At 41.5% G+C, this 72,089-nt stretch overlaps 1 long non-coding RNA gene across 1 annotated transcript; it reads left to right on the top strand.

Moving 5' to 3' along the window:
- The first annotated feature begins 23,561 nt into the window (after positions 1-23,561).
- On the top strand, positions 23,562-52,572 carry LOC108348793 (uncharacterized). Its single transcript, XR_015643132.1, has 3 exons — positions 23,562-23,702; positions 40,410-40,487; positions 51,673-52,572. It is a non-coding gene; the product is annotated as an uncharacterized LOC108348793 (long non-coding RNA).
- Positions 52,573-72,089: the final 19,517 nt, after the last annotated feature.

Raw genomic sequence — 72,089 nt, 5'->3', positions numbered from 1 at the left:
AGTTAGACATGCTAATAAATCAGGGCAAAAAAAATAACACTTTCTCATGAGAACTTTTTCCCTAATAATCTTTTAACTCATTCCCTAATGATCAATCACTCTTTATGAGATCCTAAGTAGTTGTCATGGTGATAGAAACAATGCTCTGTGATTAACACACCCCACAGATGGCAAGAACAGTTGAGAAGGGAGTTCTGGAATAGTAGTTGTGTATGTTTGCCTTGATGGTCTTTGGTTGTCTTTGTCAGTGACTGTAACCCTGGGGAAGTGTCTCTCCTTGTGCCTCATCCCTACTCTTAGTGTGCCAGCAGTTCAAATGGATCCGGACCCAAGACCCTACTCCATCAGTAATAGCCACAATGCTGAGTTCTCCTCAGTTGCAGGTGACAGGGCCCCAACGTAGCTTAAAGAAAATGGGGCTGTTCTTTTGTTTATGTGACTAGTAAGTAAAAAGACTGGGCTTTAAGATTTTTTCTAGAATGTTAATTTCCACTTAATTATAGAGTTGGTAGCCTTACATTAGCCTTCTGGTTTTGCTATCTTCCATCCTATCTAAGAGATTCTGTGGGGTCTGATTTGATTACTGCCATTAAATAGATATATAGCTGCATTTGAGGACATGAAAACCCATATGCTAGACGGAAGTGCCCACATTACTGCAGTTTATAAACAAAAATCAGATTATTATGGAGGAGGTATGACTATGGGAATAAGATTTTTTTTTCAAAATTGGCAATGGTCTGGTTTAAAGGATCAACAGAATACAACTTACACACACCAATATCCCGTATATAAAAGTTTGAAGTCTAACCAAAATTACTTGAGTAACAACATGTTACCATATATAGAAAATTCAACCCTGTGACCTTGGAAAAGCCTAATTAAAAACAGGGGTGCACCAAAATATTGTATGAAGTTAACCCCGGGCTGTGTGTATTTGGATATATAGAAGATAAGTGAATTTCATGACACGGGTTCCACCCTCAAGCTGTCTTCCTTGGGTGCATACAAGGATTCTGAAATCTCAGCCAGGGAGAAGGCCTAGAGTGTTCCACATGCAAAAACAAGGAGCCAAGTTCAAGTCCCCAGAGCCCACTTAAAAGAACTGGATATGGTAGCTGAGGTCTAGAATCCTAGTACCCTTACGCCAGGATGGATGATGGAGTCTATGTAAATGTTACCTACACAGTAATAAAGAACAGAAGGAGAGACACTATCTTGAACAGAGTTGAAGGTGAGAACAGAGGGCGTGAAGCTGCCCTCTGACCTCCATAGACAAGCATGAAACAAGCATGCCCACACTCGTACACATGAGTGCATGCACACTCACATGCACATGCACTGCACACTTACCGCATGTGTCACACCTGTCACGTACATGTACATGCACACATTTCAACAATTAAAAAGATTGAAACCTAAAGCCTTGAATCGGGTCTTGTTTACCCGGTCTTGTTATTTTTCCTTGCTTCTCCACTCTTGATCAAAATTCATAGAAAAGCATTTTACTCGAAAGCATATAAAGGGGACAGTAAAACTCAACGGGATGGCAATTTACTAGGACAGTACAGGCTGATGAAGAGCTCCTGAAATCCTACATTTGCTTCTGAGGTTGGACCAGTTTGTATTAAAGCCATTTAGTGGATGAGGATCTGGCTAGGCCTGATAGACTGTGGGTCAGGGTTGCTACCTCCCCAGGGCTCTTCACTGGGTGGGTTGTGATGATAACACCCGCTCTGAGTGCAGGAGATTTTCATTTGATGAGTGGTCTGAACATCTACTTAGTGGTTATAAAATATCTACTGCTGAAAGCCACAGAGCATTGATAAACCGGTCCTGGACAGCTGAGTTATTGCGATCTACTTAACATGAGGAGAACAAATTATGAGTCAAATGTTTCTGTTTAATAACCTCACTGAGGGCAGAGAGCCGCTCCAGGCTGGCGTTAACCCTGCGTTCACTGAGTCTGGCCACAATCCCAGAAAGGTAATGCGGGTGCTCGAGCAGTTCAGGGGGATTTTCCATTAGGACTGAGGTACACAGAGAGGAAAATTTAAAAGGCCCATCTGGTAAAGGAAATAAACAATTTGTAAAACTGCAGTAACGGTCCTGGATACACTACCTGGATTCCCTCTGTGACTTACGTTTCACTTTTTTTTTTTACATTACACATGTTTAAGCTTATTAAATCTTGTCTTCGGCATAATACTGCATTCTTTTATGGCACTAGGGGAAAGGAAGGACTGTTTGTCTGTTCTCCATTAGTCGTTTGAACCTAGGTCAATCCTCTCAGCCCAAGGACTATAAATACTTTTGTTGAAAACTGACTCCTTTCCCTACTTCCAAGGATCATGCTTTTCTTTAACATGTGCAAAAGGGGTTGGCTTCATCTTCTCATGGGAAACACATTAGCAGTATGTTTCCTGGGCATACTATTGAAAAAAAAGAAAGAAAGAAATGAGTCTAAGATGTCTAAGATGGTGTTTGTGTCTTAATCTGCTCCTCTACATGGTTTGGGGCGTATGTATGTAGAGCATGTTTGAGAGAGAGTCAGATGATTTCTACTAGGTAATGAAAGCACAGTGCTTGTGTTTCTCATGAGCTGGAAATTGCACTTAGTAGGGACTAGGAAGGGCAGCTGGAGGTGAGCTCTAGCTTCGTTGGGATGCTATGTTTTTGTGTTACATTCCCCTTTCACTCTCCAGAGCCCTACTGAATCCTATCCTTCACCCACAATGAGGACCCACACATCCACAAGCATTTGCTGTCCACCTATTTTGATGCCTTTACTCCCATAGAACAGTTTTCGTTCTTTATCTGAACCCAGTACAGGTATGGCTACTAGAAACGTCCCTGCAAAATCAACTCTGCAGACACAGAACTGGAAAACAAAAGTATATAAAAAACTTGTTTTTAAAAACAGATCTGAATGAAGGCCACACAGTAATTCTTTTCTTTCTTCTTCTTCTTCTTCTTCTTCTTCTTCTTTTTTTTCCTATTGGCATGCTCCCAATAGCGTCAAATTGGTTTTCCCGAGCCAAAAATTTCCTTAAGCGAAAAGAACTGTGTTAGGAAGGCTTTTAAAACCTCTTCACCTTAAAGTGCAAACCTCAGAATGGGGCCCTAGAAAGCAAAGTCTAGTTTTGGCATGCCACTTAAACCGTGATTAGTGGAGAGCACCAGCACGCTAGAAATAACTGTATTTGCAAGCCTCCTGTTCTGCAGCTCTTGACTGCCAGCCAAGCCCCAGATCAATCCCAGAGAATGAAAACTAAGATAATGAGAAAATGGGCTCTTTGTGCCAAGACTCAGGAAAGCGGCTCATTCTCCACATGCTGCCTCTGGATCCCAAGAAACCGAGCAGAGGCTCTGGCCTGCTGGTCCACCATCCTAGCCAGAATCTCCCAGGTTCCTTGGGTCTCAGTGTCCTTAGCAGGAAACTAGGGGTCGAACAGTAGTGGGCATTTTTACTTTTTTTATATGGGGCACTCTCAAGCAATTAGGCTGCTTGCGGGCAGAGGGGGGAAGTGGGGGAACTGGGGAATCCGGAGGGGGCGGGGAGAACGCAGTGGCAGGGTGGGGGCTGGGGGAGGCAAGGTTGGTAGCCTCAGATATCAAGCTCAACTCCTGCTTTGAGTTAGCATGAAGCAGATTTGATTCTTGTCTTTTTCTTGAAGTAAGGCTTTGTGCCTGACTTGACAAGCTGTTGTAAAAATACTTAGAAAGATCTCCTGCCCCCCCACAGCTGAGTCGGCTTGGGTCTGTTTCTGAGCCGAAAGGGGAATGGACATGTTCCCTGTCTTTTCCCCCTTTATAGCCGGCTAGCATTTACTTACTGGAGCTATTCGTTATGAAGAATCAGCCATAAATCAGTACTCATTTTCCATTTTCTTCTTATTGATAGAATTGCTGGAGGAAAACAGCTTGTCTTGCAAGCTCCTGGAGCCCTGCAGGACTGAGAACCTCATACAATAAAAGTTGTTTTGACAGAACACTGACCAAACATGACAATGGACAGAAGAGGAAGGCAGAGGGAGGGAGAGAGGGGTGTACACGCTTGTCTGTTTTTGAACCGAGGCTCCCTCTCTTTTTTTCTTTGTTAAATTACTTTTTCATATGAAGGACACAAAGGGAACGGCCCCTACTGGCAGCCAGAAGGCAGAAAACAAACCCTTTGAAATTCCTAATTTGTTTATAGATGGTCCTCCAGGAGCCGGCTGGAAAATAATTTTGTCTGCCAGAGACAGCGAACAGCTACCCGAGGGTGTTGTGGGGGAAAAATGACTCTCCAGTTTGGGTCCTTGAATGTCTTATTGTTCAGCACTCAGCAGTTCTTCTGAAATTACTCATCTGACAGTGAAGAAAAAAATGAAAAGAAAAATCTCTCTGGCCTGAGTTTCTGGGGAGGGTACTCTTAAAAAAAAAACAAAAAAAATTTTTTTTGATTTGGCTTTAAACTGTTCCACAATCAGTTTAGCCTCACACAGAGGGTTGCACCTCTTCTCTCCTAATCTGTCTTTTTTCTTTCTTTCTCTGATGTGTTGTGCATTGTGGATGTTTCCAGAGTGGTCCCCTCACAGGGGTCAGCTGGGGGAGGCGAGCTTTTGTCATCTCTTTGAGATGTGCTAAGAGAAGGAAGGGCTTCTTTGTGGCTGAGATCTCCATCTATTAGAGACCTTAGCCAAAGAGTTCAGAATGCAGGGAGGCGTAGGCTGAGAAAGGTCATCGGGGCAACGCTGTCCTCTTAATGCTCAGGGCTCCTGTCTCCACTGGAGCAGGTCTCTGCAAGCCTGACCCCAGGCTTGGCCCTTGAATTGTTTTCTCAAACTTACAGTGATGTGAAAATGGTCTGGCAAGTGATAGAACTGGACTGCAAGGAATACATGGAAACTTAGGTGGCCAATTAAAGGTGACCATCTTATCGAGCCCCTTTATTGTATAGAGCGGGGAGCTGAGCCCCATGGCACAGTGAAGGAGGCATATGGTCAAGTCTGTCCTGGAAGTCCACAGCTGACAATAATTTGACCCCCTATCTTTGTAGCCTTGAAGGCAGATTGTTTGTGTACCACACCAACTTTACCTGGGTCTCTTTCAACACAGAAGCTGACTCTTCCTCATAGGCCCAGGCAAAGACTTCCTCATCTCTTTTTGAGCTGAGAAGAGTCACCCAAGCGTTGTATCCCACCACCTGCCAGTCCAATTCTTGAGCCAGTGGTGACAACTGTCAGACAGACAAACATCTGAGAAGATGTAGCTGTCTCTCTATCCGCTCTATGGTAAGGAACATCTACTGGGCTCCATCTTGCTACCTGACCATCCTCAACTTTGCTACAGTGTAGTTCCCAGTTGTCTCTCTCCACCCCTTCCAGACTCCTGTTCTCCCTTGACTTTGGCCCCACCACTTTCTGGTTAACTTTTGATAGAAGAGTTCACATTCTATACTCTAGAGACAATAGAAGGTATCAGCCAAGTTCATCTTCAAAGGTCTCTTTACACTCACTAGTTCCACCTCAACCTTCCTACACTCATTTAAATCTCTGTGGAATGCCAACTGCTTCTCCTAAATAGATGTCCTCTCACTGCTCTCCCAAACCTACCTCCTGCTCCCACCTCCCTTGGTTCATGTTACCTCTCTCCACAAATGGCATCCCTGCAAGCTAGAATCCCAAGGTTCCACCTTAACTCCTCTCACTCACTGATGTCCCATTGTCTCTGGGTATGAGTCCCCAACCGCCACCTCACCTTGCAACCCTAAGCATCTTTTAAAACTAAGTAATGTCCTGTCACACCTTTATCTAAGTCATAGCTCTTGAGTGCCTGGATTATCCTACAGGCTGAGAAATCCTCTCTTGAACTCTTGCTAGTATGGGCTCCCAGTCCATTTTCCACACCTCAGCCATAAGAATCTTTTTAAAATAGAAATGTGTACAAGCCACTGTTTTGTTATAAACCCCTCAAAGGCTTTTCATTGTCCAAACAAGGTAAGGTTTTGGACTCCTTTCCTAGGCCACATGATCTGGCCTCTCCTTCTCCATTCTGTTTCACCTTGCATGTTTTTCTGACTGGTACACTTCATTCTCACTAAAGCTAATTTCCACTAATGTCACACCCATTTTTCTGTAGCCGATTAAGGCTGTCCTTTGCTAAATGCTGACACTGGCTAAGATGCTTGTAGCCCTTTGTGTCCCCACACGTTTCTCTTCCTTCACTCTTTCCCTCACTCTCTTTTTAAGTCATAGTTTGAGCCTATGAAAGTTCCATAGGTTTATAGAGGCTATGCCAATCATATCCATCCACTACTACCTCCGTCCAACTGCTGGCTGGCCAGCGAGCCTCAGGGATCTGCACATCCGTGCCTCACCTATGTTAGGAATACACATACACACACCACCGTGGCCAGCTTTAAATGAAAGCTCTAGAGTGTAAAATCACCTAAAGGAGCCAAAATAAAGAGTGGGAGCAAATGACTTTCTATCTGCACAGAGTTAATGAGCACAAGTATAAGAGGCCTAGGGCTGAAAGGCAAAGCTCAATATTTGTGTAAAAGATGGCATGGCGGCCATTAATAAGACTAATAGTGCATCATTAATGGGATCAAAGATAGTGAAGCATCAGAGAGGCCAAAATGGCTGTTCTGTTAGTTTACTTACATCTGTCTGACTTCTGTGAAATTCCACTTAGACGTATTCACCCTTTAAATCTCACAGTAGGTCAGGGTTATGCTTCTATTGCTTTAGGGGCTCTGTCATATGTCATAAGCTTCTCAGACCCTACAAAATTTCTGGATTTAGTATTTATATCAAAACAAACTAGATATTATTCTCACTTCACACTGATAAAGGCCATATGTACTTCAGTCGGGATTATGTTCCAATGACTAGATAAAGAGACTCCTTGGAAGCTGATAGACCAGCTAGCCTAAGGTCGACAGAAGAAAACAAAAACAAACAAACAAGCAAACAACAATAAAAGAGATATCATGATCTCAAACAAGGCAGAAGGCCGGGACAATAGCACCTGAAATTGTTCTCTGACAACAACACACATGCTATGGTACACACACACACACACACACACACACACACACACACACACACGTCACAGAGCATTCTCAGAGCATGTAATACCATCCATCTGAGACTTCAGGCACAGTTCTCAAAGTGTTGGGTAGCCAGAGAATGATCTAAAATCACTGAAAATTGGAGAAATAGCATTGTTCAGAAAGGACCTTCAAAGTCTTATAAATAATGCAGAAATTTTGTCTAGAAATGGCCTCGGCTGTCCCAAATGAGTGCAGAGTCAGTGGAAGATGGAGGGCTAATAACCTTCACTGAAACATCACACAGGTGTCTGAAGGAAGCCAAACAACAGGTCTAAGAGCAAGGGACCAGATGACTCAGTTAACAGCATGCTGTGAAGTTCCACAGAACCTTTAATAAGCATACAGCCGGGATTCCATTGGGTTGCTTATAACCCTGAGCCTAGGTCAGTCACGGGTCAGGTAAAGCCCATGGTTGCAATCCTGGCTTAAGGGAAAGTCTTAGTACAAGTTCAATTAATCTACAGGGAGGGAGAGAGTAAGGGAAGGGAGGAGCATGTGCACACTGGTAATGAGCGTATGAGAAGAGTTAGGTGGCTCACATGGTGGGCATGGGTGACTAGTGCAAGCATACTACTTAGGCTATGAACCCATTCCATACTCTTCCAGAGAGCATGCTGGGAGCTGTGAGAAAGCAGAAAGCTCCTCATTTGTGCCTGCTTTATGTGCTACTCTCATCTGAATCTGCATATGTAGAATATATAAATTTTTATTATATTATATATAAAATATATGCCTTTATGTGTACAATAAATATATTTGCATTATAAACAATATATAAAAATATAAAAAAATGTAGTATAAAATCAACCTTCACTTGACTTTGTATTGGCTGCACATCTGAGCTGGGCCACATTCCTTAGGCACTACTGGAGCCTTTCTTTTTTTTTTTTTTTTTTTGGTTCTTTTTTTCGGAGCTGGGGACTGAACCCAGGGCCTTGCGCTTCCTAGGTAAGCGCTCTACCACTGAGCTAAATCCCCAGCCCCCTTAAATTCATATCTTTTTTTTTTTTGGTTCTTTTTTTTTCCGGAGCTGGGGACCGAACCCAGGGCCTTGCGCTTCCTAGGCAAGCGCTCTACCACTGAGCTAAATCCCCAACCATACTGGAGCCTTTCTTAAACATTAGAAATTCCAACCTGGGCAGGAGAGATGGCTCAGATGCTATGGGAGCTTGCGGCCAGGCCTGAAGACCTGATCTCACTCCTGGGAACTGACATGATAGAAGGAAGGGACCAGCTCTCACGAGTTGTCCTCTGACCTCCACATGCATGTCATGTCATGTGCCAATGCCCCTACTCTCCACATAAGTAAATATCAATTTATACAAAAGAACAAAAAAAATCCAAGCCTCATCTGGCTATAGCCTTCTGTGACTACTTGCAGGTAAAGATTCAGATCTGTGATCCGCATTTGATACCGGCTGCTTTGAGGATCGAGTAATCGTGCTGTCTAACATCTGCAGTGTTTAAGATGGCGTCTGAAAACACAGCGCTCAGTGAGTAAAAATAAATTAGTCACTGACTGTTTCAGCATCAAATATCATAGAACCTCCAGGGGGAAGGCAGTAGATTGAATGAGAGGGCTTTGGATGGTTCCTCAGTGGCCTGGCAGGCCACTTTCACAAGCTTTGGTTTCCTTATCTATGACAATCACATTAACTCCTCAGGCCCCCAACCCAGGAAAATGAGGGGAATGCACACAAGAGGCATGAGGTACGTGTTCATCATGCGCTGCCTCAGAGGAAAAAAACAAAAGAAAACAAAACCCTCTTTTACCAGTACTAATATTACATTATTAGAGAAGCAACTGTGAGACGATGGCATCAACTATATGGAACAATTTATGTGCATTTATGTGTGTATATCATACATTGGCCAATAGACCCACAGAGATATTATATAATGGTGAATACGTATGCACATAGAGGTCTACACACACATATAAATGACTTCTATTAAGGATCTGTGAGTTCCTACTAAGGAACTATGGGTTCCCTTGTGCTTTCCTACAAGATGTGGAAAATCAGCCTCCCAGTATTCAGAGTATGATCTCATTTGAAATGGAGTTAGTTTTGGACGGAGTCAGGTGAGGTCATGATGGAGATGGGGTGGTTCCTAATCCAGGATATTTTGTTCTTAGGGGGTGGTTCCCACAGCCATAGATTCAGAGAGCACGTGTGGAGATGGAGGAAAGGATTAAGGTCACAACCTCTGTAAGAGGAGGGATGCTGCGAGCTGTGAGTTATAGGCAGAGCAAGAGAGAACAGAACATTTTTCTCATGCAAACATGGAAGGAACCAATGTCACTGACACCTGGATTCTAGCTGCCAACGATGTTATCCTCACAAAGCTGACTTAGGTTCTAGGAGATGGGTTGAAGGCCAAGATGACATATTGGGGGTTTTCAGAAATAATCCAATACTGAGACTTTCTTGTACATTATTATTACATAATTAAAAACATTTTATTCCACTTAATCACCCCAAAAATCATACATTAATTTTTGAAATTTAGTTTTATTTATTATTATTATTATTAATTATTATTATTGTGTCTGTGGATGTGTGTGGGTGCATCTGCCTCAGTGCTTGAACAGAGGACACCTCTGTGAAATTGATTCTCTCACACAATCGATCAGTGCTTTGATATTGTTAACAGCAGGGGCCAGGGATCAAACTCAGATTGTCAGACCTGCACTGTTGGGTAATGAGTGCCCTTACCAGCTTTGCCAAATCGCCGGCCTTGCCAGATAAGATTATTATTTATAGTTTACACTTTAGAAAGTTGAACCACAAAGGGATTGTCAAGTAACAAGCTTCAAGTTGTAGCGTTCATGGTCAATGAAAGGGGCTTCCAGGCTGGGCGTCTGACTTCACAAGCTCTGCTCTACCCCAGGAGTGCCTGAACCCTGGAGCTCAGGACCAATATCTGTGAATCAATCCAGTATCAAAACATGGCAGTGGATTAAACCGCAGTCTTTGAACTCAAGTAAAACAGCAATTGTGAAATGTTGATGTAAAACAAATGGCCCAATTCATGTGTATTTGTGCGTTATGACATACATTAGTCAGTCGACTCTCGCAGCTATTGCCTAATGATGAGTAGGTATGCACGTGGATGCACGTACTAATATATATATATATATAATAATTAACAGTTCTTGATTTACACAGTTGACAAATAGGTGCTCAGAGTAGTGAGCCACTCTAATTGTTTGAAATTAGCATATGGTCATACAAATACTCAAGACTGTAAAAGTGGTGAAAATCCTCGGGTCACTGACCTCCCAGCCAGATAGTGAGAGCCGAAAGCATCACCCATCTGTGGCTCACAGCCCCTGGTTCTGTCACAAAAGTATAGAGGAATTAAAAACGTGAAGTACCATTTGAAGGCATTTTATGTGTCCTGGAAAACCTTCAAAAGGAAGTGAAGAGCTGCAGACAGTTAAATATACTTCTATATATAAACCCTTGATGATGAGTTCATAAAAATCATAAGACCAAAAAGTGGAAACTAAAGGCAATGAGCTGGGAACTTAGGCGGCTTGAGTATTTCCTTTCTTTCTCTCTTCCTTCCTTCCTTCCTTCCTTTCTTTCTTTCTTTCTTTCTTTCTTCCTTTCTTCCTTCCTTCCTTCCTTTCTCTCTTTCTTTAAATTTATATCTTCTTGGTATTTTGCTTTCTCTATCTCTCTGTCTCTCCGTCTCTGTCTCTCTATCTCTCTTTTTCCCCCTTCTCTTCTTCCCTCCCTCCTTTTCTCTCCCTACCCCCACCACGTCCCCAGTTATTTGTTCTATTCTCTGTGACCTTTTCCCTTTGGAGAGAAAACAGTCTTTCCTTGGTATAGAAGGGTCACCTTTTACATGCGGTCACATGGCTGACTCCTGGACTTCTGGTATTGATATAAGGTTCTGCTGTCACTGATTTCTCAGATGTCAAGGTGTTGTATTACGTGTCATTTCCTGAATGTCATCAGGAAGTGTGAGGAAATGGATTGTCACCAAGGCATACCATACAAAGAGGCGCCTGAAAGTCTCACTTCCCCATGAGTCTCACTCCCCCAGGAGGGTTTGACTGTACCTATGACCGATGACCGATGACCCTCTAGACCTCTCAGATTTGCAATGAGGAAGAGTCAATTTGGATTGGAATTGCTCCACCCAACTAGTGAGTATAAAGGACAATCACCACAGGCCATGAGGATCATACACCTCACGCAGGGAAGGTTGTGTCAATAGATAGGACACAGTCACCTAGGAGGCTCATGTGTCACCGGCTGGTGGCCCTGAGGACAGATGACTGAATGAGGAGAAAGATAACTTCTTCAGTGGGTTAGAGGTTAGCTGAAGGGGGTTGATCCTAGTTGGAAGAAGTAAGTTCCTGAAGGCAGATTTGGAAGGGTGTGTCACCTCCATGGCCTTTTTCCTTTTGCCTTTGTTTCTTGGCTGCTGTGAGTTAAACAGCCTGCTTCCATCCAAACCAGGCACTAGCACCCATCTGACTACAGATCAATAAGAACGTGTGCATCTAAACCAGTCTCCTACCCTTACATTGCTTATTGGGGATATTTGATCACACTGACAAAAGTCACCATTTAACACAGAAGGGATCACTTACCCTGAGTGAACTGATCTTAGAAACTCCTCCTGCAAGTTCAGCTTGGAGAAGAAATTGAGAAAGGGAAGGTACAAGTTGTAAAAAGACACTCTTTCTGGAGTATCTAGAAGGATAAAGCTGCGTCTGAGTTGGTAAAATTATACGGCGTACTTAACTGAATGCACACATTTAATCTCAGTACTTGGGAGGCAGAGGCAGACAAAGCTCTGTGAGTCTGAGGCCAGCTTGGTCTACCGAATGAGCTCCGTGACTGCCAGAGCTACATAGAAAAACCCTGTCTCAAAAAAATCAAGAAGAAGCAGGAGGAGGAAGAGTGGAAGAGGAAAAGGAAGAGGGCTAAGGGGAAGAGGAGGAAGATGAAGCAAAGAAGAAAGAAAGGAGAGAAAAAGAAAGGCAGACATAATTTAAGTTTCTACTTTTGCCTGCATGCATTTAAGAGGATAAAATCTGTTACTGCCAAACACACTCAGTGTTTTATTTAAGCCTGGGTTTGTTCATAGAAGTACACAGTTCACTTCTATACAGCTGAGATTAACTAGAGGAAACCCATCCCTCCAGTGTAATAGAGTATTACTGCTCTCCACTCATTATGGATAATTCTAAGCTATTATCAACCTATGAGAGCCTGAAGTATCTGTGTTCCTCACAGCCCCCTCATGTTCACCATAGCTATCTCAGAAGCTCCCACTTCCTCTGGGTGTTCTATCTTCCAACAGATAAAGCACATCCTCTTCCTCCATAGTCTGCTTAAATGTGTACAGGAGTTCATGAACATGGGTCGTACTCTCTCTCCTCAGGACTCCTGGGTTGATTAAAATGAATGGCTAAAAATATAAATAAATAAATAAATAAATAAATAAATAAATAAATAGGCTGATAAGACAGCACAGTTGATAAAGGCATTTGCTACCAATCCTGAGGACCTGAGTTCAATCCTTTCTACCCACATGGTAGGAGAGAATAGATGTCCACAGATTGTCCTTTGATCTCTACATGCACACTGTGGCAGGTGTGTGATCCGTATGATCATACACAAACACACACATACACACATTCTCTCTCTCTCCCTCCCCCCTCTCAAATAAATAAATAAATAATATTAAAAAGAAAATCAGGAATAAATAAATAAATAAATAATATTAAAACGAAAATCAGGAATACTGCCTAATCATCATTTTTTCCACGGGAATAAGTTGTTTTCAGGTCACCTATTTTTATCTGCAAATTTTTACAAGAACATCTTCCTTGCATAATTAGAGAGTACTATGCCCTTTGAAGAGTCAGATGGGAGCTCTAAAATGTATCTTAAATTCTTGTGAGCAGCAAATTCTTCTCTGCCTACTCCTCAAGTGAAAGTCATTCACGCATGAATATTTTCCCAATATGGCTTCTTTGGTTCTGGGCTGAAGCACTTTCGGGACCCAGCATTCTTTTCTGAATTGCTTCTGGTGATTGCCTTGGTTAGACTCTGACTGCTGCCTTTAGGATCTTTCCTTTTGAGATAGAGAAAGCAGAGTGTATCTGTTCTTTAGTTCTTAGAGCTAAAACAAAAGCCTACTTCTATTGTCTCCCACAAGGAGGTGTTCCCTACCCTGGAGAATTTGCAAAGTTCCTTTCCTCTGTGGAACCATTGATGTCACCTGTACACAGTGTACGAAATTATAGATTTTGTAGTGTCTCTGCCTTTGGTTTCTCTTGACAGTGCATTATAAATCACTAGCTTTCAAAAAGACTTCAAGTGTGGAGGTCAAAAGAACCGTGTCTTACAACAGAAAACGCATCTAACAAGAAGCAACTGACTCCCCATTTGTCAACCAGAGAACAACACTTGTGATAAATCAAAATAATTATGTAATTAATTTTTTCTTCTAATATTAAAACCAATGATCTGTTTTAGTCATGGAATTTCATCCCATCTGGAATAGTCAATGGTATTTATTGGATAATACCTATACTAATTTTATCTGCATAACTGTATGAAGTGGGAGAGAATATTATATTCATTCTACCAGTGGCATAAACAGAGGTTAAATCCATTCATTCTCCAAGTTCTTAAAGTACGTGAAAAGTTAGGTTTTGAACCTGGTCAGACTGACCTCAATGTAGACACTGTAAACATTGTCAACTATAAACCTGCAAACTGCTTCTCAGAAGCTTTGGGACAGGTCTTGGACATTGCAGGAGACTTTCCAAGTTTAGATGCTCTCTGGCCATCTCTGCTTGTCATTGATTTCCAATGTGCCACCTCAAGCTTTGTGAAACTTTTCAATTGGATTGCTTTAGTTTGCTTTCTATTCCCCTGATAAAGGCCTCGACTAAAAGCATTTTGAAAAGAAAGGGATTTATTTGACTTATACATATTGATCACACAGTTCATCAAGAAGGGATGCCAAGGCAGGAACTCGAGTAGGGCGGGAATCTGAAGACAGGAGCTGAAGCAGAGATCACAGAGAAATGATGCTTTCTGACTTGCTCCTTGTGGCTTCCTCAACCTGCTTTCTTATAACATCTAGGACCAACCTCCAAAGACTAAAGCCATACACGTGACCTCAACCCTCTTTCAACCATCAAACCAAGAAAATATCTCACATGCAGGCTCACAGGACAGTCTGATGGAGACTGAGTTTCCTTCCCAGATGACTACAAATTTGATACAAAAAAAATATTTGTATCAAGTTGACAAAAACAAACCTGCACCAGTTGACTTGAAATTAAAGTCTACATACTTCAGAGAAATTCAAACACCAGTATTCTTTAAGCAAGCACAATTTTAGAATTTTGTTTTTAACCCACAAAATAAAATTAGTTTTGATTCAAATGTCAACTCTTTCTGAACAGATTGTGGATAGCCTCTTCTGCACACTTATCCATCCTCCCTCTTACTTATAAGAAGAGGCAGAACCAACCACAAGAAACCCACCATGTCCAAATACAACAAGCTCTCCTCTAGCAAGATGTTGAGTTAAAAAGATTTGACAGTGCTTCAAAAGATATTCACTCTTCAAAACTGTGTTTTCCAGCATTTTTAAATAAGAGAAGTAGTATGTTACCAATGGAAAAAAAGAACATATTAATCATATTTCATTTCTGTTTTAATTCTAATTATTAAAGCTCAAAGAAAAGGTTAATTCAGCCATGAGTTTAAGATGAGAAAGGGGCAAGAAGATGAATACATGTTTATGGCCTTCCAGTTGGGTTTAATGACTGATCCTCAGGAACAGCGGTCCTTATAGTTCCTAATGCCTCAACCCTTTAACACAGCTCTTCATGTTGTGGTGATCCCAACCATAAAATTATTTCACTGCTACTTCATAACTGTAATTTTACTACTGTTATGAATCATAATGTAACTGTCTGATATTCAAGGTATCTGATATGCGACCCTAGGGAAAGTATTGTTTGGGAACCATTCCAGGCTGGAGAGATGGCTCAGTGGTTAAGAGCACTGACTGCTCTTCCAGAGGTCCTGAGTTCAATTCCCAGCAACCACATGGTGGCTCACAACCATCTGTAACTGGATCTGATGCCCTCTTCTGGTGTGTCTGAAGACAGCTACAGTGTACTCATATAAATATAATAAATCTTTTTTAAAAAGAGAGAGAACCTTTCCATTAGGAAAAAAAAACATACAATTGGGGAAAGAAAACAGTAGAGGAAAACTGGATTTGAGGTAAGGAACAGGCAAGCACAGTTACTATGATGCTTAAGTTCATGTTTTAACTTGCCTGGGCTATGGGATGCCCAGGTGTTTCAGAATGAGTCTGAGACGGTGTTTCTGGAAAAGGTTAACACGTGATCGTCAGAATAAAATCAGCATACCCTCTCAATTTGGAGAGCTTTACCTACTTGGATATGGATCCAAACAGAGCTCAAAGGTGGATGAAGGAGTGCTTGAGCTAAAACCTTGCTCTTCTGCCCTATTGATGCTCTTGGTTCTTGCAATGTGTAGCATTGGCTTTCCTTGCTCTCCAATGTGTAGATAGATGGTGGATGACAGGACTGCTTACCCTTCACAATAAAATAAGCAAATACTTTAAAATAAATTTCATCATGTACATGGGTAATTACATACATATCTTGCCGGTTCTCTCTCTCTCTCTCTCTCTCTCTCTCTCTCTCTCTCTCCTAGAGAACACAGACAGTCCATCATATGACACCCAAAGAGAAATCATACAAAATGTGACAAGAACTTCAAAACAAAGTCAACGTTCACCTTTCTAACATCAGTCTAGAAATCTGACTGAATCGATGAAAGAAAGGACACGATGAATGGACCCAGAGCTTTGTCTGATTTTATCACCTTTAGCTGATCAAAGAAGTAAGACCTTTAGGTCTGAGGATTGAATTCTGTGAGTTAAATACTGAAAGTATGTCTCTAGTTTCTTAGAGCTGCATGTGTCTAAAAATATATAAAGTGAAACAAATGCAGATATGTGTAGATCTACGTGCATATATGTAATTTCAGAAATATCTTTACTGTTTGTGTGTGAGTATGGGCGTGAGAGTACAATTGCCTTCAGAAACGAGTAACAGACATTGGGTTCCTGAGAGCTGGTGTTACAGACAATTATGAGCTGCCCAGTATGGAGGTTGGGAACATAACTCAGGTCCTTTGCAAGAGCAGCATATGTGCTTAACCACTGAGACAACTTTTCAGCCCGTTAAAAATAATTTCTCACCTGCTCTTTGGTTTCCCTATATGAACATGTTCCTGCCCTCTCCAACACATATGTGCTATGGAGTCAAAGAAAAACATAGGCAAAGATTTACTAGCAATTTCTACAAAATACAAGAATAATTGAGACTTTGAATTCAGGCCGGGGAGGGGGGGAGGGGTGTCTGTAAACATAGCCATGTGTGTCTAATAGTGGAGACAGTAGATGTAAATTAAATTGAAAAAATGTCAATGAGAAATCCAATGCTTTAGAAGTTATGTGGTGTCAACAAGAATGTAGCTTTTAAAACATTCTTGCTGCCTGGCTGCACCACAACGGCAAGTCACTTTAGAGTCACTGGGGCAAATCACATCATGTCATTATGTCATGGATCATAATGGAGCGCAGGGGCTGAACGAGGCACAGCGCTCAGGGCTAATCTCCACACCAGACTGCAGGCTTGAGAAGGTTTCTGATGGGGAGAAAGGAGAAGAGATTGAAAAGCCGCGCTTAATGATTAGAGTAAAATGAACCCCATAGGTAAAATTATTTCAATAGCGACCTGCCTCATAGCCAAAGTTTTGGTGATTAATAAAATGAATAGAGCAGGTCAGAAATTCGCAGAAACCCACTGCAGACCACTAAGTAGACGGGTCAATCTGTGCACAGCACTGCTGTCTGCAGTTAGCTGCTGGGCCAGGCGTGCAATGGAGGGGGGCGGGGGGCATGGTGTGGGGGTTATTGCAAAGGAAATTGTTGTTTTTCACCTCATAAAACAAGAAAAATATGTTCTTCGTTTTCTACTCTGTTTTTAAATTTAGGAAGTACCTCAGAGGGCCTGCTTCCTATTTAATACTCATAAAAGAGTGGGGTTTTTTGGTTTGGTTTGGTTTCTTTTTTGTTTGTTTGTTTGCAAGGAAGGATAAATAAGGGTGTGTAAGTCCATATTACCCACACCCCCCAAGTTAGCTGATTGCCATAAACATTCAGCTTAAGGGATGGTTCTATTTTTAATATAAAACCAATTCACCCCTGTTGTAGAAAATTTGAAACATATAAAAAAAAAAAACCATATGGAGGCAAAGAAATGACCATATGGCTACTTTCAGTAGCTATTGTTCGCATTGTGTATATTTTCCTGCCACTGTTTTATATAAAAGTGTAATGTACAAACACTGCCTCATTAGGACTTATTTATCTTACTGTCGTGTGTGCTTTATCATTAAAATTAAACATAATCACTTCAATGACGTCATTCTTTGTCACCACACTCCCCAACCACATGCACGGAATATAACACAGACTGTCCCTCACAAGAACATAGTGCAGAGAACCTAACACACAGACTGTCACTCACAAGAACATAATACATGATGTCATTGGAGAGACATTCACTCTCCTCCCTTTCTTGCTTAGCGAGCTCTGTGATGGAATCAGAATCATGGTTCATATTTCTGAGGCTCTCTCAATGGTTTATAATAAAAATTGCTTCTTAATAAAACTTGCTCTTTGAACATTTCATACCTATACATGTTGCATATTGACTCCTCTCGTCCCCCCTCGTTCCTGCTAATGTCTACTCTTCTCTTCCCAACAAATCTTTCTCTTGTTCATATCTCTCCATTTTGTTTTGTGACCTACAGAGTTTAGCCAGGGCCATCTGTATAGGAATTTAATTTGCTTTAAAGAAAAATAAGCAGAAAGAGCTTTTCTCTTGGCATCTACAATATTCTCATGGGTGGAAAAACTCTTGACCCTATTAGTGTAACCGAATGCCTCACCAGTGAATGCATCAGATTACAAATACAGACATCCACGGAAAATATTCCTGCTAACTTCATACACCACCCACCCAAGTGAGGCCAGAGATCACTGGAGGTCTTAGGGAAATTTCATCCATACTGGGGTCAAAAGGCTTTTGCTTTAGGCATTAAGATCATCTTTAAGGCTGAGTAACTGACTCCATAGATACCCTCAAAAGCTAGATGAATGTTACCTTGGAAAGCTCGAAAGATTTCTGTCACTTGATTTCAACTGAGATATGTGATGTTATCATGCTGACCCATCCCCCCCCCACTCAGATCAGAAACCATGATAGACTTTGCATTTGATTTGCCATGGCAGCTGAATCAACTGTGCCCATTTCTGAGTCTGCACGACTGTCACTTTCGCCACTGAATAAGATAGGACCTGCATTTGCCAAGTCCCTTGCTGACAGATGGGAAAGAACCACCACCATATCCAATATGTAATCTTGAGTCTGTCTCTGATCAGAAGGGAAAAATGATCGTATCCTTGTGGCCAGGAATGGAAAGGGCCATGAGGATTATCTGGGAATGATGGGTGTGGGAGGGAACAAAGGAAAGGAATGTGTGGGGAGGCTGAGCGTCTACCTATAGCTGCATGTGGTTAACTCTGATCAGAAGGTCCCAAAAGGCACATCTTATAAAAAGCTCTGTGCACTCTAGTACTTTTTAACTTTGCAAAATTGCAAGAGCCTTAATGCCCCTTGATAAACAAGCTTTCCAAAGATATGCCAAACAGTGGGTCAGGGAGAAGCTAATACACTGTCGGTGAGGGAATTAACTTGATCAGGGCGTAAATATTTTAAGATGTAAATATGCACAGGTAAGCACTGTACTTATTTCCATCTCTAAGTTTAGAACTGAAAATAGAGTTGTTGGTTTTTACGAACTGTATTGACTGTGTGGAGATAATGATTGGAGTTGGATCAATAAGACTATAGTATCCTGTAATAATGAAATGCTCATATCCATTATTTTACTTGCAAATACACACACACACACACACACATGCACACACACACACTTACACACACTCATACACACACACATACACATGCACACACACACACTTACACACACTCATACACACACATACATACACATATACACACATACATACACATACATACACACACATACACAAACATACACACACATACACACACATACACACATATACACACATACACACACATATACATACATACACACACATACACACACATATGCACATACACACACATACACACATACATACATACACATATACATACACATACACATGCATATGCACATATACACACACCACATACACACATACACACATACACACACATACACACACATTCACACACAAACACACATATGCACATACATACACATACACATGCATATGCACATATACACACACCACATACACACATACACACACATTCACACACATACACACACATAACATACACACATACACACACCACATACACACACATACACACACCACATACACACATACACACACCACATACACACACATACACACACCACATACACACATAACATACACACATACACACACATACACACCACAGAGAGAGATAGAGAGAGAGAGAGAGAGAGAGACAGAGACAGAGACAGAGACACAGAGAGAGAGAGACACAGAGAGAAACAGAAAGACAGAGAGAGGCAGAGAAACAGAGAGAGCTGCCAGACAGGTAAGCATGGTGTTCATATACTACAAAAGGAAAGGCAAGACTCTGATACAATTCAGAGCTAGTTTTTCACAGCCAGTAAAAAAAGGGACTCATGGTTTTTCATTTTGCAAAATTTTGTCGCACTCATAGGCAAAACTTTAAATGTAACCCTAGGAATTTCATTTGGAAGTGTCTTGAAAGGTCCAGAAAGGACAAAGCTTCCCTGATCAGAGATTAACATGCTGAGAGTAATAGAGAGTAACAGAAAGACCATAGCATTCAGCTATAGATACTTCAAATTAATTACTAATTAATTTATGAGAATTGACGATGTCTGCAGAATAAAGAATTCTAAGGTGGTTACAAGAAAAGTCTTGTGATTTGTTGTTGCTGTTCTTTTTGATTACTATCTTTTTCACTGTTACAGCATTCATTCCCCGTTAGTGTGCTTTTAGATAAGTACAAAGTCAGTGAAGATGTCACCTAATGTCACAGCTTCAAGTTGGGGCAGAAACAAAATAGACTAGTACCATTCATTGTGTGTGTCATTGTCTTTATGACTTGCCTTCTCATATCTTTGAGGTACTCAATATTGATCCCAGGAATCATGCATTATGTGCAAGCTTCATTTGTTCTGGACCTTTCTGGAAACTTCCATTGACCTGCAAGCCAACCCTATGATGCTATGTATAATTTGCTTGATTCTGCTTCTCCTCCTCCTCCTCCTCCTCCCCCTCCTCCTCCTCCTCCTCCTCCTCCTCTCCCTTCTTCTTCTTTTCTCCTTCTCTATCCCTGTCTCTGTCTTCATCTCCTCCTTCCCTCTCTTCCTCCTCCTCCTTCATCTTTTTGATTTGTTGATTTGATTTGAGACTAGATCTCATGATATATTTCTGACCGCTCTGGCCTTGAACTCTCAATCTTCACACCTCAGCCTTCTCTGAGTGCTAGAATTATAGACACGTGCTACAGCACCCACTCCAGTGATAATCTTTTCAAATGATCTTTCTGTATCAATGAGTGTGACTTGGAATGTATATATTGTGATGCATATATACTAACACATATATGTGAAATATTTATGCCCTGTAGCAAAATATTTTCATAGTCAGTCAGAGCTTTGAAGTGCTGGGCTAAAGTGATCTCATAAAACATTTTTCACGTCTCTATAACATTTCACTGTGTGCATTGAATTAGCATTTGCACATGAACCAAAATAAATTATGGATAATTTTCTGAAGCCTTTTCTCTGTTTTCAAGCCAAAACCTAGATGGGCTTGAGGATCATAGATAGCATACTTAGATTTGAGGGTCACACACAGTTCCTCTGAGTATGTGTTTCCTATGCAAAGGTCCTCTTGCACTATCCAAAATCCACTTTGCTATCCCATGTCACAAGAGGTCTCAGGAATTATCGTCATATTTTACTAGTCATTCTCTTGCATCATAAGAGCAAGGGCTGTCAAATATCTCCTGGTTCACAGTAGAGCCCACACTTTATCCCTGGCCTGAAGGCATCAAGAAATCAATAGCAGACAAGGGGGAGGCTCCCAGGAGATGATGCAGACACTGTGTCCCAGGGCTCCTGGGGAGGTGAATCCCTCCTCCCTGCTGACTTGCTATAGAAGTCTAGTTTTTCAATGACCACAGCAGCAGAAATAATGTGAATGGCAGACAAGAGAAGCATTGTGCTCAAGGCAAAACATAAAATCCATCTGCCTTTTTTCTGGCTGGGAACTTCCAGGTTACTTAGCTGAGTATAAAATCCCTTTATATATTTTACATGAAGAAAGGCAGAGCACTTTACTGTCTGGGCTGAGGCACAGGGATTTCTGTGCAGGAAGTGTTTTAAAAGGATGATGGGTGCACAGAACTATCTTTGGGAATAAAATGACCACAAAAAGGAAAGGAAGCAGGCAGCAAAAGGCCCTCTGATTTGTACCAATAAAATATAAACACATGTGATATCCTTATGAACAGCATCATGCTGGATTTGCAGAGTGTGACTTTCCAAAATTTAAAATGCAATAATCCAGAGAGAAAGCTGTTCCTCTTGCAACCAAACCCCAGGAGTCTATTTGTGTATGTCAGGGTCAAAAGCAAATAGATATAAACAGAACTACTTGCTCTCATCACATTCTTGAAATGAAACTAATTTCCTTTTTATATATTAACAAAAACTGCCCTGCCTGTGTACCACCTGCATTAGCCCAATAATTTATAATTAGAACTCAACAGCATGCATTGATTTCCAATTGATGGATATCAGCTTTACCCTAATAGACCGACAGACCTTCAGAAATCTATCCAGGGAGACCTTTAGAGTACATGACATGAGTTAAACATATTTTATTTAATACCAGAAGAAATTTGCATTTCATCTCTAAGGCTTTGGCGAAGCTGCTCTCAATGATTTAGCTTAGCTTTTACATTTCGGAGTCATTTCATTTCCATTTGGGCACACTCCTGTGTAATTCTCAGCCTTTGTTCCACCAAATATAGACTCCTGACATTCAGCATGTGGAATAACATGTCAAAAAATATGGGATGCTTAAATCCATGGTTTGTGGATTTAGTAAAGATGGGAAATAAAGCCTTTGATGCGTGTAAAAAAAATCACAGGAAAATGTAAGAGAAACCTAATTGTAAAATGTAAATGAGGCCTAATTGTTTACCATGCTCTCGTAACTGGAACCCTGCTGGCTAATATGCCATAGGATCCCTCAGGACCAGGATGCCACATTCTGAAAAGTCAGGGGAGGCTAAGCTCCCATGCAGGCCATCCCTGTTTATGAGCAGATGGGTGGAGTGTTCCTTTCAAAAGCAGGAGGGGCTAGTATATGTGGTTGGCAGCACGCTAAGTGTGCCAACTCTGAAGACGGCAGGTATATGGACAGGAAGCAAAGAGTCGGTGTCTTGAAGAGGATCACTGAGCAGAGGTGTGTAGGCTCAGGCATGTTCATGCACTTTCTAATCTAAGAATAAAATACAGCAGAGAAGTCTCCTCATTAGGAACACATACATAATTTGTCCACTTATCATAACTTCCATTTAGGTTCATGTAGAAGAACCAAGGAGCATTCAAATATTTTCTACCAGCTTGCTTGCGCTCTCTCTCTCTCTCTCTCTCTCTCTCTCTCTCTCTCTCTCTCTCTCTCTCTCCCTTCCTTCATTCTTCCTTCCTTCCTTCCTTTCTTCCTCCCTTCCTTTTTCTCATCGTGCTTTTTTAAGGAAGACAGTCACTGACATGGGTTTTGCATAAAGTGGAGACTCTTGGGCATTTCCATGTGGATTTTGTTTATTTTGTTCCTGCAGGGGGGGAAATAATAGGATCCTATTAGCAGGTTCATTTGTATAATAATCATTCATTAAAATAGAATCCATGGCAATGAAATACTGTACTTGAATTCCAGCACAAAGCCTTTAAAAAGCTCAAATGTCAAAACAATAAAACTAATTAAGGCAACAAAATAGCTTTTTCCAGCTTAATGACAAGCTGGTCCAAAAACACACTCCAATGATTTTTTCTTTCCTCTGGAGACGCTTTAAGGAAAGCAGGATAGAATTTTACACCCTCATTACCCATTCCAGCATCATCTAGGAACCTAGCCCAACCGAACTGCCTGGCACACGGGTCACATGTCGACTTTGGCTGGCTGCCTCTCTCCCTGGTTCCCTCCTCTCCTGTCTTCCACTAACAAGAGTGCCCTGTGCCCTGGGGAATGAGAGCAAACCAAGGCAACTGTGGATGCTGAAATCAGAAGAGCTGATGGATTAGAGGGACAGACATCACAAACATCTGAGTTTAGTCAGGGGAAGTGGCTGAGAAGATCATAAAAGGTATGCAGGACTCCTATGCTGCATTTCCTCCAGAGGCTATGTTCAAAGTTCAAATCCTCTGCAGGGTCCTTGGTTGTAAAGGATCCAGCTCAGGACCATGGACTATTCCCAGCTTTCATCTTGAGTTTCTAACATGGGTCAGTTTCTTAGGGTGTTTGTTTGTTTATTTTAAGGATTTTAGTATTCCTGAGAATCCTTAGGACCATTTTTGATAGGATGACCTGTAACATCAGACTGTCTTCTTGTCTATCTCCTCAAGACTGCATTCTGGTACAGGCGAGCAACTCTAATGTGAAAACTCAAACTCTGAAATGTTCTAAGACCTAAGGCTGATGCCTTGGTAAAAAGTTGCAGACACATTTCCTGTGATGGGTCAGGGACAAGATGCATCTGAGCTCAAACCGTACGGTGGCCTCAGTCTGTGTGTATCAAGGCTCTCTAGAACATAAGTAGATTTTGTATTTAGACTTGGCTTCCTTCCCTGAATATGTCTTATTGTGCATGTGAAAATATTCCAAAATCGAAAAAAAATTTAAAACAACAAAGCACTTCTGAACCTAAAATTTTCAGGAAAAAAAAGGATACTCAATCTGTAATGTATTTTGTTATTTTTTTTTATTTTTATGAAATTAAAATATAGGACTGGAGAGATGGCTCAGTTGGTAAGAGTTCTGACCAGTCTCAGCCATGGGTTGTTTTGTTTTTGTTTTGTTTTGTTTTTGTTTTTGTTTTTTTACCTAAAATAAATCCTGCTATGCCTATTGTCAAAGTAGGTATCTCATTTCTCCTTAACACATGCTTTTATTGACCTAACTTCCTATTATCCGAAAGATTGCCTCGGTCTGTGTATATGAAGACACGAACGAGTATTCTCTTCTTTTTATTTTCCCCTTCATACTTTTATTTATGTCAGTGTTGATTTATAGATTCTTAGTACTTAAATGGTGCTACTATTTAAGGAGTTATAATCCATAGAGTTACAATATTGGGTTACCACAGCCCAGTGAGATATAATCCATTCTTACTATTTATTCTGAGGCCCATGTATCCAAACATGTCAACATTTAAAAGACTTAGCATCATCTGTGGATTTTGATTCCATCGGGTTCATGAGTCAATGGGCTATTAGGAGGTGATGCAACATCACGGGACCCAGTTAAGAGAACAGATCCTTTAAAGAGTGCCCATTAAGGGCTGTGTCTTGTTCCTACCCTCTTCTCTTCTCTGCTCCCTGCCTGGCATGAGATGAACAGAATCATCTCATATGTGCTCTGGCCACCAAAATGTTGTCATACCACAGGCCCAAACCAATGGAGCCAAATGATAATGAATGGAACCCAGAGCCAAAACTAGTCTTTCCCTATTTACGGTGATCTTCCCAGGTACTTTTGTCACATTGATGGGCAGATGACTAGCAGGTCACCTGTATAACTCAAGGAGGGTATCAATTTTTCAAAGCCTTACCTACTCCTCCACTGGTTGCCAGGAAGTAGACAAGTTAACTACCGGAATCAACTCAAGAGACTTTTGACCCTGGAGATATAGCGCCAGAGGTATCAACACGCGAATCAGTCCCCTGACCAGTACTTACAGTGCTTAGTTCTCCCCAATCTCACTTTCCCCAGTCTACCCTCTGGAGGCCAAGTTTGTTTTTTCTTTTGTTTCGCTTCTTTCTTATAGATCTAGTATTCTTTTATTAAGATACAAGACCGACCTAGAACCACCAGATTGCTCCCATGTGGAAGTGGGGAAAGCAGGATCCTTTTAGCAGGTTCCAATGTATGATAATCATTCACTGAAAGAGACTCTTTCAAGCTTACCTCATTGGCTTTTGGTGAATTCTCATTGGTCTTGAGCATTTTCCTGCTCTCTAATGTTACAAAAGATTCCAGGATCTTCTGGTGCCATTGTCCTTATTTTAAAGGACTCTGGAACATCTAGGGAGGTATTTGGAAGCCAGGGTTTGGGTTTCTGGAGTATCAGTGTTCTCCCAACCTCTCAGTGGGAAGAGTTAAGAGATGTATGCAAATATTACACACACACACACACACACACACACACACACACACACGCATACACACACACGTGCACACCTACTTGTTGTGGTAAATATTATTAGGGGTTTCTACCCCACTTTTGATCATTTAGTTCCCAAATGAAAGACACGAAACCTTTATATTTACAATAAACCTTAACAGCACTGAAGCAGGGCAGACACCAACCCTCCATGCTATTTCGTCTACTTCCCTGTCAGTAACCAGACATAGAGCTTGTCAGGTTCTGCTTGATTGGCTCCTATTCCAATTGGCTGGCCCTCATGATCATGCTCTTGTGATCCACCTACCCCATGGAACCATCCTCTCTCCTCTCCTCTCTTCTCAAGTCTTTCCTCATGATCTCTGCCTCTGACCCTAAGCCCCACCTACCCACAAAGCCACACCTACCCCCCTTCAGCCCAACTCCAAACTGTTGGCATCTTTATCCAACCAATAGTTTTATTTTTGTTTTTGCCTTTTCTAATTTGTGCCAATTGTGTGTTTTCCATATCGGCCTCTCCTCTCCTCTTAGTACCCCTCACACAGAGTCCTCCATCCCCATCTCCTGTGAGAATGGGGAGCTCCCCTCTGGGTATCACCCTTCCCCATGAAGGCACATTAGGTCACTGCAGGGCTAGGCACATCCTCTCCCACAAGGCATCCCAGTAAGGAGAATGAGAACCACAGGCAGGCAGGCAAGAGGTTTAATGACAGCCCCCACTCCAGTGTTGGAGGACCAACAAGAAGAACAAGCTGCACATCTGCTATACTTGTGCATGGGATCTAAGTCCAGCCCACGCATGCTCTTTGGTCAGCCAATGGTTTTAAATTAAGGAGTAAGGTTACATAGCATCATTTGGTGTATGTGAAGATCTTCATCCCTGGGGACAACCAGACCATGCGGGCCAGTATTTAGCATTACAGTACATAGCAACAGACCAAACACCAACAGCTACAACTGTATTGATTTTATACCATATGGGAAAAAAAACCTTTTTCTCCTTTGTCTATCTTAATTTCTCTGATCATAGTTCCATATATTCCTTAACAAAGATAGATTAACAAGAGAAATATACATTAAAATCTATAAGGACATGCATCCTATCCAATCATATTCCCCAAGCTCTCCTCTGACATTGTGCTGGGGTCCAAGCCTTCATCATTCAAAGACATTGCATATCCAAAGCAGAAGAGCTAAAAAACACATTTTCCTGGTGTATTTGTTTTGTATCAACTGCCTTCAGCTTAAAATATGTCTTAAGCAAAATTGGCATATTTTGAGATAGAACAGATTCCAATGCTTTGCAATGTGTGTGTGTCTGTGTCTATGTATGTATGTATGTATGTATATATATATATGTGTATGTGTGTATGTGTGTGTGTGCATGCACTTGCACACGTCTGTGTGCATTGCGATATATGTATATATTATATATGTAAATATGTATGTGTGCATATGTGTATATGATGTTTATGTATAGGTACGTGTGTATGTAATGACATTATATATATATATGTATGCATTAAATTTAAATCAATGCTTCCAATTTCAAGACAACACTACAGCATCATTCTAGCCTTAGTCTTTCACCAATTACTGTATTTCTTCCATTTTCTTTTTCTTTTTTTTCCTTTTTTTTTTGTTCAGTGCTAGGATTGTGCCCAAGACCTTATATTTCCACACATGCCAGGAAAGCACTTTAGCACTGAGCTACACCTCAGTATAACTTCCGTGTGTTTATTCTGTTGATCTGATAGTCTATGGTGCTATTCCCAGCACACCCCACCAGCTGATACAAGCATACTCCAAGCTATGCACATGTTCAGGTTTAATGCCTTATTGATGAAGGAAGAATACAAGGAGCAAAGAAAGGGGTAGGGGAAGAAATACTTCTAAGAAGTGAATATGTAGGCATCTGCATTTGAAATATGATGTATATGATATATGATATGTATGTATATACCTGTACTTTCACTTATGAATAGAGTGGATTTGGATTTGATAGCTGCTGCTCTGGTGTTTATGCAAGACCAGGGTTGGTTTATGGGACAGTCACTTGATAACTCTCCCCATGTATTTCATAATAGGTAGCAAATGCTTTCTGAGGCACCTCTGATTTTTCTTTTCATGTTATACTCTGTAATATCAATTACATTTATAAGGCATAAAATGACTAATCTTGTTTTCCTAATATTACTCATGAACTCAGTCCTTAAAGTTAAAATAAAATCTATTATTATTATTATCATTATTATTATTATTATTATCATTATTATTATTATTATTGTGAAATCCTCATGAGCCAGCAGTTCATAATGTCAGGAGTGAAGGGGATGTCACTGATCAAACAAACAAAATGTTTTTAGGGATGAAGGGGATCCCACTTATGGAGATAAGCTGTGCCCTGAATTTAGTCAGTCAGTCTTGGTAGGGAAGTAAGTTTACCCACTGAGCTATCCTGCCAGCCCTCTTCATTTGTATTTGCAATTCTGATCCCCTCTTCTGCTATTGTAATGTGTATGTTGGTGCTTTCCTATTATAAGTAGTCCCCTTCTTTCCTTATACTCAGCCCAAAGAGAAGCAGAGATACTTAAAAACATAAATTTAATGAACATTTTCTACTAATATGGAAAGATCTGCCTCATTTTACCACTCAAAGGTTGGCACTGGATTGAACAGAGAGCATGGATGGACACAAATGAATGGGTTGAGAAGAAATGGAATGAGACACGGACAAGACAGCAGGAGAGCTAGAAAGACAGAAGGAGCCTCTTCTATTGCCTTAAACTACTGTCTTTGTACAAAATATGCTTAGAAGTAGCAAAGTCCTCAAAACGATTGACCGTGTAGGAGAAAGGAAGTGCTTGTCTGACCCAGAGGGGAGCAGGAGGCATCATCCGACAATTCAGGAGCTCAACAAAGTTCATAACGATAGGGAAGGACAAATCTCCCCATTTTCAGAGGCACTGTGACAATCGTAATGTCCTGAACTTGGGCCAGGGCTGGGGGATAGGGGGCTCTGCTTTAGAGAGAAAGGCATCTGGACAAAGTGAGCTTTGTAAATATGCTTCCTCTAAGACTTCCAACCGAGGTGGAAATAGTCACTGGTGTTAGTTACCCAAGCAGATACTAGAGCTAGGGAGATTGTTTTTTCCTGCTGTATTTACTGTTAAAACCACAGTGCTGTGTTTGGGACCCAGAGTTAGAGGTCAGCATAACAATTTAATGAATGGAAGTGTCCAAGTTTGACTTCCGCTCTCCAAAGGGACAGGCAGATAATGTAGAGTGGTTACACGAGAAAGAAGTCTGGGAGTCAAAGCACCATCTTATACCCCATAAACATGTGTATTTATTATCTGTCAGTTACAAGGAAAAATTGAAATAAAAAGAAAGCTGTGCCTTGTTGCAAATTGGACACTTAAAGATTAATGCGTTTCGAACCAACATGCTGTGTTAGCCAGAGAAAACAGAGAAAAGCAATTTGCTGTAAACTTGCCTGTTTGTAATTTCGGTACCTACTCCCTGTAGTACTTTCTTAATTTTCTTGAGCTTAGCTTTTAGCACAACTGAGTCCCTTTGAGTACTCTTATTTCTCAATGCTATGAGGATTTCCAGTCATTGCTTCGATCATAAAGCCCAGCATTTCAAAGCTGGATGAGGTCTTAAGGGTGACAGGTGCAATTTCATTTTTTGTATCCTTAGGAAGCTCTCATCCTGAGAGGTAAAGTGAGAGGTGAGCCCGGGGAAAGAGACATCTTTGTGGGACCAGGGGACTGAAGTCTCGGTTTTCCATCACTGCTCCAGTGTCTCACTGACTATGCAGTTTGTGGAGAAAGCTTTAGTGCATTAATTCTCTAAATGATCGTTGCTTAACTGGAACCATGCCTGCTTTTATTTTAATTGAGATTTTATTTTCGCTTGCCTGGAGCAAGGCGAGCATTATGGTATTTTAAACGAGAAGCAAGGAATTACCTGCACTTCAAATATTAGCAGTTACATTCTGCCGAGGACGCACGCAGACTCTCTATTAGAAACATGTCGCAGGTAAACCAGAAACATTTCATGCTAATTGTTATAAGCGTGTTATCCATCAAAATGTAAATTTCCCAAAGTGGGCTTTATGTGGATCATAATTTCCTTTATTACCAAATGGCCTTGGAAACTCTGACTGGCTCCTTGTCCTTATGTAAAACCTCCATTTCCTGTGGTGCCTCCAATTTATTTTTTTCACAGCTTCAACAGCTTTTCACACTGTGATTTTCTATATCTGTTGCAAGTGTTCAACAATTTGCAGGGGGAAAATTTTCGTCCATGGCTTTCTGCTTTTAGCTTTTCATGTATAAAGATTAAAGAATGAATGGGCAATCAGGAGATATATAGAAAACATCTCTCGCTAGAATGAAATGGCCGGTTCAACTTCTGAAACCCAGGTGGAATTTATAATGCCTACCTACAGCACTTCCTCCCTTTTGTATCGCACCTTCTGATAAATAGGTTCCCAGAAGAGACAATTTGCGAAGCCAGAAAATACTTTAGTTTGCTTTATGGCATGACATAGCATGGTCCAGCCCTTGCAGGTGGGAGAGACACGGGAAGCAGAGAGGCAGAAGGGGACATAGGGATGATACCAACTGACAAATCAAAAGAAACGTTATGCTGCCTAATGCAAGCCTTAAAGGCTAATGTTCTTTTGAAAAACAGCATGGAATTGGAGATTACATCTAGAATATTGATTATCAACTGTTACTATCTAAGATCCAAGAGTATAGTAATGCAGTCAAGGCCACCGCAGTGCATCAATTAGACTCTCTCTCTCTCTCTCTCTCTCTCTCTCTCTCTCTCTCTCACACACACACACACACACACACACACACACACACACACAAGAGACCAACAGAGATACATTTCTACGGTGCAGCATTTGTTAAAATATCTTTCTTTGAGGTCAGCTATATAAGAGCCGCAGGGAGGAGGGGAAAGGGAAGGTGGGCTCCCTCTCTGATTTATCAGCGTGGGATTATGAGTGCTTCTCAGGCTGTAGAGGCATCACTTATCCCACATCTCAAAATCTAATCCTGAGGCTCTTTGGGCAATAGAACCAGAAACGTAGGAATATAAAAACTTTTTTGTTTATGTCCTTACCTTGTCTCTGTTTTGATGGGTAGGGGTGGCTGATGAAAATATATGAACCACTTCAGGAGAGCCTACCCAGCTCCTCTGGCCAAGAATTCATAGTTAAAGACATGTTTATCAGCATGCTCTCTCTCTCTCTCTCTCTCTCTCTCTCTCTCTCTCTCTCTCTCTCTCTCTCTCTGTCCGTGTGTCTTCTGTGTATAAACATTCATGGAGGTATGTATAGTGGGAAAGAATGAAGCATGAGTGCTAACTTTGTACATTCCCCAATTCATACATGGACGCTCTCATACTGAATATTTTAGAACATGGCTATGCTGGAATCAGCCTCTAGAGGTGTGTTTCAAAGTGATGCCATGTAAATGGGCCATAAATCAGTGAGGTGTGTTCTTGTAAGAAGAGATTAGGACAGAAACACAGAAGAAAGAGCATGTGAATGCAGAAAGGGGAAGAGTATGGTCATTGCAAGCCAAAGATAGAGATCTCCTCAGAAAGACCTAGCTGACATCTGGATCTGAGCCTTGCAACTCTTGAAACCACAAGAGAATAAGGCCCTGTTGTCCAAGTGTCCCATGTGCCATCTTCTGTCATGGCAGTTCTGGAAACTGAACTCAAGGGGTTTCAACAACAAATATCCTAGTTTACATACGTATTTGGGGTTGGGGGAAAGTTCAGTCAATGAAGTGTATGTCATGCAATCATGAGGACCTGAGTTTGGTCCCCACAGCCTACTATTTTAAAAAAAGCCAGACACCCTTCCTTTTGGTTATTCTCCAGAATTTGATGGCAGGACCCTATGGCTGAAGGCACCATATACTTAAATTCCAAGGCAAAGAGAAATCAAGCTGTTACCAACCTGGAAGCTCCATCTGTATCAAATAGCTCTTGTAGTGTTGGAAGATGCTGTGTGCACTCTTGAGAGAGAGAAACATGATAAATTACCCAGTTGTGAGCACTATGACCCAATAACCACTGGCCCAACAAGATCTGCTCGCTTGTACAATACTGGCACCAACATCATGGAAATAACTAAATATTTCCTGATTAGATTAAAAAACCCACTCCTTGAGATGGAACTCACTCCTGGTACTGTTAACAGGGGGCAAAATACCAACAAAACAAAATAAAAACAAACAACAAAAACATGGTGGGCTAGATTATGGGCTTTAACAGAAAACCTAATACTGCCACTCATCAAAATGGGCATAGCAATAAACTATTCCTTAAGTTCTTCTCTCTATACTCAGCCCTGAACAGAGAGGCTTCTTTTTACAGTATACAATTAATGCAGAGACCCAGAGCTGATCAATATTCAGTGAATAAGAGACTGTGACTACTCAGTTCTAAATGGGACAACTGTGTCACACCCTCTGTCCACAAGGCTCAATAAGGAGCCACAGATAGAGGACCCCTTAACTTACACAGTATGTGCTGGAGATGACAGCATATTTACATTTGTGAACCAACGCTGCTTGACTGTTTATGCTCCCATTTGGGGAGGACTATGCCATTTTAATATGAGTCTCTTAGGTGTGCATTGGTTTATCTGTATGACTTCTCATTATTACAACAATCCCATAAAAGCTGTGAACTTCTCCCGGGACCTGACATACACAGAGAAATGAAAGGGAAAACACTATTGTTAGAATTGAGGTTCTGCTACAGGGCAGAGCCCACAGCCAGATCTGTGTCCTAAACCAGGTTTCTGTTCATACAATAGTTCCTCTCCCTTCTTTTATAATGTTGTTATAGTTTGAATGTCCCAACCCTACCCTCCAGGCTCAGGCATTACGAGTTTAATTTAGCAGCTAATAGGCTTAAAGAAGGAAGGATGACCTAATCAGAGACTTAATTTACTGACAGGCTCATAGTTGGTTGCATTGTTGGGAGGTGATGTGAAACAGGAGGCTGAGTCTAGCCATAAGAAGTAAGCCACTGGGGACTTGTTGATTGATGGTGGCTAAATCTTGCCACCATCCGAATCCTTCTCAGGTTCACATTTCTCTTCATTTCCTTTCTGTTATTAGGGGAATAGCTCCCTTGGATTCTTGCTCTTCTGCCTATTTGATATCCAGTTTTGTCATAGACCCCAAACCATATTGCCAAGGACAAGGGACTAAAAACTCTCAAACCATGAGTCAAAACTGAGCAGTTCCTCCTTTTAGTTGCCCTTTTTAGACGTGTTTGGTCACAGACCAAACACATAACCCCCTTCCCCAATAGCATGCATAAGAAGGCTTCTTCTTCTGGAACTTCCATTTTCTCATCTGCAGACTCGACATGTTGGGGTGGATCCTCTTGGAGCTAGCAACCAGGTCCGTGTTTCCAGAATCTACTAAGAAGAAACACCCAAGGGCAGATTCCCGCCCTGTATCTCCTAACTGTGCCTAGATGATTGTTCTACATAAGGAACAAGCATAGCAGTGTGACTCCTGTTCTTGGATCCCCATCTATCTGGATGTGCTTTATCTCTGCTTGGTGCATTAAGACTAAAAGGACCAACTAGGAAGAACAGGCTTAAGAGGCAAGTTGGCAGGAAGTATAAGGATATTTGGAGAGGAAGGTGTACACAGGAAAAATGGAGGAGATAACATATACTAAGTTGGACATTACCTTGTTTTTCTAATGATTTAAAAGACAATGAAAGTAAGGGGTTGGGGTGTGCTTGGGATGGTTCAAGAGATAAAGTTCTTGCTTTGTAAGCATTGAACATCTGAGTTCAGTTTTTAGGACACAAAACTTGGCAGAGTGGCATGCACTTGTAATCTCAGTTGGTGGACGTATGGATTACTATAGAGCCCCTGCCCCCCCAAAAATTATAAAAAACCCAAGGTGGACTCTAATTGAGTAGAGATTACAGAAGTTGTCTTCTCGCCTCCATAATTTTAAGCATCGTACACACACACACACACACACACACACACACACACACACTGACAATACAAGCTTATTAAAATGACATTTTCTGAAACTAAAAATGAGTGGTAAGAGCCAGGTATGAGGGGCAGAGATGTAGCCCAAAGAGGGCATCTCCATCCAGTGTCACCATTTTATTTCTCAGTGAGACAAAAAACAATCTGACATCATCGTCGTCAACGTCATCATCCCTTCTAGCACCAAGTGAAGATGAACTTTTCTTCTTTGAGACAGGGTTTCTCTGTATAGACTTTCACTGAACTTGCTCCGTAGACCAGGCTGGCCTAAAACACATGGCATGTACAACCACCACCTAGCAATATCTATGTATAATATATTAATATATCTATATATCTATCTATATATATTCATTCCTCAATACAATCAAATCAAAGACTGTAAACTGTGGTGCCAATAGAGGAATATTAAACACATACACATATTTCAAGATACCAGTTTCCTATATTCTAAAGTATTAAGGACTGAGAAAGTTAACACCATGTCCTTAACATTTAAACAAGACAGAACTGAGAGATTTGCAAGACGTATATACCAGTGTGTATCAATGTCTTCTAATAATATATTGACTTGCAGGGCATTTGATTCTCCAAGTGAAGCAGCGAGCCTTTTGGAAGTGCAATATATCATGTAAGCAGCAATGCAAATAGAGCCTATACTGAATCAGATAAGAGACGCTGTCTCTCTTTCTAATGAGAAGCCAGAGTACAATTAATGAAAGCTATGTAAATGTGCTTCAGGCTGTTAAGATTACAGAGAGTTCAGGGCTGGGGATAAAGAATTAGGGAAAAGGATCCACAATCAATTACAAAGTAGGTCCTCCTATCTTGGACAGGCACACACACGTTCTGATACCTCATCAGGGAACCAATTGCACCCAGGCATCCTTTGGAAGAGAGATGTAGGAACATGTTCCTTCCTATTTGGGGAATGATACAAGGGGGCTATTTTTGAATGATTAATTAAAGGGAATCAATCTTCATTGCTTTGCTACTGACGTGAATAGCGCCATGCCTGTGCAATAATCGCATGCAATTATTCAACTACCCCTTTGGCAAGGACAACGTAATTAGTCCTGGTGGTGTCGAGAGATTCTCTTTATTCCCAACAAATTGGCAGTTTTAATCAAGTGTTGCTGGAAATTTATCATAACACAGGGAAAACAATAGGTGAAGGTACAGGGCCCCAAGCTGTGTGACTTCTATCTACAATGGTACAAATTTACAATGCTAACAACACGATAAATACCGCCATTCCATGAATGTGTTGATTATAATTTCATATCAGCACCAAGCCTTGGCAGGGTTTATTTGTTTAGAAACGTGGCTGTAACCCTTCTTGTGCTGCCTTGCATCTGCTTGATGAGAAAGTTAGGTGGGCCCTGAGCCCCAGAGCCTGGAGCTTAGAGGGTTTAAAAGCTTGAAGGGACTGGGGAGTGAACACCCCTAACAATGTTCCTTCCTTTGAACTGCAGGAAGCAGGGAATGCTGAAAGAAATAGGCAAACAGCAAGTTCTCATGGCTTGTTCTGAGTATTGGCTTCAGGCAGTCTCCACCCCTTCACCTTTCACCTTAGTTCATGTGTTCTCATACCTCTTCAAATCTTCACTTAAAAACAATGGCCAATGTTTACAAGGTTAATTTCTTAGTAATAAGCAATGTGCCGGGTCAAACAATGTGTGTGTCCCCTGACTTTATCTTCTGCGCTACTTTATGGAAAGGAACGTAGGGGCAGGTGTTGAACTAATTGATTCTTGATTGTGTCAAGAAAGAAGGCTGAAGCCAATTGCTGGGCAAAGGAAAAAAGGTGGAACTTCCGGGTCCCAGGAGGAAGAGAAGGGTTTTTCCAGACCAGGGTTTGGAGCAAGGAGGAAGCTGCAGACAGGTAGGTGGGGGGGTGGGGGGCGCTAGAGTTTGTAACCTCTGCCACGAGCCGGAGCCAAGGAGGGTGAAGGGAGCTAGTTAATATGATTAGGGCAGGAATTCTTCCTATTTGACTAGTTTTAAAATAATAAAACTGTCTGGTGGACTAAGGTGGGCAAGAGGAGAAAGAGGACAGCAGGGACGCTTGTTGGTGGCTTGGTGAAGCTAGCTGTGAGGAGCTGGGGGAGCAATCACTGCTCTTGGGAAAAACAAACAAACAAACAAACAAACAAAAAAAAAATCGGCCCCCTGGCCATTGGTGGAGGTAAGCCGAGAGCAAAGGAGCAGGCATGTTTTTTTGTTTTGTTTTGTTTTTTAAATTACTCACAACAAAGGGATGACTGTTGTCTTTATTATGTCTCATTTTACAGATGAGAACATTGTAGCTATGAAAACAACAGTTCAGCAAAGAACTGTGACCTCACTGAGGACTTAAAGCCTAGTGACCACCTAGTACCACGTCTTCCTAATGATGTGACCAATGGGTGTATGGGCCCTTCCACTGACAGTTAGACCTACTGTGCTCTTCTGCTGACAGACCCACTGTACATGCTTTGGTTTCACACAGCAAGCATTTTCCTACATTCTCTGCCTTCCTCCGAGAAGAAGGGTTTGGCTGTTGCATTTTTGAGGCAGGGATTCACTTTGTACTCAAGGCTGGCCTTGAACTTGTACTGTCTCCTCCCTCAGGCTTTGAAGTACAGCTATTGCATGTGTGTGCTACCATGTCTGATGTTGACATTTCTAGTTTCCTAAATTGTGCTTAGACCCCATATGAAGTCGAGTGACTGAACTTGATTGATTAAAAAAAAAATGACAGTAGTTAAAGATTTCTGAATGTGCAATGGCCAGAGATTAATTCAGAATCCAAGGAGTCTCTGACAGCGCCTGTCCATGTTGCATAGTAAGTCATCACTGAGGTCTTGGTTCTGAACATACAACATATACTATGTGTGCATACCAACATATCACACATCAGCAAAACCTACCTGCAATTCCTGGACTCATATTGACCCTATTATACATGTTGTGAATTATAATATTTATTTTATATATATAACGTGAATGTTCTGTCTTCACACATACTAGAAGAGGGAATCAAACCACATTATAGATGGTTGTGAGCCATCATGTGGGTGCTGGGAATTGAACTCAGGACCTCTGGAAGAGCAGTCAATGCTCTTAACCACTGAGCCAGGTGTGAATTATATATATATGTATAATATATATGTATGTAACTGTTAAGTGAATTTTGGTTTGAAATGGGGATAGCATTTCCAACAATGTTTGAATTAGCCCTAAACACTTTATTTTTGCTATTTTGAAATATACATATATATGTGTGTTTGTGTGTGTGTGTATATATATATATATATATATATATATATATATATCCAATTTCTCAGCACTACCAAGTATGAAATCAAAATATCAACCCTGAAAACTTCTAAAGATGTGCAATGTCCTATGCAGCATCAAATCACCAGGACTGAGGTTTTTATGCTGAGATAACCAGGGCATCAGTTTAATTAGCATGAAAATCAGCCTTTTTTTCTTTACTAAATGTTGAAATTAGATGCACACAAAAGATTGCTGTAAAATACATTTTATTGTAAATAAATTTCCCTAGGATTTCTTTGAGGAAACGTTTTACTTGTTTACCTATTTTTCTATCCTGTCTACCCCGGGGCCTCCTTGCTCAGGTATATCCCATGCTTTAGTAACTGTTGAATGTTGCATGTTTGCATGGGAATGGGAGGACAGACACACAGAAAGAATTTCCTAAGCTTTTCTCACTAAAAGTATTACCCTCAGGACAGTTTCCCTCCTAAACGTTGAGGAAAACACTCAGGTGGGTTCCATTAGGCCTCCCAGGAGGATACTTCTACGGGATATTAGTCTTTATATAGCAAAACATTTCACTTGGTCAAATTATTTAGGGGAATGTAGATGGAAATATATTTGGCATGCCCCCTCTCTTAGTTCTTTGAGCGTTTTCGAGTTTCAGACAATGTGTTTCGGTCACATTTATCACATTCAGCTCTTTCTAGGTCTGACTCTGCTTTCTTCCCAACCCAACTTCATGTCCCATTTTCAAAATGACAACAAAATCCTTAAGACTAATTTGTACACAAATATTGAGCATGTGATCTTCCATTGGAGTAGGTCTACTTATCGGGGCATACATTCTTAGAGAAAACTGTCTCTCCTCTGTCTGGAAGCTAGCAGTTCCATTTGTTCTGGGGTAGGGTAGGATTGTGTGTGTCCCTCCCTTTCTATGCTGGAATTTGGCATGTCTTGGGACTATACAGGTTTTGAGCATACTGTTGCAATTGCTGTAAGTCCATACGTAGGACTGCCCCTCTGGGTCCAGATGTGTCCCTGTAGTTATCCTCCACCTCTGACTCTTAAACCCTTTCTTCAGCACTAATCCCAGAACCTTGGAAGGGGCGTGTACTATATATGTTCCCTTTATGGCTGAGCATTCTGTAGTCTCTTAATCAATATTTTTAATCCCTTACTGCAGTGACTCTCAACCTTCTAATACTATGACCCTTCCTCATGTTGTGGTGACCCTTGCATAAAACTATTTTGTTGCTACTTCATAACTGTAATTTGCGACTGTTACGAATCATAATGTAAATTTCTGTGTTTTCTGAAGGTCATAGGTGGCCCCTCTGAAATGGTTGTTTACTTTCAAAGTTAAAAACTACTGCCTTAATAAAATAAAACAAAACAAAACAAAAATCCTGAAAGTACGTTGAGAAATGAAGAAGGAACTCTAGTATTCAAGTGTTGTGCTAACTTCTTTGGTCATGGGCTGATTTCTTTAAGTTGTGTAACTGAGACTGAACCCATCCTGGCAAACCCTGTTCCAAAGGACAAGGATCTCACTGAAACCTCAAATGCCAGCTTGAATGGTATAATATTTTTAAGTCCTCTCCCCTAGAGTTTCTAGAAGAAACTTTTAAAGAAACAGTATTTACCTTATCAGGAAACTGCTTTGCGCACTGAATTTACTTATTCAGATAAGCTTGACAATTCATAACTTTATCCCATATTGGAATGGTTCCTTGGCAACAAAAACCAGAGCCAATTTTTCTCTTTCTACCTCTGCCATCATAGTAGCAGCAAAGGTTAAGGGATGAGGATGGTTGTTTAAAGACTGTTCTAACATTTAGAAGTTAGCTGTGAGACCACACTGGACTGTGTTGGGAAGCTTGGCCCATTCCTCAAAAGCTGCAAATCTAAATCCCAACATTTAAAAATGAGTCTTCTCCTAAACAAAATCTACAAGGGCTTGAAGGCAAGATCAGTCTAGTTAGCACCAGCCTAGTCAGCGGCTGGTCTATAAAGGAAAAAAAGACCCACAGCACAGTGAAAGTGTCAAAGCAGCCTCCCAGGGAAGAACCCACAAGAGCTAACCTTAACCATAACCGGCAAGCTCATCTGTAGACAAGGCCTGGACAACTGCTCCCCCACCTCTAACCCACACACACACACACACACACACACACACACACACACACACACACACACACTAGCTCACTTTCACCCTCTTTGTCCTACTTGCTGCCAGAAGGAACATCTGGCTTCAGGCCTTGAAAGCAGACTCCTTCTCCACTTGCACCTGTCCCAGGAGGAGAAAGGAAGGCTTTCCTGACAAAAGGTAGGATTTTCAGAGCTGCGTTCCTGCCCATTAAAGCAGCTTGTTTGATCCCTTCAAAGCTCAAGATCAAAGAGAGGCTTTTCCAGAGCTGCCAACTCATAAAGCTACAGGCAGGGAGAAGGACCGCTTTGTTTTCACACAGCCGGTGGACTCTCCCTTTGGCTTCTCTGCTGGAGGCTGGCTTGAGTAGGTTGAAGGGTGTTCTCCCATCTGGCTGGTGTCTGGATGTTGAACCTTCCCAGGAAGTGAGGAGGGCATATCAGCAAGTCCACACTTGACTTACTTGGCAAAGGACCCCATAGCAACACCATCCTGGCCTCACCAAGGGACCCCATCCCAGCATTCATTTTATTTCCTAATAGTATAGCTATCACCATACTTCTATGCCCACCTTCCTCCTTGTCAGCTTGCTGGGTCCCACCATCAGAAAACAATGTTATCTTTTTAAATATCTTTAAAATTCTCATTTTGTGCAGACTCATAGAAAAGCAGCCTCTTGTGACTTCTGGCAGAGGCTACATGGAGCTATAGAAAGTCTTCTCTTTAGAAATAATGAAGACCCCTTCCCGCACAAACACAGATAAGCATCTCCAGAAAAACTAACTAGTTACAAATAAAACCTCCTAGTCCTCAGAATGGCAGGCTTGTGTAGAGAGTAACTTTGAGGAGCATCTTGTGTGTGACACATTTTAATCTGAGACACTACAGGAGGAAGCGTGAGGCAAGTTCAAGGCAACAATGCAGGAGAGGAGGAAAGAGAAAATCGTCTCCTTAGATGAGAGAAAATAAAGCTAGAGATCAAGGTTACCAAGGCTGAGGGAGTGTAAGCACAAGTCTCTGGAGGTATGGTGGGCTAGAATGTAACATAGCATGCTGACTATTGGTCCAGGGTGTTGTATTTTGGGACAATTGTCTTCCTATAGAAGAGAATCTTCATGAGCACAAAACAGGATGCATTTATCAGGTGTGAATGAAGTACAGAAGTCTGCTAAAGCATGACTTTCTTTTTAGCTGTTCCACTTTTTAGGTTCCAAGTTGAAGAAAGGAAGAAGGATTGAGCTGACCTCAAGGCTAAGCTTATTCTAAAAGGTAAGCGCTGAGTTTTACTCGGAAATCCCCGAGTGGATCTACTAGGGAGAAAACAGAAGAGTTACCTTCACACAAGAGCAGTGATTCTCAACCTTCCCCAAGCTGTGACCCTTTAACACAGTTCCTCATGTTGTGGTGAACCCCAACCATAAAACCATTTTATTGCTTCTTCAAAACTGTAAGCTTACAGTTAATTGTAAAGTAAAATATCTGATATGTAGGATCTCTGATAAGTCTCCCCAGTGGGGTCATGACCCACAGGTTGAGAACCACTGCCCTAGAGGGTCAGCTGAAGTTAAAAAACGATGAACTTGTAGGAGAGCGATAAAAGCCTGAACAGAGACCAGGATATGGCTGTGGGAGGTGATGCTGCTGTGCTTATATGGGCAATGGGGAGAGAGGCAGAAGGCAGAGGAAGCCAGTCAATTCTGAATATCTCTAACCTGAAGAATGGCCGCATCGCATTGGATGTTGCTGGATCCCTGCTTTTTTCTTGGATCTATTTGGTCAATTTTTCTGTTCTCCTTTCCCCAGCTTGACTTGAGGAAAGCTGCTGTTATGGTTTGATATAAATCATTATCCACTTCTTACCCTACCTCCCCAAAAGAATGGAAGTTTTAGTATTGAAATGTATTGAAAGCTTGGTCCTCCTGGTGGGTTAAATGAGATACCTTCCCCCATAGGATCGGGTATTTGAACACTTGATCCACAGTTGGTGGTTCTGATTGGGATATGCTGTGAAAACTTTAGGTACTAAAGCCTTGCTGGAAGAAGTGTGGCCATGTGTATGCAGCAGGGGCTTTTTGACTGTTCTGCTTTGTGCTCCTGGCTGGTTGCAGACACCCACCCACCCAGGAGCTATCTAGGATCTGCAGATGAAAGACACACACTTTAGTTCATTTTTAAATTGCCTTATTGGTTCTGTGGCTGGGCTCTCCTAAGCCTTCTGTGGCTAGCGTGCCCTTACATTTATACCTAGTAAAACAGCTCAAAATCTGTCTTCAACTTAGTTGCATAGTTACCTTCTGTGTGCCATTGGTCTTGCTGCCCAAGACACTTTTAGGCTGCTTTTCTGTGGGCCGATTTCCTTTTCCATCTACATTTTGGAAGATCTCCCCTGCAGCTCTGAGTCTGTTGGTCTTTCTTCCCAAAGTATCTTTATTCTCCTCCTCTCTTCTAGCCTGCAGAAACCTGGAAGGTCTGCCTCTTTCTTTCTGCCCAGCCATTGGCTGCTGGCATCTTTACTGATTGATCAAGAACCATTTGGGGACAAGGACCTTGAGCATCAGTACTCACAGATTTTCGATTAAATCAAAACATCAGAACCACTCCTCTACAGTCGTGGGATTCGGGTTCACTGGGATTTGCCTTCCAGTTCACTCCAGATTTTTTTTTTTTTTTTTTTTTTTTTTTTTTTTTTTTTTTTTTTTTTTTTGCTTATCATTGAAGATGTGGTTTCACAGCTTTCTGTTCTAGCCTCACTGGCCATTAATAGACATCTTTTGGAACTGTGAGACAAAATAAACTTTCTTCCATAAAATGCTTTTGGCCATAATATTTTGTCACAGAACCAAAAAAAGTGACTAATACAACCCCCCGTATTACTATGTCCAGCTGCAGATTTACCCTCCTGGCTTATCTATATATAACCCCGTGCCATTTCTCCAACAATCCAGACATTCTGCCTTCTCAGGGCTTTGGTAACTGCTATTTTGTCTGCTTTGAATTTTTTTCCTAGCTCTCCTGTTGGTTCATAGCATTGCACTTCTCAGGCCTTCACTCAACTACCGTGACCTCAATGATGCTTTTCCCCAACAGCCCACTTATGTCTTCACTTACTCTCACCATCACTGCTCCCAGCTACCCTCCCTGATTGGTTATTGCCTACATCGTATAGCATCATCCAAGTCAACACAATTTAGTAGATTACTGTCTATTTTCTACCAGGATGTAAACAACAGGACAGTTACTTTTGATTGATATAATGACCACAATGACTAGAATAGTATCTGGTGAAACATAAGTACCAGATTAATTTTTGTTTAAAAAAAGAAACAGATAGTTTATATAAAAGTTCAGTAGAGAAAGGCTATTGCTCTTTTCCTACTGGAATCATAAAATAGTAGTATATGTGTGTCCCTCCTAACATTTCTTTCCACTTTAGACACGGGTGACAAGTCTCCCATTATGATTCTACTATATGTAGTGCACAGCCTCTCAGCCTTGGTTTCCAGAAAAATAAAACAAAAATGATAATATCTACATTGTCCACTTTAATAGTTGCTATAGGAGAAGATTATTATATATGCAAAAGCACTTGGGAAACTACTTTCCACATGCAAGTATTATGATTCCCTATGCTACTGTCTTCCCTGGAGAAGTGGCCTTGTACATCAAGTAAAGTAATAAAATTCTACTCAAGTCATATGAGTCATTCTAACAAACTAGGGGTCTTGTTAATTTTATAGGCCAGAAGAAGGGAGGTGGCTTTCCCTGACTGGTAAGCAGTAATTATCAGTGCCTACATCAAGTTTTCTTGGTCTACCTAGCTTGGTACAAATCTGGGTGATTGATTTGGCAAACATAGAAAATTGTGAGCAATGTAGGTGACCCAGAAATATATATTAAGCATCCAATAGCCTTATGTTAGATAGTAGAACGAGAAATAGACTATGGAAGACTGTTAGCCTTCTGGCTACATGGCTGGTCTAATGACATATAGAATCCTAGCATATATCAAATGCATATGCTTTATGGCCCTGCATAGCTATGTCTGTAGCAGCAACATTCCTAGCACCTGCTTACTTCCCTCACTCATGCACAGCTGCTCTTACCTCCTATTTTAGATGTTAGCAAATCTCAGTGGCTTTTGAAAAAAGAAATTTTCATCTTTATTCAGAATGCTGCCTTTACCTCAAATGCCTTTTCCTTTTCCCTCTGTTTTTTTTTTCTCTTTTGTATTCTGTCCTCTCTATTCCTTTCTCCTATTAGCCAGATACCTTGGCAGTTCATTCAGATGTCTTCACTACATTCATCTTGTGTTGGAAGCTGATGTTCCAGGTTGTGCTAGAAATGAAATGTGGTCTTCTATAGACACTATGGGTTGAGCCTGGCCTCCTGCTGGGTCTTATGTTCTCATCATGCTTCCCCGCAAACACTAGTCTTCTTTATGTTCTTCAGATATTTCCCATATGCTGCATTTAAAGTTCTGTGGTCTTTTCCTTTGCTATTTTCTCTTCCCTGATACAATTTCTCTGCTTGGACACAAAGAATTTGTGTGCAAATTCGATCGCTGCTTCCTTAAATATTTGTAGAGTAGTTGGTTGTAGGTTCGTGCCTCTAATGTCTAACAAGACTAAAAAAGAAAATTAAGCTGACCTGAGAAGAAATGATCCACAATCTCTGAAAAGCACTATGGAGCCAGCAGAGACATTAATGACTGCACACAGCATTGCAAATTGAAGTTATATGTTCACAGGATTTTGTAAAGTACTTAATTACTTCCAAGATCTTAGAACTTTTAGCTATTGGTTTTAGAGTTCAGTCCAAACCTTCATTTTGTAAGTGAGAGAGCTGTAGAATTCCAATGACAGAGTCTTAATCTACCAGGTGCTGAAATTCTAGATTAGATAAGGTAAGGTTCTAGGTTTCTAGGTGTGCTGATCAAAGCAGGGAAGCAGAAATCCATTTCTAAGACCCTGAAAATAAGGTCTCACATCTGTCCCTAAATAGCAACCTCCTAGGTCTTACATTTCTGTTATAACTCAAAATCCCTGGTAACACATGAGAAAGGGCTGTGAGCTCATGAGGAAGCAGATAGTGAAACCTAAAGTCTTGTGTTTCTGTTCCCTAATAATTGGGCCTCTATCACAGGAGAGAATCCTAGGTATCTATTTATTTTGGATTCTTTGGTTTGAGTTTGACAGCTTCAAAGACCTTGTACCATCTGTGCTACATTGGAGCACATGACAAATGTGGTGTAGGCATATAAACAGAGTGGAGCTCTTTAAAGTGAGATAATTCAGTTACTCACTTGAATGGTTACCTCATGCTACAAAAATGGAAACCATACAGGTGTAGCTCAGGGCATTGAAATGGAAGCTCACAGTTTGGGAAGAATTTTTATTATTTCTCTGGTGCTGTAATAAGACACTGACCAAAATCAACTTGAGAGAGAATGCATTTATGTCAGTCTTCAACTTCCAGGTCACAATCCAACATTTTGTGGAAATTCAGGGCAGGGACCCAAGGATTCAGGGATCTTAAGTATTGACCAGGGAGGGAAGAATTGTTCTTACTATATTACTATTCTTATTCAGTACAGTTTCACTTGCTTAGAGATGGAACTATTCACATTAGACTGGATGGACCTTCCTCAATCCTTAGTCAAGAAAATCCCCCTCATACAAGGGCACAGACCAATTTGATGGTGACAACTCTTTAATTAAGCTTCCCTCTTAAAGATGACTCTAGTTTGTGTCTAGTTAACAATAAAACTAATCACTGTTCAAGGTAAGTTGAAACCATGATTTATGTTTTGCCACTATAGTGGTTTCCCTGAAAATTTAATCAAACTCCAACAATAAAAGAATCATAGACTTCAGAATATATCTTCTTAACATCTTCTAATTATACTTCCAAAAGTTTGACATGAACCTTGCCTATCCTATGACTCCAAACAAATTAGATTCAAATAAAATATCACTTTCTATGTCTTTCAAATATATCAAAAAAATTACTAACAAGTAGACAAAAACATTGAAGTCCTTGGTTTTCAAGTCTCGCTTAATAAATAATTTTATGATTTGATTGTTGCATTTAGCTGCCTACATTATCTTTAATTCTTGTTATCAACATAAAACCCCTCACCTATGCTCCCACTTAAAAAAACTCAATGACTCATCATGATGGTGCAGCATCATTGCACCATTCTGTCATTGGCTCCCCATACGGGGTCAGTAGAGTTTGTTTGCTTCTGTCTCGGAAAAGTTAATGTAACACTAGTTCTAAAGAAGATAGCCAGAACTCAGCTGTGGCTACATATCTAACTGCAAAGACGTAAGAAGGAGCCAGAAAGAGAAGCATGCATCTAGATTCATATCACCTTTTCTGAGTAGATTGTGTTTTCAGAGCAGTTTTAGGTTCATAGTAGACTTGTTTAAGGGTCAGAGAGTTCTCATCCACCCTCTTCCCTCTCACGTGCACAATCTCTACTGTCCGAATCCCTCTCCCAGATTGTCTTCTCTTTACAGCTAAATCAAACTGAAAAGGAAATAAGGCCAACAAATATGTGTGAGGTTATGTTTAGCATGGGTATTAAATCCTTGAGACCTGTTGACAACTTGGAACTTCCCTATATGGAAAATGTCATGAAGCAAATAGAGCTAGGCCATCCTTCAGGGGTTAAGACACCTACCTTCTCTAGAGATCATGACATCAGATTCCTGAAAGGGCATTCATTTTCCCACTGGGGAAGCTGGCCGTCAGCACTGGTTGCTTCTTCGTGCTGCTTTTCCATCATATTTTGCCATGGCACATGCTGGCCTCAGAAAGTTGCTTCTTGCTGGGAAAGCAAAGCAAAGAAGAATGGTCCAATCCAGCCCTTACTTTCTAAACACCAAGTTTTCTTTTTATAAGGGAATTGAGATAAATGCCTGCTATGGCCATCTTTTTCTGACTGTTTTGGGCAATGTCAAATCTTCAGCAGACAGCAACATGGGTGTCGCAAACCTGGATTTGATGTCTTGTCCAATAACGACAATTGAAACTGTAAGAGTACTATAGCCAGCATTAGTAATTATGGATACCAAGCTTCATGCAAATTACTGTAATTATGTGTGGGATTGGACTAATTAGTTATACATGGAGAGAAAGCACTGAACTTCTGGGTAGAAATTCTGAACTTCTTTTTGTGTCTTGCTACCTGGATAATGATATAATTGGCGCATGCAATGTTCTCTCTACCAGGGCTGTCTAATTGCACAGGAGTCTTACAGAATCACTGTATTGACTCGGGTAGATAGTGGGCTTTGAAGTTATCTATCACTAATACCCATATTTCAACAAATAGTTTTCTGTTAACATGAACATTCTGCAGCAAGTGAATATTGTCCCCAAAGCACAATAGGTGCTTCTAGGGAACAAACATCATTCTTGAGTTTATCTCTAGAAACACGCACATACTGCACTCCTTTGTTTCTTTCAGTACTGCCATCCCCAGAATCTCTAGAAAGCATTTTCTCCCACATTCATTGTCTCTAGAATCACCCAGGAACATACAATAAGGCTTTTCTCCTTAGGCTATACTTCCAACATTGAATGTGTTTACACACTGCTTTCAAAAAGAGAGAGGTTTGTTATACTGAATGTCATTTAGTTAAATCTTTCTGTCCCTCTTCCTGTTTAGAGACAAGAGAGAAGAGAAAGTGAAGGACGTCTCTGGAGATAGAGAGGTAGAGAGAAAGGACAGAGAAGAGAACAAGCTTTGTTCTAATCTAAGCAACTCCGACCCCTGCTGAGATCTCTTCTCTTAATGACTTGCTAAAAAAAACTTGTCTTATCAAATCTATTTAAAAGCTCCCCACCCCACACACCCCATTTGAATAATTTACCAACAGAGGTAATTTGGGACCATCCTGATGAGATTTAAAAAAAAAAAAGCTTTGTGATTTTGTGATAAGAAGAAAGCTTGAAAGTATTGAATTTAAGAACAGAGGGAATAGTTCTCAAAGGTCCTTAGATCTATTCTGGTTTTGAAAGAGGCCTCCTAAAGACACCTAATTACAGCAATGGCCCACTTAAACACAACAAACTCAAGGACAAAATTCCATGGAGTATCCATTACAATTTAATCTATATTTAACTTACCTATTAGAAAATTTTCTTACCTTGTTATACTTTAGCTTGGAAAAGACTACTTTTAATGAAGTTACTGAGTGAGTGAACAATTAAAATATACCCTGTGACACTATCCATATCTGTATTACATTTGTTATCTTCATAGAGCAATCGTCTGATATGCTGGGTAGAGCAAGGATGTAACTTTTGTTGTTCTTGGTAACGGCATCATAATAAGTTTACAATTATACAAGTAAAAATCACATTGCTATCCCAACTCCAATCCCCAGGTTCTAGAAGGATCCAGAACTGCAGTCCTAATTTGACACATAGGGTCCTGGAGGATTTAGACTAAGAGCCATAGGCTATAACCTGAAAATAGACAGAAAAGAAATCCAGTCGAATTTTCTTAAGGACTTCTGGTTTGGGACTCACTCTGGGCTTATACTCACTCAAAAACCAAATAAACTTTCATCCAGAAAGGAAATGAATATCTGAACATCGATGGTATGGCTGGGATGTAGCTCAGTGGTAGAGTACTTATGCATGAGTCCTTGAGTTCTATCTCCAATATTGAAAAGAAAACAAACCACTAAATCCCCAGGAAAGGTATGGGGAGGCAGGTACTCAACAAATGTGTTATCTGAGGATGGTAAGAAAACATGCAAGAAAGACGTGATGGAATGAATGTTAGTACTTCCTATGAAAACCTGGTGGGAAACATGAGTGGCAGAGGAATCCAGGTCACCTACATGATTCTCATGAGCTTGAGAGCTTGTTGCTAAGGCAGAAGGGCCCTGCTCCTACTTAAACACTGCAGTGTAGGGAAGAATAGCTTATGTAGATAATGGGCCAGAGAAGATTTTGTTTACTGTTGGCTTTTTCAAAGTTTCCATTGGAATCCAAAACAAACATTGCATCAAATGCATTAAGCTCCTGGATTAGGATCTAACTGAACATTTGAGGCTTAAATGCTAAGTAGAAAATGTGTCCTGTGAAATTTCAGCAATGAACATCACAGAAGTGTGCCCAGGGAAATAGAGTAAAAGCCAGTGCAGATGTCAACAGCTGACAGCCTCAACCTGAAGAAAATCCAGAATCTCTAGTGGAACAGTGTGCTCTCACTATAGGGTAATTCCTTCATGCATGTGAAGGGACCATAAAATGACCAAACAATACCACATCTAGGACAGGAGGTTAGATGCAGAGCTAGGACAAGAATAATATCTAGGCACTGAGCTCCATGTAGAGTAAAGCAGCCAAAAGAGGCTATTATTCCTCCTCATACCTTTGATAGCAGGATTAGAGTCTCAACCAGCACTGGGATGAATGAGGAATTAGCCTGTCTGCCCTAGGCCTCAGGACTGACATGGTAGGCTCTAAGAGAGGGCTGTCAGCCTAGAACATTCCAGGTTTTACCTATTGCTCTTAGAATAAAATTTCGAGGACTCTGAGTTATAATAGGACTGCTGTTCTAGACCCTTTTATAAACCTGGGGCATTGGAGTTGGGATAGCAATGGAGTTTCTACTTATACCTCTTAATCTTTCTGATTTCTTAGTCTCACTGGAGAATACTTTTTGAATGCCGCAAGTTCTTTCAAGACAGAGTCTCAGTTTGTATGGCAGATCCTCTAATTTGCAGTCTTCCTGCCTGTGCTAGTTGGAGTCATCAGAGAGGAGACTCATTCAGGGAAGTGCCTCTAAAAGCTTGGGTTGTAAGCATATAAGCTTACTGGGCATTTTCTTTTTGTTCTCTCTCTCTCTCTCTCTCTCTCTCTCTCTCTCTCTCTCTCTCCCTCCCTCCCTCCCTCCCTCCCTCCCTCCCCCTTCTCTCTAATACATCTGTATCTTTTTAAACTGATTACCATTTTCTCTCCTTCCTGTCCTCTCATTTCCTTCCTCTAACCTACTTCCCCTACCCCCACCCCATTCCCCATCCTTTTCTCCTCAGAGGAGGGGAGGCTCCCATGATATCAACCTGCCTTAGTATAACAAGTTACAGTAGAACCAGGAGCATCTTTTATTGCCTGCACAAGGCAGCTCAGTTAGGGGACAGCAAGCAATGGAGTCAGAGAGAGCCCTGATAGAGTTGTTAGGAGACCACATTAAGACCAGGGTGCACAACTGTTACATATGATACATAGGGGGCGTAGGTCCATCCCATGCATGCTCTTCGTGGTTGGCAGTTCAGTCTCTGTGAGCCCCTACGGGCCCAGGTTAGTTGATTCTCTAGGTTTTCTTATGGTGTCCTTGACCCCTCTGGCTCCTTTAATCCTCCCCTTTACCCCCTTCTTCACCCCCAAGATTCTCCCAGCTCAGCATGATGTTTGGCTGTGAGTTTCTACACCTGTTTCCATCAACTGCTGGGTGAAGCCTCTCAGAAGACAGTTATCTAGCCTTTTCTCTGCAAGTATAGCAGAGTAACAATAACAGTGACAGGGTGGGCTCTCTCTTTCTTGGCATGGGTCTCAAGTTGGGTTAGCATTGGTTGGTCACTCCCTCAGTCTCTGCTCCACCTTTGTCCTTGCACATCATGTAGGCTGAACAAATTGTGGGGTGGTGGTTTTGTGGGTGCATTAGTATCCCCATCCCTCCATTGGAAGTCTTTCCTTATTACAGGAGGTAGCCATTTCAGGTTCCATATCCTATTGATAGGACTCTTAGCTAGGGTCACCCTCATAGGTTCCTAGATGTCTCTCTTTTCCTAGGCTTTTACCTCATCCCAGAGATGCCCCTCACCAACCAATGATGAGGGAGGGCTCACCCCATTGTTGGCTCTCCAGTCCTGGCTTCTATATGATGAGGAAGTCAGTTAGTGGTAACCCATGCACGGCCTCTGCATCAGTTCCTGCATCCTGGTTCTTGCTCTGTTAACTTCCTACCCTGATTTCCTTCAGTGATAAACGATGTAGAAGTGTGAGTCAATAAATCCTTTTCTTCCCAAGTTGTTTTGGCCATGGTGCTCCATCACAATAATAATACCCATAACTAAGTCACTGTCTCAGCCTTCCTGATCCTAGGATTATGGGTATGCACCAGGCATGCCTGGTTTTGTTTTGTTTTGGTTTTCTTTTTTAATGCCTCTATAGACACCGGAAGAAGATAAGCTACAATAAGATACAATCCTTGTCCCAAAATGTTCTGTTAGAGAACTATAATTTTTACTTAACTAGAAAAGAAAATGTTGTTTTTTTTTTACTTATGTTCTTTAGAAATTTTCTTTATTGTTTCCAATCCAGCCAATTATTCTAATTAAGGCTGCTAGATTCATGATTCATAGGATGTCTGGTAAGATTTCAACTTCAGGTAAATATTGAACTGTTAGGTATAAATACACCCAAGTGTTGCATACATGCTTTAAATGTGAGGAGTTTTTGTTGCATTTAGAAACACATCGAGGCTGGGAGTGCCGCTCAATTGGTAGCGTGCTTACTTAGCATGCGTGAAGCATGAAGCCTTGAGTTCTATCCCCAGGAATGTGTAAACCGGGTGTAGCAGCACAAAACTGTAGTCCCAGCCCACAGGACGTGGAGACAGGATGATCAGTAGTGTAAGGTCATCCTTGGATGTAGAGTGGATTTGAGACTATCCCACCTGTCCCTGTCAAAAATGAAAATAAGGGAATCGTGTGCTTTAATTTATCTTTTCATAGTTTCCATATACAGCAAATAAAAACACGGGTTGCCCTGTCAAATGTGAGATAAAGATGTTTTTAGTGTTTTACATGTGCGTTGAGAAATTGTGCTTTATCAGGTGGAAGAGATGGTTCAATAGCCATGAGCACTCACTGCTCTTGAGAGACTCTGGGTGGATTCCATTCCCCACACCTATATGGCCACCTATCACAATTTCTAACTCCAGTTCCAGGGAATCTGACACCTTCTGGCTTCCAAGTACACGTAAGCAGACAGATGCATAGACATAAAGTAAAGATAAATGAAAGACCTTAAAAATATCATCTGAAGTGTAACAGAGACTTTGAGTTTAAACTCTGTAACAATATATTCTTTAATCTTTTCATCTTGTTAGACCATTAAGATCCTTGATGAGCTCATGGTATAAGAAACTGTCTGTATGCCTTAAAGTTTGTATTTAGCACTTCTAAACCTGCTTAATTATTGGAGATGGGCATTTTAACAGTAAATGGACAGTTATTATATACTTTGGTTTTTTTATTAAGGTAGCCTGACTTAAGACACGAGCATAGTGTTAATATTGGGAAGGGAATCAAGTAAGAAGAAAAGAATTGGGAACCTGGCCTGTCTGGAGAAGACGGAGGCCTAAGGAACAGTTTGCAGTCCATGGTGCTGCGCAAATCTCACCCACTGTTTTCCTTCCTTGTTGCAGATACGTACCCTGCACCAAGATGGATACCACAGTTCTCTGAAGAGCAGCGGGAAGCTCACTCATGGTGTCTTTCTCTCCATGTTCCTGGCCGTCAACTTCCTCCTCAACAGTTCCCTGGGGTGTTTTTAAAAAACATGATTTGATAAACTATTCCACTGGTTTTCCTTTATTTTTTGCAAAATTGCATGAGTTACACAGTGCAGCATTCTAGTCCAGCCTTGCAGATGCCCTGCCTGTGTGCCAACTCGCCCTCTTTCTCTGGGAACAATGGTCTCAAACAAGACAGCTGGTCGTAGTCTTGTGAAAGACACGGGCTGGAGTCCTAAACCCTCAGCACCTCAGAAGGTGAACTGACCGAGAGCTGGCATCCTCACAACTTAAAGGTGGGGTCTGCTGAGGCTGAGAGGCTGTAATACAGCACGCCTAATATTCCGATAGAAGAGGAAATATGAATTCCGAGGCACCGAGGGAAGACTGGGTAAAGACTCAGGAAGATGCCAATGTGAAAACACTGACGTGGAGTGGTAATACCGGAAACAGAGTGCCAGAACCTGAGAAGCAAGAACTTCACTACACCTTTCGAAGGGTCCCTCCTACTGGCATATTAATTTTGTTTGTCCTGCAGCTGTAGGAATGGCTCAACAGTTAAGAGCACTTGCTCTTATAGAGGACCCAAGTCTGTCTCCCAATACCCACATGGGACATCACATCCGTCTGTAACTCAAAGTTGTTCCAGCAGATCCAATGCTCTCTTCTGGACTCCATGGGTACCAGGCACAAGGTGGTGCACATACATTCATGGACGCAAACAGGCATATACACAAAGTAAATACATTGTAAAAAATCTCTTTATGTGTTTAGATTCTCTAATCATGAGACAGTAAATTTTGTTCTAAGAGACTCAGTTTGTCATTAATTTAGAAAATTAATATTGTTGGCAATTTCTCTAGGCTCTACCCAAGAGCTACCTAGCGACAGCTTGCATTACTGCCCACCAGGTACGAGTCAGAAGTCACGCTTATAAGAAGACTGCTTCTCACTCTCTCTCTCTCTCTCTCTCTCTCTCTCTCTCTCTCTCTCTCCATCTTTTCTTTCTCTTTGTTCCCATGTGTTTCTGGCTGGCCTCTTCCTCTCTTCCTTTCTCTCTCCTCTCTCCTTCCTTCTCTGTCCCTTTCCTTTCCCCACCTCAACCTCTTCTCCAGGTCCTTTCCCTTCTCCCAATAAACTTCCTTTTCTTCTGGGCCTATTGCATGGTGGTGATTCTTCAGGAGAACACCTTGGCTGGGCCCACAGTTGTTCCCACCCAGAGTTTTATAAAAGACAATAAAGATAACACCTGACTTGTCTTTCTCTTGCTGTGACATGTCATTTTATGTGACATGAGTTTGCTTTTGTCACTATACTAGCACACTAATGCAGAGGTTGTCAACTTGCAACCCTTTCACAGGAGTTGTCCATGATCATCAGAAAACACAGAAATTCACATTATGATTCACACTAGTAGCAAAATTACAGTTGTGAAGTAGCAACAAAAGTAATCTTAGGGTTGTGGTTCACCACAACCTGAGGAACTGTACTAGAAAGCCTAGAACCACAGCATTAGAGGGTCATGCCTGACTCTCTTGGCTGTCAATGGCTGACTCCCAACACTTAGTGACAATAAACAGACAAACAATAACAGCAGCAGCTCTGGGAAATGTTCCATAAAGCCCATACCCTCCAGGCTGGTGGAGTCGGTCCCTCATCTGTACTTGTTTAGAGGTTTGTTTACATCTCTCAGCTAGCGTTATCGTGTGCTATGACTTTTAATCTGTTAAGCATTCAAGGAACTTTTCAAATCACTGTTAAGTGCCCACACAGAGCTAGGTGCTTGCATGCTGTTATTTAATCTGGTTGTAAATTCCATATGAAAACATTTTACAACTAGGGAAATGATGTCAGAGGAGCTGAACAATTTGCTCAAGACCACTATATCCTAAGCATCAAAGCCAAGCTTCAAGTTAATTCAGTCTGATTCTGCTGTTAGAACTGTTACCTACTTTGGCACATGTCTCCTTTCATGTGCCTTCCCCCTACCATTCCATGGCTTAGCGCCCCACTGACAGCGGTACTCAATACAGTCTGTGTGGAATTGCAGACTATTATACTGCGTTCAGTTGCCATAACTATAATGTAGGTCATATGTCTTGGGTGAAAAGGAACACAGGGCAGAGGAGAGACAGCAGTTTACTAAGGGGTGGGTAAAGGTTTTACATGAGTATGTGTCTACAGCTGACCACATGCTCATGTGCTGGAGAACACTATTACGCTGTTACATTGTTACTAAGATAAGTAATACATTTCCCCATTTATTACAATTTCCCCCAAATTTTAGCCGATGTTTTGCTTCATTCTAAATATCTTTTCCAATATCTCCACTGATCTAAATTAAGAAACAGCTAGGAGAATGTTTCTTTGTGAGAACAGAGATAGTAGGCTTTCCAATAGCAGAAGTATTAGCACAAAATAAATGTTTACTGAAGAATTACAAAGTGCAAGTTGGTATTTTCTTTTTTTTTTCTTTTTTTTTTTTCCCGGAGCTGGGAACTGAACCCAGGGCCTTGCGGTTGCTAGGCAAGCGCTCTACCTCTGAGCCAAATCCCCAACCCCAAGTTGGTATTTTCTTATTACCTTTTACTCTTTAACAATGTCATGCATGTATATAATTTACTTTGTTCATTCTCCACCCCCATTACCTTTTCTCACACCCATGCTGGTAAACCTCTTCTTTCTAATCCCCCCTCTTATTTCCCTGTGTTCTTGTTTGTTTTCTTACTTGTTAGTTTAATTAGAGTTTCTTGCATGAGGAAGAACAGGGGCTATTTACTGGAGCAATGGTACCTTACCAGTGTCTACACTACTGAAAGAGAACCCCTTTGTTATCCCTATTCCCACTCCACCACACCCCATTAACCACCCTCACCATAACTACTTCTCAGGGAGGGATGAGACCTTAGGCGCTCGCACCTCTTTCTTTCCACACTAGAATGCTGAAGGACACCATTGGGTGCAGGTCTCAGGCAGGTAACAACAGCTGCTGTGAGTTTATGAATGTGAAGTTCACACCATGTCGGGGGAAGCATTTTATGACACTGCTCTGCGTTATCTGGGTCTAACATTCTTTCTGCATCTTCTGCAAGACTCCCTGAGCCTTGGAGGAAGAAACAGAGAGGTCCCATTTAGGGGTGAGCTTCAAAAGCTATTTATCCCCAGCACTTTGACCCATCACAGGTCTCTCCATTAACCATTAGCGAGGCAGTGTGCTTGAAGTAATGATTAAGCATATAGTTGATATCATTAGCATCCTAATGATGATGATATCATCTTTCCCTTGGGATATTAGTATATTGAAATATTCCGTTTTGATACTTTTGAGATCATAGTGTTCTTTTATTTCCTGTGTCCTCATGAGGCACAGCATAGTGCTGTGATTATAAGATACAAGGGTGCCTTATGGAGGAGAATGGTGTGTTCAATGAAATACTTTCCACATCTTGGATGCTAGTAAATATAAGGAGGAAAAAGAGGAGTCAGATACAGGCAGAAAGTCAACTACTAGTGTTTATTTGTTTTAACTGTAAGACAAGTCAACATCTCTTGTTGACAACAAAATCTTGCTTGTTTCCCTTCTCAACAAGAAAGGGTCTATGGAAAACATCTGGGAAACTAGTTTAATGCTACGTTGCTGCCCATTATTGCCAGATCACTTTGTCTTAAATATTCCCTGCCCTGAGAATGAATGGCCTTCATTTTATTAACTAGCTTATTAGTAATTCATTATTTATATGTGGTATCGCCCCCATTTCTACACACTGTGCCTGATTGACACAGTCAGCATTTCTTTCCCTCAGAGAAAATTAGAACAAAACATCAAGTTGTTGCCTACTCTGAACTTCTGTGTCCTCAAACATAGATTCAGGATCTGTTTTCATCATATCTACCATAGTCATATAAAACAACTAATGAGAAAAATAAACAAAAAGTCTATTCATCATATGTTAAAATTTATTATTGGCCTGCCATTAAAAGTAATTGATTTGGGCCTCAATAAGTAAATTCACAAAATATGAAAATGGGAGAGTACAGAGTTGAAATGAATAGCTGCATATTCATTCAGGTCCATCAAGAGACCATAAGCAACTAGACATCAATGTTGAGATTATCTGGCTAGTTTACTCATTGGAGCAGAGAAATTAAGGATTTGTCCATGGAATTGAAAGAATTCAAATTTGGAATGATAAGCATTCCTGAAAGTGGCTCTAGGACATTTCAAGACCAAGTTCTGAGTTTCCAACTAAGCCTTAAATGCTTCATCCTTCTTGCAGATTTACATCTCGTGTTAAACAAGAAACAAGAACAACTGAGATTTGGCAAGAGAAGAAAAGATCAAAGGCACGACTACCTAGTCTATTTTGCCAACAGAGATTCATATGCAAAATTCCCATGATATCCACCTGTAGTGACAATGTGCTGTCATGAATAATTCATCTAAATGCGCATCTCTTCCTTCTTCTCATCTCTGCTTTCCTGGCTTTCTCTTGCATCTGGTCCTTCAGAGGCAGTGCTATTTAGAAAGAGCAAGGGGAGAGTAAGGAACAGAAAAGAGTGTAGTGGAATTCAGAGTTTGTCGTGGGAACTGCCAAGTGTTGAATAAAGTATAGAGGGCCTTTAGGTCTGGTTACATGCTATATCTGCACCTGAAATTGAATGTTCCACAATTGGTCAAAAGGTATTCCCTTAACAGACACTTTATTTAAAAGATTTATTTACTTACTATATATTATGAGTACACTGTAGCTGTCTTCAGGTACCCCAGAAGAAGGCATCAATTCCCATTACAGATGGTTGTGAGCCACCATGTGGAAATTGAACTCAGAAACTCTGGAGGAGCAGTCAGTTCTCTTAACTACTGAGGTTGACACAGGGTTTCTCTATGTAGCCATGACTGTCTTGGAACTTGCTCAGTAGAAGCAGTCTGTCTCTGTCTACTGAGTAAGGCTCAGTAGACCTTAAAGGCATAGGCTACCACTGCCTGGCAACAGAAGCTCTTATGGAATAAAGAAGCTAATGCTTATAAATTATTTATTATTTATTATTTATTATTGTTGTTGTTATTGTTATAGTCTTTTCAGTGACACCCTAATTACTTAGTATCTGTAATTTATAAGCAAAGTATTTCATACACAGAAAGTTATGTGACATGATCAAACTTGTATAGCATTTGGCAGGATGGATTTGAATTTGGGGCTTCTGATACTATGTTCTTGACAATTTCAGTATTTCTTCTATTTTCCCAGCATGCTCTGCTCTCTTCTAAACTTTCATACCCCCGGAGCCATGGTTGTGTATACTCTAGATAGGGATAAAGCCAGGCACGATGGTGTGCATCTGCAAAATCAAGGCTTCAAAAGCTGAGGCACAAAGATCAAAAGGTCAAGGCTACCTAAGCTACTGAGTAAGACCCATACAACTCTTAATCAATAAAATAAAATAATAAAGAAACTGAGGATGATCTAGATGGTCCTCTAGTACCCCCAAATGCATAAGGCCTGTCTCTAATATCTCTTTGTAGAACATCATCAGTCAGTTTACTTCTGTATATGTCTAACTAGCTTTATTTTAATAAAGTAAAGAACAAGCCATAGAAATAGAGTGTTGCAGAATCTCAGAGCCCATCACGAGATAGCTCATAGGTGCTTCATTCATTGATTCGTCTCTGTTCTAAATGTATCTTATCTTCCTTGTATTTTGAATAACCTGAGGTTTGTTCACAACAACAAACTGGCTTTCCTTTCTTGTTTCCCTTTCCTTCACTCCCTGCTTCTTTTCTTTCTTTTTACCCTTCTTTTACTTCTCCCCCTTTCTCCTCTCCATCCTTCCATCCTTTTCTTCTTTTTTCTGTAGAGTACTGGGGAAACCCTTTGCCATTCGACCTCCATCCTCAACCTTAGAAATTTCCCTATTAGCAGTCAGAGGAGGATGGAAGCCACCGCTGGACAGAGGTGGACTGCAATTGGCTTGGACCAATTTCTCATTCACTCCCTGTTTCCTAGGTACTGGTGCAAAAATATAGTTAAGTTTCCATGTTTAAATGAGTCTTTCTTTTCCTCAGGTAGTGATGTTATATAAAAATAGTGTCTGTCACTGATAAACCCATTTGCTGCTAAGCGGACAGGCAGTGCAAAGATAAATATGCTATCCAGGATGGGAGAGTTGACAGAAACCATGGACAGAACCAAAGAACTGGCCAACCCCCCTGAGTTCTATGCCTTCTCTCTTTTGTTTTGTTATTTTATTTGTATGGTTTGACAAACCACCCTAATATCTCAGATAATTTATTCTGGGTTGATAGTTTCCTAATATGGAGGTAGGGATTCTAAATCATATATTCTCCATTCCTGCCCTCAAATTAGAATTTATTGGATTGCTAATATATTTCAAAGTTCTATATTATATGTTCTAGAAAATACAAGTCTCTCACTTCTAGGCCTCTTTTACCATGGAAACTCTAGTCTTGTCATAGCTTGTGTGATCACCAGTTATCATTCCATATGGATCAGACCTTTAATATATGGAAGACAGGAACTATATAATGTGTGGATTAAAAGAATTCTGGGACACAAATACAAAAGACCCTAGTGCTTGGTTGATACATTGGTCTCTAGAAGAGCAGTCGTGTCCTGGCTCTTGGAATAGAGGGACAGAATGGGTACCATTCTCTTATCAATTCACTCATTCTTCCTTCCTTCCTCCTTTCCTTCCTTTCTTCCTTCCTTCTTTCTTTCTTTCTTTCTCTCCATTGTTTTAAAACTTTTTCAAAACAGAGCTTCTCTGTGTAGCTCTGGCTGTCCTTGAACTCACTCAGTAGACCAGACTGGCCTCAGACTCAGAGATCTGCCTGCCTCTGCCTCCCGAGATCTGGGATTAAAGGCGTAACCCATCACCACTCACCCAGCCTGCAGTTCTCTTTCTTTGTACCAGATGAGGCTCAGGTATAAGAGTGGAAGGTGGAAGGACGGAACAAAAGGCAGAGTCTGGCTGTTGGAAGAGATAGAGTTAGAGGGCAGCTTTCTTCTGAAGCTGATGATGGTTCTAGACCCAGGAAAGCAGATCTTTCTTCTGCCCTGTCAGTGGTTACCACTCTGTGAGAGTTAGATATGTCAGAGTAGGAACTAGGTCAAGTAGTCATGCATACTGTATTGATTATTAAGTTATACTTCCATTTATATTACAGTATACTTGACAAACTTCTAATAAATAGTATATAGTGCAGATCAAAAATAAAAGGGACCATAATATCCCACTTCAGCACACACATACACAAAGGATATGTAACCAATTAGGTATAAACAAACATAAGGTGATGGGCATTAATATAGGAGAAAAAGAAACAATCCTTTTAAAATCAGAAAAGGTTTGTACCATGTTGGTGGCAATGCATGGACTGATGATCCAAAAAATATACCTTGCACATGGTCTTGACATAAAAGAGACCAAACCTGGGTCTCTCAATCCCAAGTGTAAAATGCATTTTAAAAGATAAATCATATCACCTTTTTGCAAAGAGAATGAATGAACTTATATGAGACAGCATACAGAAGAATATGATATGGAATATGAAGTAGTTTTAAGAAATGAAAACCTCGCCACAGTGTAGGGGAGTACCAGGGTGCGGAAGCGGAAGGGAGCGGGTGGGTGGGGAGCACAGTCATAGAAGCAAGGGGAGGGGGATGGAATAAGGGATTTCTGAGGGGAAACCGGGAAAGGGGATAATGTTTGAAATGTAAATAAAGAAAATATCCACTAAAAGAAAAGAAAAAAGAAAAAAAAAGATTACTAGAAGTTCATTAAACTTTTACAACTTGGTGAATACTAAATTCCAATTCTATGTGTGTCAAATAATATACACTTAAGAAACTTTCATATTTTAAAAACTAAATATTGAATTACATGTACACATTATATTTGTTGTAATTTCAGTTTTTTACTGTATGATAGTACTAAAATATTGTGCTGTCTTTTATGACTTGTTCTGTTACAACCAACACAATTGAATTGTGAATTTTTTGGCAGCTTTGCATGGTGACAGGAGATAGATTCAGTGTTAATTAAATCCATCAACTCAAGTGTTAGAGAAAGACAAAAAAAAATAAGAAAGAAATGAGAACCTCGAGATGGCTCAGTGGTTAGGCACACTCGCTCCTCTTCCAGAGGTCCTGAGTTCAATTCCCAGCAACTGCATGGTGATTCACAACTGTCTGCAACTCCAATTCCTGGGAATCTGACACCCTCACCAATGCACATAAAATAAATAAATTATTTTTAAAAAGGAAATGAAAACCTTATACTTGAAGAAAGAAGGAGGGGGAGGAGGAGGAGAAGGAAGAGGGAGAAGGAGAGGAAGAGGGAGAGGAAGAAGAAGAACAACAACACACACACAATTCAACTGGAAATAAAGATGTGGGGAAATGGGTTAGACTTGAAAGGAAGAGTATGTACTAAAATTTGCTTCTAAAATAAAATTTCACAGGAACTCCTAATTACAATAGGGGTAGACAAGTACAGATTTAGGGATGAACAAACACCAAATTGAATGTAACTTAGAAACTCGTCGCCATGAAGATGAGCCACCCCTATCTTATGATGGCTGTCCCCCCTGTCTCTGGTGGATTGGAGCTGCTGAGTACTTTAAAAAGAAACATACTCTACTTGTACTTTGTAGGAATTTTCTCAAGAGAAAGGATGAAGTTCACTTCCTATCCAACACAATTATCACCCAGTCCTACGTTACTGCAGATCCTGTATGGTTCTTTTGCTCTTTCCCAAATTAGATGTTTCTATGCCCCTCAGAGGAAGAAATGGGGCTGCTTACAAAAGTATGTAAGCTAGGAAAGAGCATTAAGCTACACCCTTTTCCCAGTTACTATTACCTTTAACTTTTTCAAAAGCCCTTTTACTGGGTAAGCTGGACAGCCTTCTCATGATATTGACTGCTGAAATGTAGTTTATTGCAGTTGTAACTGGAATCTCCAAGCTCCAACTTAGAGTCAGGTTAAGCTCTCCAAGTTCCAGGACCATTTACGGGAAGCTCAAAGAACAGAGAGACTTGGTTTCTTACCTTCCCTAAACCACCTCATTCTGCCCAGTGAGTGGAAGACCCAAGAAAGAAGGAGGCAATGACCATTTCCAATCGCTGGATATTTCAAATGTCCTTGGCAGAAAGTCCCCCCGGGGCTTCTGAACCTGTGGTCTGAGGTAGCTGTAGAAGCTGCTTGGGACCTCTGCAGACACCAGGGTCTTGGAGAAGCTAACAGTTTCTTTTGTGGCAATTCTCAGCTCTATCCCACTCCCATTGTTGCTCAAGACTCTTCAGAGAGTCCTAGATGACCTTTAGCTCCTGTACTAGACCCCTGACACAACCATGTCTTAGGAAGTCACATTGTTCTTCCCCATCTTTTGGTCCTAGGCACCCACAGGTGGGACGGCACAGCGTGAACCTGGCCACTTACAAAACTGACAGAAACAACTGTCTGAGGTCCCAGCTACCAAGTCTGTGGCACTATGTTGTAGCAGCTGCAGCAGACGAATACTCCCGGGAGAGCACGCGCCTGCCACGGTTGATGATAACTACTGCAAATGCCTCCTTTCTGATTTCCTCTGTCTTCCGCTTGCCTTGGATTAGGCAGTGGCTGTGTTCATGATGGTATCCTTGGCAACTGGACGTCATCTTCATAAGAGCTTCAAATGTGCTCTAACAGATGGTGTCAACTTGTGGCTATGCCTGCAACTGTAGAATAAATCCCATTCAACATTGTGTGGTTTCTATCTGCACAACAATGGGAATAAAAATCGCTTGGCTCGCTCGAGTGGGCTTATTTTCTCTCCTACACATATATAATATATGCATATAGTCTCCCAGTTATTGTAAATTCCATGATAACCAAATGCCAAAAAGAGCCCAGCATTGTACTTGCAGGTCAGAAGAAATAAGTGCTTTACTTATTGATAAGTGGCTTCTCCCCTTAGTGACACAGCCTGAAGTGGCACTGTCATCTACTCATGTTACCTTGTAGAATTCACAAGCCTTTGCTCCCAGGAATATTTAAATAACTACGCCTGAAAGAGAGAGAGAGAGAGAGAGAGAGAGAGAGAGAGAGAGAGAGAGAGAGAGAGAGAGAAGGAATTATTAGTCACACAGAACTTGCTTACAAGTAAACGCTAAGTGAGTTTAAATTATAAGGTTTCCCAATAAGCCAGAATGTGATCACACCAAACACCATTTGAAGAAGCCACAGCACGGTCGCACCCATAGCTTCATTTTTTTACCCCTTTTAATTTTCGTCCCACATTCTGGTGTCTCCATTTTCTTTATGAGAAGATGCTGTCTGGAAGCTACAATTGCTATGGAGTGGTAACAAGGGGACCTCCACAGGCCACAGATTCTCCAGTCATGAGCAGGTGCAGTCACACCCCCTCCACAAACAAAGATATTTTGTTTGAACGGGCAGGACGTGGAAGAATGGGATGTATTAATAGCTAAAGAGCGTCTTTATTAACAGTAGAACAGCTGGCAGTTCTATGTGGCAGCGCTCACTCCAATCCATTTTATCCAATTGCAGAACTGTAAGCGCGCTCCACCAGGGAACTAAGGGGAGCCCACGCAAGCAATCAGCCATTCAACAGCACTCTAATTGCTTCACAGTTGGAAGTGTGTTCTCCTTAGCCACTGTTATTCTTATGGGGGAAAGGGAGTTGTTGGTGCACTAGCCTATCTGGAATCAAGAGCTGCTGCTAATGCACTAAAGGGCTCAGAGACACTTCCTTTGTTTTACAAGACCTTTCAAGCAATCCTCCATGGGGTGCCCCTAGGTCTCTGCTGATCTTCAGTCCCCAGTTCTGGGTGCCAGGAGGGGAGCAGAGGCAGGGGGCTTCCATGTCTTTGTGATCTCCTAGCTGAAGCAGTTACCCTAAAAAAGGAAAAAAAATAAACTCCCAACTAGTAAGGAGTCTGTCAGACCCTGCTTGAGAGTCTCTCTTCAGGGCATCCTGCGGAGCTGAACAATAGTCTGGATGAGTCAGTGCAGATGTCTAAATGCCTGTGTCTGGATGCCAAGGCTGGGAGCAGTGGGAAGAGATTGGGAAGGGATCCTTGTCAGGTATAATCAGGTTACACAGGTGAGAGGGGAAAGGAAAGAAGCGATCAGAAAGTGGGTAAAGGCACAGTCGAAGGACACATATTCGAAACAAAAACCAGGACAATATGGGCAGATGGAGGGGGCGGAACTCCTTCCCTCCATGGGTGTATTCATCAAAGAAGGTTCCTGCCAACTGTTAGCAAAATCACTTGCAATGTCACGTACAGGAGGCTGGGCTGCTGTCTTATTCTTCATCAACCGGTTCCTTCTCTTCATGTGCTCGTTTTTTTATCAGCAGTTCTTGCAGCCTAAGGAAACACTGTTTGCAGAGCAGTGTCTCGCTGCCTTTTTTTTTTTTAACAGAGTAATTCCTATTTGGTGACTTTTCCGAGTGTCCTTAGGGGAGAATATTAAAAGGCTCTTGGCTGTGTTTAGCCCAGACAAATAGAGGCAGATATGAAATTATAAAATCTTCCTTATATGCGAGGCTTTCTTTGTTCTCGCTGATCATGTGAGGACAGGGAGACTCTGAGGAATGAGAGATATTGTTTAGAGTTTCCCAACCGGATTGCTGGTCACTTTACTTCTCTCTGGCTGCCGTAGGCACTTCCTATTTTGTCCTTGTTAGCATGTAGCTCAAGGTAATAAAATCATAGGTTACTCTCATTTATCTATCCCCATTTTGCTAAATTGCCCCCAAATGGATTTCAGACACGTTTTTCCCTCCATTCCTACTGATAGCACTTTCTGCATAAAGAAGCACATCTCTGGCCACAACAATAGATTCAGATAAAATGGAAATCATTGTTGAAAATAAAATAGACCCTAGAGAGCTCAGGACAGTGAAAACCACCCGTCCATAAAGAAAAGTGGCTAATGCTTTAATAAAAGGCATCAAAGACACCGGGAGGCCAGACAACAGAGAGGGAAGGAGGCAAAAGGTCGTGTCTTTAATAGATGTTCTTTTATGTTGTGTGCATGATGGGTTAAGTTTTCAGAACAGCATAAATTCCCCACAAGAATCCTTAAATTCTCAGCCTCCTGCCAAGAGAGTGAAGATGTGTATGCATCTGTTTGGAAAGCTCCCAAAATGCGTGTGCAAAACAGGCCAGGCAGCACCCACTGCCAAACATTCAGCGGAGCCCATTGCGCTCATGCTGTGGAGGGCTTCATTGGGTGGCTTGAAGGCACCTGCAGACAATGCAGGGAAGACCGGAAGGAGAAGATTTTTCTGGCAGCGGAATGCCAGGGTATGCTCAGAATGGAATAAACAAATGGACAGATTCTTCCCAACTCCAAGAGGATATTTAGAGGAACATCCAAGCTAGCATCATCTGCACACAGGATGGAGTCATCGCTCCTAGCCACTTAACAGTATTTTCTTCTTGAGGGGTCTGTACTGAGGTCAAAGGTGGTTTCTTTGGCCTCTGAGAGCCACTGCTTCTTGACCAGTTAAAGTAGCATCTTCTGGGGCAGGGAATATGTGGAGCATTTCGGGGTTCAGACGCACATATTAGTGGAGTCTCTGACTCCTGGGTTTGGTTTTGAAGTCATACTATATGCAACAGTAGACAAGTTACTTTACATACTGGTCTTTTCGTGGTCCCTGCCATTCTCCTTTTTTCCCTCCCACTAAACTCCAACTAAAGTCCACGTGTATGAACATTGTATTTTTTTTTCTTTCTCCTAGGCCTCAGCCCAATCACCTAAGTATGTACCATGTCAATATCATGAACCTATGTAACTCCCAAGAAATATGTGAACACTTTGTACGTGTATGGATGCAGGTAGCTACTGTATCAGCTACATTCTTAACGAGGTAATATAGACATTCATCTTGGAATTTATCAGACAGGAACATATTTTAAATGTCTATTTAAGAGTTCCAGTGTTTTTGAATGACAATCACAGTAGGCTTGTGAGACCAGTGGGCAGTGCAACATATGACAGGAAAGGAGGTTTTCTTTACATCGGAGGACTAATTGATGTCTAGTAAAACGAGAGTTCAAAGGGAAGCTTTGAATAATGTTGCATTCCTACTGAGAGGACCACAAACTTCGTGTCCCATCCAGATTTCCTAGAAGTGAGCAGACCAGCACTGTGAACTTCCCGATTCTTACTCATTCTTCAGTGTAGACTACATATGAACCCAGTATGATGTCATCCACATTTGCTCATCCAGTCCTGCTTCTAGGCTGCATGTAACCATGTATCACAGGCTCGTCTGTAAATTAGGGAACCTGCATGGTTCTGGTTTCCTCTTCCACATGTGGGGCACTGATTACTTAATGATGGAGAATTCCTCCAACCAGGAGCCTGGCCTAATTCTGTGTACCAGATGCAGGATGCTCTGTGGGTCCCGGGGATGCTGGCATAACGGCTTCCTATTTGGGAGATGCTTAGATGTGATGGTTAATACCGAATTGCAACCTGACAGGATGTAGAGCACACTTGTGAGAAATACTCTAGATTACATTTGCCTCTGGGCATGCCTGTGAGGGGTTTTCTTGCTGGGGTTAATTGAGATAGGAGCACCCACCTTAAATGTAAGAGGTACCTTCTGGTGGGCAGCCAGGATGAAAGGAATTTCAAGAGGAAAGGTTTGACTGCTTGCTTGCTTACTTTAAAGTCCTTCTGTTGAGTTCATCTACCACGGTCATATCTTGATGCTCCTCCCACTGCTGTGCTCTGCTGTCACCGGAACTCAGCTCCTCCAGCCTTCTTCTGGATTGAAGACCAATAGCTTTTCAGCAATCCTTCAGGCTGGATGACTCCAAAGCAGATTGGGTTTTCTGAGTCGTCCAGACTTAGGGACTGAGCTACCCTAGTTCTTAGCTTCATTAATGTGAGGTAGCCATTGCTGGACTGTCCAACCAAACAGGCAAATGCTCTTTTAATATAAAGTCAGTCTTACCAGTTCTATTCCTCCAGAGAATGTACACACAGTGGGATAGACAGTATCTTTGAACATACGATCCTATGTGCTGCTCTTGTTAGGGAGTACTGAAAACATGTGCCTGATGATGAGTTACTCTTATTTTCGTCAGTGAGTTGGGTGTATCTTTTATGAGCTGACTTCTTTGTTCTTTTCCCACTACACAGAATAAGAGGGGGACATTTTCCCAGTTGCACTGAGTGCCTTTGTAATTCTTGTAGGCTCCATCTGTTGATTCAATTTGGCCTGTAATGTGTGGTCTCTGGTGTCTCAGAGCAAGGAACTGCCAGCTTCTTGCAGCGAATGGCTCTTCAGCTAATGATAACGCTGACTAAAGTGAGGAGTGCCAGGATACACACACCACTGAGGCAGCCCTGTACTCCATCACCAGGTTCATTCAGCTTCCAAAAGTAGATTTCCCCAAATAGCAAATGGGTTGACTAATAGCTTATGATGCCTCCATTTAATGGGCAACCAAGTCCCCAATAGAATGAATGATGGAGTACTGTATTTATAGACTCGGAAAGATAATCATGTCATAGTCATAATAATGTTAATATAAAAATTAATCTTCTTGTATAACATTACCAGTATCTGTATCCTCATATATTTCAATGAGCAGACAGTTGTCTGGAAAGTTGTTCGTGAATTAACAGTGGCCACCCCTACATAGAATTTGATAAGATTTAACATGTTTCTTCACTTCTCGCCATGACCAAACTTTATGCTTGGTAGCAGGACAAAGGAAAGCTAATTTCATTTAAGAAAACTATGTGCTCTGTTTTATGTTGAGCAGCACTGCAATCCCCCTTCAGCAATATTAGGGGCCATTAGCCAATGTGTGGCTGAGGCATATCTTACAATGAGGCAGTCATTGAAATACATGAAATATATGAAAATATATGAAATATATGAAAATATATGAAATATATGAAAATATATGAAATATATATACCTTGCTTTTCCATGAGACCAAAGCATCTAGCAAACCAACAGCCCAACAAAATTAAATTTCATACATCTCACAAAGGGGCAACGCCCATTCTAAGTTCTACTTACTGCCCGATTCTACATCCAGAGACTCCCATAGTTATAACCAACACACAAGCACCACGTTTGCATAAAAAATTTCGAGTAGCTCAGACACAATTGCCATGGGAATTTCAAAGGTACGTAAGACTCTCGGGGTCATTTAATTCAACAGTCCCTTCGTGCACACAGCTCATATCCAACAAGGACTTAGCACATTTGTCTTTTGAAATTTTACAGCCAGACAGAACTCCTAGGAGAAAAGAACAGGCCTTGTACTCTCTCTGAGGATATGTTGAGCACACAGTTTGTCTGCATTCTCCGCTTCATCTCCACAGGTATTGAGTCAGAGGGACAGGGTGGGAAGCAGCAGAGACAAGCACCCCAGTCGTTCATTTCATTGAGAACCATGTAACTATTGAAGAACTAGGAGGGACCAGTGCACCTGTGGCTGGGTAACGATGATGGGATCAGAAAGGAAGAAAAGAGAGAGAAAGGAAAGGGATGGGAGAGCTCACAGAACAGGAAAGACATCCAGAGGAGAGGTACATGTTAGCAATTAGGATGCTTAGGAGAAAGGACATGGAGAGTAAGCAGGATGTGTAGGAGAGAAATTCTAGCCTTTGGAAGGCCACCATCCTGGAGCTTGAGTGGAGGTGCACACATGCTCTTTGACAGAGAAAGTTCAGGGTACAGCAAGCTGGCATCACATCACGTTCTATATTCACTCCACATGTGTAGTCACTACTTGGCTGTTGAGGCCTTGTTCATCACATCTAGCAAGGGAATAACCATAGAGATAATAGGGGTCTCAACCTGAAATAGCAAAAAGTCCATGTATAGACTTCCAAGGCATGCAAATTTGGATGGTGGAGACAACTTTGTTAACTTGTAATTCAGTGTTGCCTGTGACTCTGAATATAGTTAAAATGTCACCTCAGAATCAGAAGCATATGCAACTTTGACTAGTAAAATCAATGCATCGTTTATTACTGTGCTAAATAGTAATAAACAGAATCTTGTTTATTACCATTACTTAGTATGATTATGGCATTCGATTCCCTGATCGCTCCATCAGAGCATGTTTTTATCTATGCACACATATTACAATATCACAAATGTATTTTTGAACCATCTGATAAATATATTTTTTATGTAATTTATTTCCACCATAGTTTCTCAGGATCATGCGTGTAAACACATGATCCTGAGAAAAGGTCTAATACCTTCAGCAATGCCCCTGGCTCAGAAAGAGAAACTCAGTATCAGAGAAAACACTTGTCCTGAGGGCATAGAATCCCAGCCCTGTCCTGGGTAGTCTTAAAGAGGCCATGAGCTTCTTCTCCATGTGACTGGCATAAAATCCTCAGGCCTTAGGCCTGAACTCTGGCAGCCATGATGACATATAGCAATAAAGAAATAAAAGGCATTTTACTAAGATTTACTAGTAAGCTCGGTAATAATTTGACAAGATTTCTTTAGAAACCTAAAACACTATATCATTTTGTTAGTATAAAATATTGCATTTATATTTATATTTAGAAAAGACCTAAGTATGTTAGGATACTTGCTCTGGGCTGGGATGATGAAAATATCCACAGTTTGACAAACGCTTTTGTAGTGTTCATGTTCTGAGGGCTCCCATCTGTCCCATAGGTGCGCTCGTCTCCTGCCCCAGCGTGAAGAAGTAAACACCCATTTGCTCCAAGCAATTGTATTTTGCCCACATTGTCTGCTCTGTCTTGTGCTTATAATACACTCATGTGACAGTTCCATCCAAATGGACAGATGGCAGCGTAAGAAAAAAAAAACACAACCCAGAAAAGCTCCATAGTTGTGGGGTTTTGTGTTTTCAACAAAGACCGCACCTACTCAGCTCAGCCTCCTTCAAGGATCTATCGAGTGGGGCTTCTAGCAGATGGTTCTGCCACGTCAGGCCCACAGCTGTGTGTTCCTGGCATAGGAACAATGTTTGAATTCTTTACAGAAATTTTGTAAGATATGTTTCTTGTTGCCTTTTTATGAATTTTATTTGGTAATTTTTTTTTACACCATAAAGAGTCTGGAGACCATATTGAGAAAACGCTGGCAAAGAGAGCTATTTGTTAGCTAGCCAGATTTATTTAAAGAGGATCAATCAGATATAATTCTGGGAAAGAGGCAGCCCATGGCACAGACTGCACATCCCAGCAAATGCATAGCTTGATCTGCAGCCACCTCAATTTCTCTGCTCCGTGAAAAATCAGATGCCTCTCTAGTGTTCACAGCCAGGCAGGATGAGGGCTGGAACACTTGCTTTCTGAATGTACAAGATACGTAGCTTTGCAGTCTCAGGGGGTGGACTGGGGATGTAGCTCACTTATAAAGCATTAGTCTAGTGTGTACACGGCTGTGGATTTGACCCCCAGCATCAGAAAACCAGGCCAGATCCGATCCGAACTAGACAACAGAAGTAGGAAACATGCAGATTCTTTTGAGCTAATAAAGTGTAATCCTCCCCACCTGCTTTCTGAGAGCTGACGCCTGGATGCTCCCACTGACAGTCTGACAGACTTCTATTTTTCTCTCCTACAGTACATCACGAGTGCAGATTCCTTTACCTCCACTACCGCAGTTCCCCCCACCCTACTCCTGCTACCTCCCTTCTCCTCCAGATCCACCCCTCCTTCATTTCCCTTCAGAAAGGAGCCAGCCTCCCAGGGGTTAAACTAAAGACAAATAAGAATAAGTAAGACTAGGCACAAGCCCTCACATCAGGGCCAGCTTTACTCTGGTTCCACTCTGGAGAAGTCATGGGTAGTTTCTATGTCCCCAGCATTTCTCCTCAGTGACAAATCTTTAACCTTGTCATGGTTTGTGTGTTTTGTCTGTGTCTGTGTCTCTGTGCCTGTGTGTGTGTGTGTGTGTGTGTGTGTGTGTGTGTGTGTATGTCTGTGTGTGTGTGTGTGTTTCTGTGTGTGTATGTCTCCATGGGTGTATGTCTGTGCCTGTGTGTCTCTGTGTGTGTATCTGTGTGTGTGTATGACTCTGTGTTTGCCTGTGTATGTGTGTGTCTGTGTATCTGTGTGACTGTGTGTGTGTCTGTGTATTTGTATCTGTGTGTGTGTGTGTGTGTGTTCTGGGTGTGTGTCTGTGTATATCTGTTTGACAAGATTCCGGGCCCATTTGAGCCCACTCCTCCAAGATAACCCATCAAGTCAGAATTAACTCAGAAATAAAACACAGTTCTCTCTAGTCTCAACTGCATGTAAACTTCATCGGGGTCCATGGATGGATTTAAAGATTCCTGTCGTGGTCACTTCCTTTCAAGCAGAAAGGTAAAAGCTTTGTGGGTTTTAAAGCTTTGGCTTGTTTTCTAATAAATGGCATACCGGCCCTCAGGAAACTCCATCACTGCCGACTGGATCCCTCCGTCCTAAATCTAGTATGTGACATAAATGGAGGGCGATTCCCACTATGCTGTAAGGCCCCAGGGATTGCTACTGTTATCAGAGAAAGAGGTGCAGCTTCCCGGCCGTTCAGTAGTGCGCAGGGATGTCTGCCGCTGCAGCCCGCAGTCACTCCAGGCTCTCGTCAGGAGCAGTTCCTCTGATTGACAGTAGCTTGTGACCAGGGTCAAAGCCCCGGCAGCTGCGTGCAGGAGCAGATTCTTCCTGCTCGCATTTGATAGCCACAGTTAAAGAACCTGCAGGGAGATCCAGATTAATGGCTGTAACCGGCTTTCTCTTTCATGATTTTCTGGCCTTTTCATTTTGTTTGAGATTGGATTTGAAAGTGAACTTTGTTCCACATTGTAGCCTGTGGCAGCAGGCAAATGAGATGAAACACAGGGAGGCATAGCATGCCTGCTGCACACACAGAACGCGGCGGGCAAATGGAAATGGAAATGACAACGGTGGCTGGGGCTGGGTTTGTTTTTGTTTTTGCTTTTTAATAATAAGGGCTAAGCTTCTGCAGGAGTTACTGTGGGAGGGCGAAGGGTCCAGAATTTACTAGATTCTTTGAGCGATCCTAATGGGCTTTCCTGGAAAGAAATTGAAGCCAGTTCCAAAGTACCCGAGCAAATATAAAAATCAAAGAAACGGTTATGGCTGCAGCTGCAGTTCGACTGCTTGCCCGGGACACCCACCTTCTGGGTGGGATGTATGTTAGGAATCAGGAAGCTTTGTAAGCTCAGTGACTGGAATGGAAGCAAGAATAACCAGTGGTGATCACCTGAACAGGACAGTACAGACTTCAAAGGACAGACCACGGCATGGCCACTCTGCCCCGATTCTCTCCCCATTTCTGGGTAACTGTAGAATGTGGGCACGGTTTTAGTCACACTGAATTTCAACCCAAAATATTCTGGAACTTCCCAGGATCGCTGTTCTTGGGATCTGCTACCTCTCAGAGATCTCCTCCTCTCATCCTTGCACACCCCTGTCCTTCCTACTCCTCCTCCAGTGTCTTTCTCACATCACTTTGTAATTTTGATAAGTTCCATCTTATCAATGACCTTGTTTCTGGATTGGGGATCTGGGAAAATTCAAAATTCATGTTCCTACCAGAGGATGTTTAAAATAGACTTTCCCTCTACAGTCCGGTGAATAATTCATCTCGAGTTGACGTTTGCGGAGGTGAATGAATGGTCTTTGCTGAAGTTCTTTCTTCTTTCTCGTTCACATGTACGTAGCATTTTTTTTTTTTTAGGCATCAATCGTTCGAAAGATGATCTCTGCTCCATTGTACTGCTTTTGCTCTTTTGTCAAGTCCACTCTGTGTTATGGACAATGACCACAGGCGGGGGAATATATAACTCGGGTGGGATACAGTTCTAGAGGCTGGGACAGGGAGATGGCTGGGCAGACATCTTGCAAAGTTCATCATCTTAGTTAAGTTCATGTTGGTTTGATGAACGAGTTAGTCTCACTCATTTTCCTTTCAGCCGAGCAATCTCTGGGTACACCTGGCTACATCATGTTGTAGAATATCATTAGAGGGAAGCTATGCATCAAAGAGATACCACATGGCAGGACAAAAGGCAAGAGCAAGAAGGGCCCAGCCTCCTCTTTCATAAGAGTCAATCTGCTTCTTCGGCACACAGTCCAGCGCTCATTCACTGTCCCCATCCATGGGTGTCCCTGTTCATGGTCCCACTCCCTTTCAATGTCACTAGACCAGAAAACAAGGTTCAGCATGAGTTTGGGTGGAGACACATTATATCCAAATTGCTAGAGTCTTTTTACTGCACTGGCCCAAGGCGGATGGTGAAAGGTCGGGGTGGGGTGGAGGGTGAG

Source organism: Rattus norvegicus, chromosome 18 (assembly GCF_021556685.1).
Source record: "Rattus norvegicus strain SHRSP/BbbUtx chromosome 18, alternate assembly SHRSP_T2T, whole genome shotgun sequence".
NCBI lineage: Eukaryota > Metazoa > Chordata > Mammalia > Rodentia > Muridae > Rattus > Rattus norvegicus.
Note: the sequence above shows the minus strand (reverse complement) of the source record. Positions and strands in the feature narration are given on the sequence as shown.